We start from the raw sequence: 72,089 nt of genomic DNA, 5'->3' as shown, positions 1-72,089 counted from the left end.
CAGGTTGGGGTATGAAGGAAGTGAGACCAGCCCCGAGGAGAAGTGCTTGGGCGTACTGGTGGATGAAAAGCTGGACATGAGCCAGTAATGTACGCTCGTAACCCGGAAAGCCATCCGTAGCCTGGGCTGTATCAAAAGAAGTGCAGCCAGCTGGTCAAGGGAGGTGATTCTGCCCCTGTACTCTGCTCTGGTGAGACCCTCCTGGAGAGCTGGCATTGTTCAACCCAGAGAAGAGAAGGCTCTGGGAGACCTTATTGCAGCCTTTCAATACTTAAAGGGGGCTTATAAGAAAGATGGGGACAAACTTTTTAGTAGGCCCTGTTGTGATAGGACAAGGGGTAATATTTAAACTGAATGAGGGTAGATTCAGACTAGATGTAAGGAATAATTTTTTACAATGAGGGTGGTGAAACACTGGAACACCACCCAGAGAAGCAGTAGATGCCCCGTCCCCGGAAACATTCAAGGTCAGGTTGGACAGGGCTCTGAGCAACCTGATCTAGTTTAAGATGTCCTTGAAGGTTGGACTAGATGACCTTTAAAGGTCTCTTCAAACCCAATCTATTCTATGGTTTTATGATATTTTGCTTTGTTTTGAACAAATATATTGCAGAGTCATCATATCTTGTCATATAATTTTAGAGAAAGAAAAGAATCACCACAAATTCAGGTATAATTCTGCTTTGGAGAGGTCTGACCCCAAGAGAATATTTTATATTTCACCTTGTTTTATTACTGGCTATTAATAAAGCAGATGAGGATTTTTCAGCAGAAAAAAAAATATTTTTTCAATGAATTGGCTAAATGTTCCATTAGAAAATAAAACAAAAATTCTAAGAAAATAAATGCAAATGAAGGCAAAATTTAAAAAATAATAATAATCTTTCATCTGATGTGATAACAAAATGTCATATTACTTCAAATGCATCTTCTTCAGTTCTGCAAATTTCCAGCAGACAAAGCATGTTTCTCTATGCTGTACTAGCCATTCATTGTTCTGAGTGGAACAGAGTTAAGCTTGTGCAGTTGTTTGTCTGACTCTAAACAAGCCATAAAGATAATGAAATTACGTTTACATCAAGAATGCCAACCAGGCCATTTGAGGTCCTGGGAACTTGCTGAAAACCTTTATTAAATTAATCACATGATAAAGTCAATGTTCATCTTAAACTGTGGAGAAAAATGTACATATTTATATTCACAGAAATGAACAAACCTCAATCTCAATAGCTCTATGCTAGAAAGAAAAACATGTTCTTTTGAGAATTATAATTTTACAACAAACTAATGAATGAGATGTATTAAAACAGGAATTTTAAATTTCTTTAGTTATCCAAAGCCTAATAAGTACATGTCCCTGAAATGTAGGTTAGAGTTGCCAAAACTGAAACGCAATGCTGGAGTCATTTTACAGGTTTAATGTAGGTATTGGGTAAAGAGGGGTTTTTAGCAGAAAATATTTAAATTCCAACTGCATCATTCTTGGAATAAAAAAATGTTTGTCTTGGGCAATGACATTTTAGATATGAGCCAAATAAGTTCTTTATCATGTGCTTGCATGATTAAGTTAAAAATACTGCTAAAATGCTACATATTGTTTAGTTCATTTGGACAACTGGTACTTTTAATTAGCTATAAAGACATGTGCAGACCAAAGCAAAACAGTGGCAAAGCAGTAAATGAAGGTATGTTCATAATGTGATATTTTTAAACTAAAGAAGATAAACCATGAATCTATACCTTAATTTTTTTAAGTTTCATTAATTTACATGTTATCAGACAAAAAATGTGTGAGTAAGGGGGAGAATATCCTGCATTTCAGAAGAAGTGATTAAAAATATATTAGTTATTAAGGAACGGTTGGGTTGTAATGTATCCAATTCTCCTTTTAATCCGCTTATTAGCTTCACATGTTTTATTAATACTTTTTTCAAATGTACTAAATACAGCTGAAGCACAGTTGTAATGTAAGTCATGATCACTATTTTTAAGATGGACAAGTAACAAAAATATCACTTTAAAATTCTCAGATTTTCTTTGAAGTTTGTGTTAACTTTTCTCATAATCCTTGTCACACAAAATGCTATTCTCCCTCAACAGGTTGTCTGGTTGTTAGACAGCAATAATGGAATTAATGCCGAACACTTTGCAAACTAAAACACAGACAATGTAAACTTTGGTTTGGTTAAGTTGTTTTCACCTCTGTTTTCTATTATTTCCTGCACCACTGTGAATTTAATAAAAATACTTCATACTTCATACATCTCCTTACAGAAAAGCTTTTCTCTGTGTCTATAATATTTTCTGATTAGAGATATGTGAAATGTAATGTGCTTTATTTTCCTCCCTTAGAACCAGTTTTACTAAGTAATTTAGAACTGGCCTACTTAGTATGAAGATTTCACATTCTTAAAAAAGTTATAGAGAAATGTTAGGATACTTTGACACAACTCAATATGTCATTTTTAACTGTAAAAAAGAAAGAAACATATTAACATGCATTCATTTGCATAGCTTAAAGGATTGATTGGCCCAATAAACCATAGTAGTTTGTTTCTGAAGTAGTCAGAGGACAACTCTTTAAATGTCAGCAATTCCAGATTTTTCTCAATTAACATACAAAGTATTCTAAATTAGCAAGCTGAAGAAGAACTTGTTATTATGAAATGCACAACTCTGTCAATACAGTATTTGAAGGCATTAACTTCAGCTGTGACACTCATGGCTGATATACAAGTGCAAGAGGGGAGAGAATCACCCTTGCTGACTTCAGTAGAACTGTGACTGGGAACCTAACCCATGATTTTAGACAACTTCTGAACAACTCATATATGTGTGCCCCATAGGCATCAGGAACTACTGCATTTTGTATGCAGCAAGTGATGCATTTAAATTCATTTGAAGTTGACTAATGAGGTGCTGTAATGAAGTCCCTTAAGTCAATGATACAAAGAAAATATAGAATTATAGTTTGCAATTATTTAGATTTTTTAATTTTGTGAGCCATAAGGATGGCTTATTCATGTGTGTAGTTCCATTTATGACCTAAGTTAAGGACAGGTTAAGAATACACTTTTTAGGATTCAGAATTTAAATAGTTTTTTTAAAAAACAGTACCAAGGCACTGAAATTCTCTTTTCTTTAAAAGTCATCAGCAGAAATATCTTGCCCAAACTGACACCCTGGTACATTGTTATTATTTTTGTTTTCAGTAGTGTTTTCATTACAGTTGTTCATGGCACTTCTTTTAATCACCTTGTGGAGGATCTCAGGAGTCCAAGGCTCTGTCATTAAAGGATTTACAGTTTTAGCACCTGATGTTGTTTTACACCATTAAAGCTCTTCTCTGAGGAGCCACAAAAAGACTTTGCAACTCTTAAATAAGCTTTGTGTTATACCCACAGAATGGTCCTATCCTTAATTTATTAATGGAGGTACTTAGAGGTTAAATGACATCCTATGAAAGCCAGTCAAGAACAGCAGTGTTTCAATGCTGCCTACCCCTGGTGGTTCAGCAACCCACACCACCACCCCCACATATCGGTCACCCAATTTGTGCCACCGGCTTCCTGGCCACTTCTGCAAGATGATCCTGGTGAGTCTAACCACTTTTTAATACATTGCTAATATTACCTTTTTCTATCATTTGATAGAATGAGGTCAGGGAGCTAGGATGTTGGAAGATCACTCCCCCCAGGGGAGGACAAAAAGTACCTGTAGGGACAGAGGACAGCAGCATTATTCAGAGCCAGTCAGGAAGCAAGTGTGCCCACACTGAATCCAAGAAATTTTGCCTTTTCCTACCGCAGTCTGCTACATGCGTGAACTCTGTGTGGCTAATGTTGAATTGTTAATGCTACTGTAAGTTTCCAGGTAGTCCTATAGAGTGACTGCAGAGGAAGGGCATAACTATGTGTGTGTATATTGTATGGGAGCACCCAGCCAAACCGGTTTCAGAGGACAATAGGTGAGATGCAGGGGGTTGTCATCCGACTCAGCTTCATCTCCGCCTTGCCTTGTCTATGCAGAGATAACTTGGGGGGAGCTGCAAAAACGGCTCAGCCCGGGGTTGTCTCAAGATTGCATCATAATAAGAACCGAAACCGAATGGAGCCTTAACTCCCTTAACAAATAAAATGCCCTGAGTCCCATCCCACCACTAGTCCCATGACTTTGAGTGCTAGACATCACAAAATTGGCAACAGAGACTTGGCCATCGCACCACCAGAGGTAAACATCCCAGATAGTGTAATCCACTCAGGCATAATCCTGCACCCCCACAGAATCAGGAAATATAAACCTCAAGGTTTGAGGAGGAAAATGGGGGGTAATCTTCCAACGATACAGCTGGCCTGTAGGAGATTCGTCCCCCCCCTTGTCCAGGATGCTGTACAGGGTAACTTCCCAGGGACTGAGCGACCTTACCTGAGAGAAAGGGTAAGTGATAAAGAAACATACGTATGGTATATGGCATGCTATTTAGATCGTGATTTGTGCACTCTTTTAAGGTATTAATATCTAGCGCGCTTGTGGTTTGTGTCGTTACTTTTCGGGATCACTTGTAGGTTGCAAAAGTGTATTCCGCGAATTGATTTTAAATTGCAATAGTGTAATCGCCATTGTACACATAGAACTCGCAATAGTGACGTATTGGACCTGTGAGTGAAGTCCAAATAAATTGTTAATTTGAACCTCTGAGTGAAGTCCTTTTTCCCGTTTCGTCACATATATATATATATGTATGTATATAATTGTTATCTCAATGTTAATTTAAAAAAAAAAAACAAAAAACAAAAAACAACACACACGCAAAAAAAAAAAACACCAAACCCAAACCTAAATTCTACTTCCACTATCCTCTTTTTTTTTTTTTTCAAAAAAAAAAAAAAACTTAAAAGTTTGTACGTGTAATAAGCTACAATTGGTAGGAAATTCTGTATTTTGGTTTGTTTACACCTGAGCTGTTTAATACTATTAATTTAAAAATCTGCTTAGGAAAAAACATCTAGTCCTCTAAACAACTAATTAAGATACTTTTCCATTAACTGATTCTTGAGTAAGTTTTTAAAAAGCAAACTCAGTTTAACAGCTGTGAAAACTGCAGTCATGTAAGTCTGCATAATTTAAGGCTCACACATTTGCAAAAACTCCTAGTGAATGGCAACGAAACTAGAGGCTATATTTTTGAAATAAATGAAAGCTTTACAGAATACAGAGAATGCATTTTAATTTATTACATGTTGGAAAGAAAAATTAAATACTACAGTATTTGGAAAGCAGTAATTATAGGACTAGTACGTTTTTTCTATTTTGTGGTCTTTTCTGAGCTAACAGAAGCTGCCTAGACCATTGAAATTAGCTCTGAGTTTGGTAACAACTTCCAGACAACCTCCCAGAGCTTCTTCCAACCTAAATTGTTCTATAAATATTCACTTTATGACAATGTTAACTGTGAGCCTGCACACAGAGGTTGAAGTTTACAAATAAGTACATCCATACAAAAGTGTATATATACTTTTCTTCATGTTTATTTCCCTTTGGCATTTTTTATAGCAGCGATCAAATCAAGATCAAAGGAAGATGAGTATGTTGACTAGTTTGGTCAGAAACTTCCTCTAGAGATTAAGTAGTCTTCACTGAGTAAAGGAGCTGATCTGTAGAGATTATTTCTATCCCTGTTATGTCAAGTACCAGACTACTCAATGTTTTTATATTACCTATGACAGATTTCTTTCTTTGATATTTCAGGATCCTCAAATATCTGTAGCATGCTATGGGAGATGTGTTTTTTCTCACTGAAAATCACATTTTATGTATCTGATAAATTTTGAGCTCCATGTATTAGAATGTAGAGTACTTTTCATGAATAATGAGCAGTATCTTTAATAATATAATTAACGATATTTTAGCATGGTAAAACATTAATTTGAATATCAAATAATGAAGCAATAACTGTCTATTTGCTGCCAGCAGCCACCATTGGAACAAAACTGTCAGACTATCGTACCTTATGTCACATGCCAGAGTTCTTACTTGTCACATTCACTGTGACAGTGAAAACACAATTGTTCATTAAATAAAAATCTGGGTTGCTATATAGCCCTTCAGATAATCTGATAATATAGCATTAACTGGACTATACAGTTGTGATTTTTATTTTTTTTTTTTTCAGAAATTTCTTAATTAGTATTATATAGTCTTTTAGGGAATTTATAGGAATTTTTTTCTTGTCTTGTTTCCAGTGTCCTAGTAAATCCTAAGCACTGAAGTACCTCTTAACTGCCAAAGATCTTCACAGTGCAATGTTGTTGTATGATGTATTCTTCCCCTTCCCCAAAGAAAAGTATAGAGATAAAGTAAACACGGAAGAAAAACTATTAGTAGTACTACATAGATGACTGAACTGTGCTGAAGTTGTTTCAGGGAGAAAAATGTAAACAATTGACCCGGTGTCAGCAATATTCAGTGGTGTGAATACATAGTTTAAAAGAAGAACTGAAATTATTAATTAACTTTGTAGAGGGGTTAAGAACAAATTTTGCCTTGTAATAACTGGAAAATTTCTGACTAATTTTTATTTCTGAAAGGAAATGCTCCTTCATCAAAAAAAAAGACATTTGCTGGAGATTCTCACTTTTCCTAGAACTTTGGCTCACTGCATTTTCACTAAATATATTTAAATATGAAAATTGAAATTTTGTGTATGAAAAATTATGAATACCAAAAAGTTGGTCTCAGATAACATTTTATTCATTCTTTTTTTCTATTCCTGTCAATATGACATTTCACCCAGATTTATGTTGAGAAGTTTCTTGACTAAAAATTTGATGGAAAGGAAAATTAAATTTAATTTTATGATGATAGAGATGTTTCAGCACTTCAGGAGAGGAAGCTTATGTTTCAGCGAAAAAAAGCTTGACCTAATATTGTTTCCTCCAGCCATCTATTATATTTCTTTTCTGCTAAATAAATAAATAAAAAAAATCTACCTCCACTGTAACCAGGTCTATAAAAACATTCAGAAAACAGTCTAAAACAGACTGAGTTAAAGAGACCTGGTGGCTCATAAAATGTATCTTTAGTTCATGAAGATTATGGCTACATGTAAATTAAACCAATATATCTTTCTGACATTTTTTCACTTTGCTGGGTCCCTCTAAAGTTCCTTAACATCTTCTCAAACATCAGCTCTTCTGAATAATTTTGCATGATTTGACAAATTTTGCTATTTTATAGTTTGGCTGCACTTGCAGATCACTGAAATAAGCACAGAGCATTTTGGGAGTGTGAGTCAGGTAGGAGTCCAAATCCCTGGTACTTTCTCAGGGATAAGCCCCTTGGTAAACCCATACCTTGTGAAGAAGAAACATTTCTCATCATCCACAGGCTCTCCTATTAATAGAAGTGCCTGTTTTGACATATTTGATCACAGATTTAATGGGCCAGAGAATCTTGCCCTACATCTGGTGTATCCCTTTCCCTCCCTGGTTTTGTAAGTCTGCCATGGGGAAAACAGTAATCAAGAATGTCTGGAGAGACTGAACTGACCTAATGAACATATGTCTGAGTTAATGAACATTTCCATAGACTCTGTCAGTGCTCTTCCTAAGGCAATTGTAGGCACTGAGTGGCTGTCATTTTCTGAACTGCAAACTTGTTCAGCTAGCTTGCCCGGGCAGCAAGTCACTTCAGTTAGTGTTGCTATTAATAACTACATTTAAAGGAGCCCTAATTTTGCTAGGGGTTCAAGCTCTTGTTAGGGGCAGAATGTTGCACTGATTGATTACTTAGATCCATAACTGCATGCTGCTGAGAGTGGGTGGTCTGTTTTCTTTCATATTTCATTTATTTCTTTAAATCTCCTGAAGTCATGCAGCTGAAAGGAGAGAAGTTGGAAGAATATATGTATCTTGGGGTGTTATGTTAGGAACAGGTTTGCCTATGTTGAAGGACTGTCTGTCTCCTTTCTTCTCTGTCTGGGTCAGCTCTTATTTCCATTCTAGCTCTGGTTATGCAACTTCATGAAATATCTACCCACTTCCTCCCTTGAATAAAATCACAAGGTTTTATTTTTGTGTTTGAGTACGGGGGATGGTGCAAGGGTCCAGCAAGTTGTCAGGAAACATATGTCTATTCTGGTAGTATCTGGGGTATTTTTGCAACATGATGTGCCAGCTTTGCTACCCTTTATGTAAGCAAAAGGACAATTTACTTCACTAAGATAGTCACAGTGGTATATGGCTATTTTATTAAACTGTAAGTTATTTTAATTAAGCTCTATGGCTTTCTCATGACAGCAGGCTTCAATCATTCTTTTGCATTGTATGAACACAGCCAGCCTGAAACTGCACACATAGAGTATTCACAAATCCCCAGAGAATGAAGAGTTGTCTCCACCATCCTCTCTTTTTTTGCTCAGATAATGTCATGCTCCTTTACAACACAGGGCTTTTTTTTTGTTTTTGCTGTTTGCTTTTAAGTAAACTACAAAAGATGAACTACATTTTTTCCATCAACAAAAAAAACAATAAATCATTTTACCAGCCAACTAATGTACTGTTACTGATTGAGTGACAAAAAGTCAATTGCAATTCAGTGGAGATAATGTAGAGTGATGCACTTATTTTAATGTGTGCAATGTATGTAAAATCCTAATTTTATATAAAAATTGAATGGCTATAAGCCGACTGTTCCTACCCACTGATGGGGTTATAACTGATAGTTCTGTGAAAATGACAGCTTAGTGCTCTGCAATAATCCAAGAATCAAAAAGTGTTAGGAGTTTTTAGGGAAGGAAGAGAGAATAAATCTGAAGACATCTTTACTTCTTTGTACAAATTGACAGTGCAGTCAATCCTTCAACACTATGTGCATCTCTGGTCTCAATAGGAGTGTCTAGAGAGGGATGTGTGTCCCTCAAAAGGGATATAGAGCAGTTGTGAAAAGTATAGAAACAAAGAGCATGAAGAGTTTCCATAGAAGAAACAATCAAAGTGAAGATTCTGCTTTACAGAAAAGAAATGCTTAGAAGGTGTCATGTTTTCAGCTAGGATGGAGTTGACTTTCTTACTAGCAGCTGATATAGTGCTATGTTTTTGATTTGGGATGAGAACAGTGTTAATAGAATACTGGTGGGTTTGGTTGTTGCTAAGCAATCAATGCCTTTCCTGCTCCTCACACCACCCCATGAGTGAGCAGAATCATAGAATCATAGAATGGTTAGAGTTGGAAGGAACCTTGAAGATCATCTTGTTCCAACCCCACTGCGCTAGGGAGGTATACCTACCATTAGATCAGGTTGCTCAAAACCCCATCCAGTCTGGTCTTGAACGCTTTCAGAGAAGGGGCATTCATAACTTACTGGGCAACTTGTTCCAGTGCCTCACCACCCTCACAGTAAAGAATTTCTTCCTAATATCTGATCAAAATCTACCCTCTTTCAGTTTTAAACCATCACCCCTCTTCCTATCACTATACTCCCTCATAAAGAGTCCCTCTCCACTTTTTCTGTAGGCCTCCTTTACTGGAAGGCTGCTATAAAGTCTCCCAGGAGCCTTCTCTCCTCTGGGCTGAACAACCCCAGCTCTTTCAGCCTGTCTTCATAGGAGAGGTGCTCCAGGCCTCTGATCATCTTCATGGCCCTCCTTTGACCCTTTCCAACAGGTCCATGTCCTTCCTGTGATGAGGACTCCAGAGCTGGGTGTACTACTCTAGGTGCAGTCTAATGAGAGTGAGATGGAGGGGCAGAATCACTTCCCTTGACTTGTCTGGCCACACCTCTTTTGATGCAGCCCAGGATACAATTAGCTTTCTGGGCTGCAAGCACATATTGCCAAGTCACATTGAGCTTCTCATCAACCAACATCCCCAAATCCTTCTCCTCAAGGCTTCTCCTCCTCAATCCATTCTCCACCCAGACTGTATTTGTACTTGGCATTGCCCCAACCCAGGTGCAGGACATTACACTTGACGTTTTTGAGCTTCATGGGGTTGGCACGGGCCCATCTCGCAGGCCTGTCCAGGTCCCACTGGATAGCATCCTTTCCCTCCAGCATGTCTACCGCACCACACAGCTTGGTGTCATCAGGAAACCTGCTGAGTGTGCACTTAATCCCAACATCTATGTCTCCAGCAAAAGTGTTAAATAATAGCAGTCCCAGTACCAACCCCTGAGGAATGCCACTCATCACTGGTCACCATTTGGACGTCAAACCATTGACCACAGCTCTTTGAGTGCAGCAGCTGTCTAGCCAATTCCCTATCCACCAAGTGGTCCATCTCTCAAATCCATGTCTTTCCAACTTAGAAACAAGGATGTCGTGCGGGACAGTGTCAAATGCCTTGCACAAGTCCAGGTAGATGATGTCAGTTGCTCTTCCCTTATCCATCAATGCTGGAATGCCATCGTAGGATGCCACCAAATATGTTAGGTATGATTTGTCCTTAATGAAGCTATGTGTAGGCTGGGGGTGAACAAAAAGTTAGGAGGAGACACATCTGGGTCAGCTGAACCCAAATGGCCAAAGGGATATTCCATACCATATGACATCATGCTCAGCATATAAAGCTGGGGGAAGAAGAAGAAAGTGGGGGGTACTTTTGGAATTACAGCATTTGTCTTTCCAAGTGACAGTTATGTGTGATGGAGCCCTGGAAAACTCCAGGAAGCTCCAGGAAACTGGAGATGGATGAACAACTGTCTGCCAATGGGAATTAGTGAATGAAGTCCTTGTTTTTCTTTGCTTGTGTGTGGGGCTTTTACTTTATTTATTAAACTCTATTTATCTCAACCCATGAGTTTTTTCACTTTTACTCTTCTGATTCTCTTGCCCATCGTGGTTTGGGGGGAGTGAGCAAGCAGCTGCGTAGTGCTTGGTTGCTGGCTGGGGTTAAACCATGACAAAGAAGTATGATACAGGTCTATAAAAATGTAGGCATAGAGAAGGTAAAAAAGCAATGATTGTTCATCATATTTCCAGTCACATGAGTTAGAGGCATCTTTTTAAACCAGTAGGTGTCATAGTTAATACAGATTGAAAAAGCAACAGGACATATATGGAAGAAAAAACACTCAAGCCTGAAAAAATACAAAATCACTCTGTCTAGCCCTGCAAGTCCAGAAGCTGCACTTTTGCTGTCAGATATCCTGGGGAACTGCATGCCTGATTTATCCCTTTCTCTGGGCATCTGTTCCTGTCCACTGTCAGAAACAGATTATTGGGCTACATGTACATTTGATCTGACCTGATGCAGAATTGCTTCATTGAAAGTGAAAGGAATGTACATTTTTTTCTGTAAAATATCTAGTCCGATTTATGAGCTTTTACTTTTATTTTCGCTTTCTTCTGTTTAAGGAAATCTCACTGAATGAATTGCAATGAATAATATGAATAACATGTAATACATATATAACCATCTCTCAAATAAATCTAAAGATAGGCACATTTTTCTTGTAAATATTAGAGGCAGCATTCCTTCTGTCCCATATAGTTCTCCTGGTTGAATCTTTGAGTGTTAGTTCTCTGGCAAGCCACAGCTTGCATTGTTCAGGCTTTCACCCACCCTGAGGGACTGTAAGTGCTCTTATTCTGCAGTGCTATAATTGTGACTCTACTGGAGAAGTGCTGGTGGTTCCTGACCCTTCTGTGTACTCTGTCCTGCATAGGACTGCCCCATACCCATGAGCACCCCCATGTAGAGCTGTTGCAATTTCAGGCTATCTATTTGCGCAAGGGTTTTTATGTAATCCCTACCTTCTCCTCAAAAACCCTCACAAGCTGCTTAGTAATGACTTCTCTTCACATATTTGGCATGTTACATGAGAACTAGACAGAAAAAACTCACTCTTTTCATTGACTGGATTGTTCCAGTTGACATACCACCACAGAGGCACCAGAAAGTAGTCCATTGCTGGTCAAAGGTAGCAGATGAGCACAGCTGAGGACTCATGCAGAACTGCCTATGAGTTGCCTATATTTACTACTCCTCTTTCTAAAGAATAAGACAGAAATTGCCATTATGTTCCCATGTCAGACCAGACTCCTTGGGTGACTCAAAAGGATAATCATGATATTTTCACATAAGTAGACTACAAGAACTTCAGTCAGTTTTTAGTAAAGAAGGCACAAAAGAAACAAGCTTCCTTTAGCTTTCCCTTGTTTCTACACTAGAGAGGTGATTCCTGAACATCAATTAACACAGAAATAATCTCTCAGAGGATTTTGGATTAAGCACAGAGAAAGGTCACAGGCAAAGTCAATTTATCGCAATGTGCATTTAGCTCAGTTTGTTGTCTTTGCACAGACTACCAGCAAGCTTGTGAGCTTTCAGGTGGTAGGTGCAATAAAAGAAATTTATAGTTATGTTTATGCTGACTGTAGTTCTTGCTATTGCTCTGTCTCTTTGGATGTCCAGAAATGTGATTTATTCTCTGTTTGGTGTCAATACTGATCATAGCAGGCAAGCATCTCCTTCACAAAAGCCACCCCTCAGCTAGCGCTAATCACTCTCCTCACTGGCAAAGTCAGCACAAAGGCCAAGGATTGAATGGAAATGGAGCTCCAACCTCTGTCTGGTCACTCCTGGTCAGGGCTGAGGTATATGGAAGGATTATTACCTCAGCTACATGATACTTGTTCGGTGGATAAATTGAGAATTTCAATCTTCTAGGCTGTCAATCCAAAAAATTTATGGGTACTATATCCTTTAAAAAATAAAAGGAAAAAAGAAAGAAAAGAGAGAAGAAGAAAGAAAAAATATTTATTGACTGTGCTTCTAGTAGCAGTAAAATCATTCTAGCTGTACATCTCTGTTATGATCTATTTGCTTTTAGCTATAAATGATAGAGTAGTGGAAATATATGCAATGAAATATTGTAAACTGTTGCAATTTCAGCTTTGCATCTTCTACCACTATGTAATTATCTCCCAGTGTATCTGCCATTGAAGCTCAGTATGTATACTTCTTGTTAAAGAAAGGTATCTTTGCTCACATTTGAAATAGCTGGGACAATAACCACAAATGCAAAAATGGTATGTTTGTATATTTGAAATAAGGTATTATTTCTCTCCTGCAGTCTTTAAGGTTGATCATTGCAGTAATTATATCGCTTAGTTTTATTACACCATTTCTTTTAATGCATATATGAGCTCAACATAAAATTTTGACAAGAGAAAAAAGTAAGAGATTGTATGCATATACACAGTTTAACCCTGTCTGACAAAATGAAAGAAAAAGATGTCAAAGTACGTAATTATTCTTTTACATGTGTTGTGAGAATTCAAAATGCAGTACTGTGTGTTTCTCAAGTGCAACCTTAACTAGTATAAAGTTGTAGATCCTGTTTCAAAATAAAAAGAAAACAAACTGGTCAATTAAATGCTGAGAGAAATGTCATGGGAAGAGGAAACCACCTTTGTCTTCTCCGTAGACTTTCCAAATTTAAACATTTTTTTATTATATTAAAAAATACATGGAAAAAATTTCAGGTAAGGAAGCAGTTATTGAAATGCTATGAGAATAACCCAATCTAAGGAATTAAAAGTAGATACTTGTTTGGAATCCTGCACTGGTCACTAGCAAAGTACGTTAAGTCATGAGTTTATGAACAGGAAAAGTCAAACTGATGTCAATGGCAGTACTTATGCCTAGGAGCACAGAGCCTTCTGCAGAAATAGACCTGGTAACAGTAAAATTATGAAAAGAAACTAAGAACTTTCATCAAAACAAAAGAACCACATGAGGAGAAACAAAGTATAATTGTTTAAAACAAAATAATTTTTTAAACTTTAACAAGCTCATATATTTAGTGTAATCAGTATGCCTAATAGGCAATTTCTATTATCTCACAGAGCCATATTGTGCTAATCATGTTAGCAAACCTATGTTTTTATAAGTCACAAGGAATTCAGATAAAAAATAATTTTGAAGGATATGTTCTGTTTAACTCCATCTTTCATAGACCTTATAGAAAATATTCCTACCATCAGTTGAAGAACTTCAGTAGTAATAAGAAATATGTTCGTATTTGAGACGGTTCTCTATGCTTCAGGTTTCGTCTCCCTGAAGCTTCATTTATGTTCTAATTTTCCAGGCAGATGACATGGCATTTCATACCAATTTTATATTGAATAGATCTTAGCTGCCACATTGTATAGGTACGTCTGTGTTACTAGCCATCATCTGGATGTTTTCATCTGGCAGAAGACATAAAATAACTGTTTTCCTTTTTCTATTGCCCATTTCATGACCCATGAACAAAGAACTTTTTGACTGTATTAAATTTGTCAATATTCTTGCCATGCAGTGGTTAGAATTTATGTCAAGTTGGACACAGAAACACAAATGAATTCAAGAGTTTAGCCAAAATCAAAATGGATTGCTATGTGGATAACAAGAATTTGCAAAACTAGAGCAGCTATTGAAAACATATACAATCTTCTACTCTAAGGTTTAAAATGCCTTTTAAATAATAAAAATTAGAAGAATAATCTGCTACACTTTTTCGAGAAAGCTATAATAGATTAATCAAGCCTCAAATCTAATTCGATGTGACTATTCTAGTCAAAATATTTATTATTCTCATCTTGAATAAATCCAATGTGCACATCAACTTCACTCTTGCTGTAGAAAGGCTAATAAATTAACTGATCTGTTTAAAAACAAGATGTCATGACAGTAATTAATTTTTTTGTTGTTGTTTTCGTAATTATTATTTTTGTTGAAGAAACAATGAAGGAATCCTTCTTAGAGTCTGGGCTGGGGTATTGTTGGTTAAATATTTGTCTGCTGTGTATCAATAAGGTTTGGGAATACAGTCTTCCTGCTACTCTACATTGCAGCCTGTGTCTTCACTTCTCAAGACCGCTGCTGTCATACTAGGCCTGTCTTTCTCTGGCCGACATCAGTATGTTAGAGTCATAGAATCATAGTAGCACTAAAAAAGGACCTTATGTTGGAAATGAAATTTTGAGATCTAGTCCAACACCCTGGTCAACAGGATCAGCTAGAGCAGGTTGCCCAGGACCATGTCCAAGTCAGGCTTTGAATATCTCCAAGGATGGAGACTCCACAAACTCTCTGTGCAATATACCAGAGGTTTACCACCCTCACAGTAAAATAGTGTTTTCTTGAGTTCAGATGGAATTTCTGGTGGTTTAATTTCTGTCCATTGCCTCTTTTCCTGCCACCAGGCACTATTGAGAAAATACCTGTTTTTCATACCATTCCATAAGATATTTATAAGATCTCCCTAAGCCTCCTCTGCTCAAGCCCAAACAGTCCCTACTCTCTCGGCTTCTCCTCCTATTATGGATGCTCCAGTCCCTTAACCATCTTTGTTACCCTGCTCTGGACTCATTACAGTAAGTCTACTTGCACAGGAGAGTCTTATTGCACAGGAGAACCCAGAACTGGACCCAGCACTCCAGACATGGCCTCACCAGTGCTGAGTAGAGAGGAAGGATCGCTTCACATGACCTGTTGGCAGTGTTCTTCTTAATGCATGACAGGATGGTGTTGGCCTTTTTTGCCACAAGGGGGCAAATTTCTGGCTTTCACCTTGTCCATCAGGAACCCCAGATCGTTCTTGGCAAAACTATTTTCCAGCCAATTAGTCCCCAGCATGTGTTAATACGTGGGGTTATTTCTTCCCAGGGGAAGGACTTTGCATTTCTTCATGTTGAACTGCATGAAGTTCCTCTCAGCCCATTTCTCCAGCCTGTCCAGGTTCCTCTGAATGGCAGCACAACCCTTTGAGAGACCCACTTCTACCAGTTTTGTATCATCTGTGAACCTGCTAAGGGTGCGCTCTGTCGCACTGTCCAAGTCAGAAATGAAGACAGTATTAATTAATTAATTAAGATAGTTGACCCCTCAGGTATACCACTAGTGACTGGCTTCCAAATGGACCTTATGTCACTTGTCACATCCCTCTGGACCTGGCTGTTCAGCCAGTTTTTAACCCACTTCATTGTTCATTTATCTAACCCGTACTTTGTCAGATTGTCTACATGCATTTTAGGGAAGACACTGTCAAATACTTTTCTAAAGTAGAGGTAAAAAATATCACCAGTCATCCACCAAGCTAGTGGCCTCATTGTAGAAGCTTATCAGGTTACTCGGACATAATTTCCCTCTGATAAAGACACGCTGACTATTAACAGGCAGTTTCTTGTCATTCTTTTATTTAGAAATGCTTCCTGCAGTATATGCTCCATCATCTTTCCAGGGCAGTGATGTGAGGTGGGGCTGACTGTCTTTTAGTTCCCCAGATCTTCCTTCTTACCCTTTTCAAAGTTAGGAGTGATACATGCTGTCTACCAGTGTCTACAAAACTCTCCTAGTCATCATGACTGTTCAAAGATAACCTAGACTGGCTTTGCAGTGACATCAGCCAGCTCCCTCAGCACTCATGGTTGCAACCCAACAGGCCCCACAGACTTAAGCATATCCAGTTTGTTTAAGTGTTCCCTAAACTGTTCCTCTTCCACAGCGGTAAGTCTGACTGGTTCTAGCCATTCTATGTGGAGCCTGGGGGTCCTGAAGGCTGTTTTTCCTGGTAAAGTCTGAGGCAAAGAAGGTACTGAGTACCTCTGAATTCCATGACTTTTGTCCTGTCACCCTGCCCCATTCAGCAGCAGGCCCAGATCTTCTTCAGTCTTCTTTTGGCCATTTACATACATAGAATCCTTTGTTGTTACCCTTAACATCCCTTGCCAGATTCAACTCCAGGTTGGCCTTATTTTCTAACCCTATCCCTGCAATATTGGATAGCAACTCTAGACTCCTCCTGGGTGACTTGCCTCCTTCCACATAAATCAATGATATAATTGATGTTCCCAGCTATCTTAATTAAAAGAAAGAAAACTGAATCATTATGGCAGAATCTCTGAAAAGTGTATTTTATTAACTTATATGTGAGGCAGGATGCAGAACAACCACAAAACCATGGATGAAATGCAAAGACTAAATTTAATCTCTGTATCTCGCTAACTGGTGGACCTCTGAAGCAGCACCCAGGCAGAGGCATGCAAGCAGGAATGCAGGCACTGCAGACATTGGTCCTTGCTAGAGACGGTTTTTGAGCTTGTTCTCTCCTGTATTTCAGGGATTCAAGCAGGCAAAGTTTTCCATGGTGCTTTGATATTTCCAACAGCAGTGCAGGAATCTCAAGCATGTTCAATAAGGTACTTCTAAATCTACCACAGGCCTATGTTATCTAACCACAAACGTTCTACTTGTCAAGCACACAAGACTAAATGATGATTAGTGTGATATATTTGTTTTTCGACACCTCAGCTGCAGGTCACTTGAGTGTGTTTACAATGTTCCTCACCAATCTTCCGTTACTTTCCCACAACTTACTTTATAATATTTGCCTAACATTGAAGAAGCATGAAGTGTCTTTATTGCCCCAGGGGAGGAAGAAAACTCTTTTGAGCAGAAGAGCCACAAATTGTCATGATTATTTCACACAGTTTAGTGCTCAAAGAACAGCGGGTCAATTCTCTAAATTATTTTAGTTGAATATTTTTTCCTGTGCTTTTTTTATCCAGTGGTGAAGCATAGCATTTACCTGAAACCTTCAGTTGATGTAAATTAAGGTAGCTACACTGAAATCAGTGACTCAATTACTTCAATAAAGTTATATTGTTAAATTTGGGAATTTACTAAAACACACTACCTTTTCCAGTCTTGCATAATAACTGAAAAGAAAAACATAATGTTCTCAAGTGTTTTGAGATTACTGATACCACCTGATCAAATAGTAAATATCTTCTGAAACTTGTAATATGTCATTTCACTGTATTTCAACAACCTGACATTGTACAAAAAAATCTTTAATGAAATGAACACAAAATTATTATAAAAAATTTTGAATTTTAATTTTAAAACTTACTGTAGGAATAGCAGTTTAATGTGTATTGTGTAATACAATGCATTTTTGTCATGTGAAACAATGTAGGAACATTATAAATTCCCATTTATATTTTTAATTTTCTTGTTAAAATGATTTGGTATAAACTGATGATTTGGCATAGATTGAAATGTACTATCATTTTTTAGACTGAAAGGAATTTTCTAGACCAAATAATTTGAGTTGTAATGATTGAGTGTTTTGAACAAGGAGAAATGCAATCACTATTTATATATTACAACAATTATTATTTTCAACATTTCTGAGAAAGATAAAGATGAATCCAGGATAACAGAAGCAATAAATGTATCCAATTGCCTCATTAATAAGGACAATTAGCTATTTTTTATCCTGTGATATATTACTGATTCTAAAATATATATATTATTTGCATTTAATGTTAAACTGTATAAAGATTAAATCAAAATAGCAACACTTTAAACTCGTGTCCCTTGTCATGATTTCATATGACAGCAAATTATTTTGGATCATATTCTAAATGTTTTTAAGGCATTGCAAGACAATATGGCACCAGTTTGTCATCTAGGAAAAGGAAAAACAAATTTCAAGTTAGCAACAGATTAACTGACTGGTGCATCTGTGGCTAATACTTCCATCAGTAATACTTTTCTATCAGCTAGTACTACTGTGAGTTTCCATGGAAGACTGTCCTTAACAATGCAAGAACTCAGAAGGAAGTAGATGAATCTAGGAATTTTGACAACACAAGTCTGAAGTGATATCCACAGAACATTCCTGATCCCCTTGCTAGAGTACTGGCAGAACAGCAAAAAATTCAACCAGTCAAAAAGTCAGTTAAGCCATTTGTGATGAGAACTCAGGACATCTTATGGTTATGCAAAATGAAATATTGGTGCTATACTTAATGACATAAGAATAAACCTCTTGGGATTTTTTTTATGATTTAATAAACAGAATATCAGGGAACATTTTTGAACAAGACATGGAGAGTGACCATTTGCTTATTCATTTATTTTTAAAAAAGAAAAGCTTGTCAACAAATATTTTTCCTTTTCATTAACAGTCTTTCTGGAATTTGTTAAAAAATGTCCACTAAGTTGGTTTATTCAAGTAGTTCTATTCTTGTTGAGCATTACAGAATTTTGCTTCTAGATTTAGTAGAAAAGATAAAAGAAATTACACTTAAAATTGGTGTTTGGCCTCCCTGCTGTATTGCAAAGATTCTCTTTCCTCTACTTCCTTTTAAAAAATCTTGAATATGCACTTTTTAGCTGCAAATACTTTCAATATTTTTAACATGATAATGAAATAATTTTTGCAACAGTCAGCTCAAGAAACTGTAATAGGGGAAACCAGCTTAATGAAATACAGCTTATCGCACCTCCCCCCAACCTTATCTACAATTATTTTACTTATAATTCTTTTATTTAAAGTAAATAGTAAGATATTTTTGTCATGCCAGTTTCGATATAATAGCAAAAGCTTTTTCCCAATTCTACTAGAATAATTATCCTAATAAATGTGCCTAACTACAAGCTGAAATGATTTCTTCACGCATATATAAAAGCCATTAAGAACATGCTCGAACACATGATAACATGCTGTAATTTTCACTTGGAAACAGCTTGGCTCTAAAAGCAATTATACACTTATTTCATTTATATGTATGAGTAAGTCCATTTGCAAACAGTTTGATTCTGAATGCAGTTATACACTTATTTCATTAGAGGAACTACTTGAACATAAAGCCAGGAAAAGAGTAAGTGGCTAACCCTAAAATTTTAAATTTTATTCTTAATTCTGTGAGACAAAATGCAATAACCACCTAGAATAAATGCATATTTTATCCAATGGGTTCACTGGTTTAGGCACAGGACACATACAGAAAGGCTGATAGAGCTATACACTTACCCTCTGCAGAATATTGCCTGGATTTTTTTATATATTGTACAACATTACTAAGGGATTAGAATAACTAGAGATGTCATTAAAATGTAAAATTCAATTCTGCACCTATGAATCTGACTTTACGCATGTGTTGAATGTTCAACTAGTCGTACTTTAGAGGTGATTGGGTTTTTTTCTCTCAATTGTAACTTAATCAGAAGATGAAATGACTCTACATTTACGAATTAAAAAAAAAAATCATAATCTGGATTCCTCCTTAATTTATATCTTTCTGCTGTGCTACCTGACTCTTTCAATAGCATATAGAGCAAAACACGCAGCAGTAGCAAGGCACAATGAGATGATCTAGAAAAAAATTTGGATTCATGTCTGAATTATTTTGGTTTTATGAGTTTAATTCTGACTTCTACAGCCTTGGCAAATGCTTGGGGTAGCTGCACTTCATTAACTTGTCAGATTCCAATTTCAATTACAGTGCTATTACATTGGCATAATTTCCCAGATGCTAGAGAAGTTATTTCTGATTTACATTAATATTAGTTTGGTAAGAATTAGTGCAACAGCTATTCTGGAAGTGTATTCTAAAATGCCTCATGCCTGTCGGCTAATTATGTCTTTGAAGACTTATATTTTTAACATAATATGCACTAAAACATGTATTTATATGGATATAGTTTATACATATGTTTATTTTTTTTAATTCTGAAATTATAGAAGCTTATTCAGGCACTTGCAGATTATTGACTGCTGCTATTCCACTTTTCTTTTGTTCGAACAGAATTATAGAACACATTTTAACAATAAATGGTTATTATGATAAAAGGGAACCTACTGCAGGCTTTTCATTGAAATTATTTGCCATGAGAGAGATGGCAATAGAAAATAATACGATGACAAACAATTCATTAGTCATAAGAGGAGGACTCCATTACCTTCTAGATGTTATCTGTCATTACACCAATGATTAAAAGCATTTTTTTCAGAATGCATAATGTATTTCATTGTTTCTCTGGGGATTTATTTTAAAAACATATCCCAAATAAAGATATGCAAATTTCACTGGAACCAGAAAAAAACAGAGACAGAGACTTTGTGGCACAGACTACAGCTGAAGACCAGTTTGTGAAAGATGTCCCCACACAGAAGAAGACACAACTGTTGCTCTGAGATAGTAATCCATGTACAAGAGTGAGAAAATGGGAAAAAGTCTTCTACAGCCTAAACTTTTAGCATTTTCAATTTGCCTCTGAAAACTGAGTGGTACATCAGTTCTGTACAAAATTCCTGGAATTTAAAAATGTACAAAAAAAGGCTGTGAGATTTCATTATTAGGATTCCCTAAGTTACCAGAGAGGCTCATCAAGCTGCTTACATCTTTTTTAAAGTACTTATGAGTTGGCCATCATTCCACAGATGTTCTTCAGAAAGAATTTGTTAGATTTTTCTAAAGTTACTTCATTTTTTTTCTGAAACCTATGGTACAACAGATATAGCAATTAATTAAAGGTTTGTGGGAAGATATAACCAGTGATTGCACATTTAGGTGACAATAGAAATTTAGTAGGATACAACCTGACCCTGCAACTGAGATCCCAGTTTTCATACAGGGACTCACTGACCTCAACTGTGTTTCTAACAGGCAGCTTTTGCTCATGTCCCTTTTCTGCAATTTGTTTGCTTTCACATAGCCAGCTAAAAACTATGGCATCTCTAGGTTCAGAACACTATAGAGCTTTTCCAAAAAACGCATGCAAGCAGTTGAGGCTTTCTGTGCTTCCATTTTCACAAGCATCTAAAGTATAGGAAGAGCTCAATTTCCATCTTATCATTTGTCCTGACATCTTTGTTTGAAAAGATTCCTTGCACCTTGACAGCACAGGTAGGCCAGTGCTTGGCAGCATTGATTTTCGTTTCCAGTCCCTTGAAACATATTGAAATATAAGTGCCACATGCCCAATCAAGTATTCTTTAAGGGTTATTTAAATGAGCCCTTGAGGTAAGAAGGTATTTGTAATGACTACATATTCATATAGATACAAATGTAAAGAGGGTCCTAAAAATACAATCTTCTTATTTATCTGAATCAAAAGGGCTTTTTTACTACAGTAGTCTGAGCAATATTCAGAAATATTAGTTTTCCGGAGAAAAATAAATTTGTAAACAACAATTGCTTTTTTTATTCAAAACTAAGTTCACAAACATTTACCTTATCCTTCTTGATTCCACCTATGAACACGATAAAAAGTGGTCCTTGTGAATACTTGCAGAAGACAACTGGCTTATCAAATTTCTTCTCTAGGCAAAAAGTAAAGATCTTTGCATTACCATCATCATCATCATAAAAAAAAAAAAAAAAAAAATAAAAAAGGCAATATTCAAGAATAATAAACATAAAAGTGTTATGAAAATGTATCTTGTTTAAACTGAAATGATGTTTTTATCCAGAAATTCACTCAAACTGCTTAAAGGTCCTACTTCTCACCATCTATTGCATTATTCATCAAATAATGAGCGCATAACTTCATTTTGTACACATATTAAACAAAGTAAATTCTTCTTTTCTTTCAGCTTTACTACAATTTTTTTTGTTGGAATACCTGGTGCTGAAGAGTTTTTGGCATGAGCAGGCATTTTTTATAAATCTATCCATATCAAATTAACTTCAAGAAATGAAATTAAACAGATTAAATTGTAATATGGACGCACTTAAAATATTTTTTTATACATCAAAAACATGCTCTGATTTCAGTTAAAGGCAAGGAAATCCCATTGTTTAACATTTAAGAACCACACCAGACTCTAAAACTCATCAGTACAACTATAACAACCATATAAACCACACAATACACAGCTAAGACAAAGTACTTGTACAGTAGTATTCTTTTTTTGTGCTGTAAGAATGTGAATAATCTACTGAAGAATCTCATAGACAGCCACTGCTGTGAAGTTTCATCTTTGGATCAGAATCATCAAAGCTCCAGGACAAAGCATCAGTGCTGTAATATGGATGTTCAAAATTACAGCTTTTTTATAGATTGCGTACTGAGGAAAACACTTAAATCACTGAGGTGATTTTCAACACCTTGATCAGAATCTCTAAGGGATCTGTAGCAATGGGTGCTACTTTCTTTAGTGGGTTCTAAATTCAGACTTAGGGGCTAAAATGTGGAGATCTTTTCCTCTTCCTGCTTTCCAGACTGTCCTTCGGGACTGATGTATATTGCAGGGATTGTTTTCTGAGCACCATACCCAGGCCTCTGACTTAGCTGGATGCTTAGATTTCTTTGTCCTCTGATGTGTTCAGTCACAAGATGAATTCTCAAGGAACAACCATTTGTCACAGCTGTTACTGTATTGGAGAAACCAGCTTTAAGGATACCTTAGTGCTCCCACTACCCCCTATCTGAACAAACAGTGATGGCAGACAGCACATACGTGCTGCAGTGGCATTGATGCTCCCTGGCTCCTCAGCCCCACAACTCACATGTGATTAACAAGCCCTACAACCAAGTGTCCCCGTGTGCGAGCACCAGTCTCAGAACTTGTTTTTCCTCTGAAGCACGGTGATCTGACTTCTGTCTGTGGTCCTGGTCATGTAGATCCAATTGCAGAGCCATAGGTACCAGATTAGAGTTTTTTCGTTATGCAGCTTCTTCCAACACAAAATCATCAGTGACAATTTTATCACAGTCTTAGGGCAGAAAATATGTTTCTTCCACACAGACCTATGGTTTCATTGTTTTCAATACACAGTGTGTGGGAGTTTCATCCCATGCATCTTTCTGGAGAGCATCAGTCTAAAGTTTTAATAGGCTTTCTCAGTAACTAAGACAACTCTGTTTCAAGCCCCTATGGAAATGCTTTGGTGCTTACCTCTTAAAATCGTTGTCATGTTCTTTTGGGCTTTCCTCTGTGATTATTTTCCATAATTGTCTTTATTATTAGATTTAAAATCAGTGGTCATTTATTTTGAGATACTGAGACATTTTGTGATTTCCCAGAAGTGATGCAAACAGGTCAGGCATATCTTTCATGTTTATCACTAAATCCATAAATTAGAAAACATCTTTTACAATACGCTTTCAACTTTCCTATATGTTAGAAAATGGAAATATCTCATTGTTGGTTAGCACTTGTACCATTCCTTATCAGTGCAGTAACTTCACTTGCAAGGATTATTTTGAGATGTTTTGTTAGTCTTGGGGAGGAGATTTCAAGTTTTAGGCCATAACTGTGTGTCGTCTGTTCTGGTAGTTTTTACTGTTTGTCCAGGTTTGAAGTAAAACTGAACCAATTTTCTGTTCTGTAACTTTACATCCTAGCTAGACCTCCTCTAACTCTCTGAAATTAACGGCATATTGTGGAGAAAACTGCTCATTCTCAGAATGATAAAACCAATGTTTGTGCTCCATGCCAAGGAATGGTATGCAGGGAAGCCCTTGCTTATACTTTTTGCTGTAACAACCAAGGTCAGCCAATTTCGTTATTTGCCCCCTTAGGGGGTCGGAAACGGAAAAAAACGTAGAGGGGTCACATCGGTGGGGAGGAGTGGACAGGACAAGTGACCCAAACCTGACCAACTGGGCTATTCTATCCCATCTGCCCCATGCTCAGTATAAAAGCTGAGGGATCAAAGGGTCAAGCCTCTTCCTGCGATGGCCGATGTCCAGAGAGGACTCTGTCTGTTCATCTGCCTTTGATCCCGATCCGTGTGTTCCTGACTCCAGAGCTGGGATCCAGTTCCCATTCATCACTGAGTCCAGTCTGGGACTTCCCCAGTGCCTGCCGGTGACGTGACTCATCCTGGGAGCTTGATATGGTTTTGTATATATTGTATCTATTTCATTATTTTCTTCTTTATTTTTATTTTAATATTAATTCTTCATTAAAGTAGTTTAGTTCATTCTAAACTTCTGAATCTCCTTATCTCTTTCTCCTCCTCTCTCCTCTTTTTTGGGGGGGAGAAGGGGAGAAAGGGCCATCTGTCGGTCTGGTTTTGGTAAATTCGGCCGAAACCACGACACTGTTTTCCTAATTGATTCATTGACATATTTAGACTAGATTCTATACATAGCAGAATCACTTGCTGAAACAATTTTTCCATATCTGTTACCATAAATAAATTTTATTATTTTTAAGTAGGTTATCCAGATTTTCTTCAGCACTAAATACGCTCTTCCATTTGCAAGCTATGGAAGTCTTCTTCTGACTCAAGTTTCACAGGATCACAGATTTGTAGGGGTTGGAAGGGACCTTCAGAGATTATCTAGTCCAACCCCCCTGCCAAAGCAGGTTCACCTAGAGTAAGCTGGACAGGAAAACATCCAGGCAGGCTTTGATTATCTCCAGAGATACCATAATCTCTCTGGGCAGCCTGTTGCAGTGCTCTGCCACCCTCAAACTAAAGAAGCTTTTCCATGTGTTCAGATGGGACTTCCTGTGTTCCACCTTGTGTCCATTGCCCCTTGTCCTGTCACCAGGCACCACTGAGAAGAGCATGACTCCATCCTCTTGACACCTGCCCTTTAGATATTGATAAGCACTGATGAGGTCCCTTCTCAGTCTTCTCCAGGCTAAACAGACCCAGGTCTCTCACTCTTTCCTCATAAGAGAGGTGCTCTTGTCCCTTGATCATCTTTGTAGCCTTCTGCTGGACTCTTTCCAGTAGTTCCCTGTCCTTCTTGAACTGGGGGGCCCACAACTAGACACAGTACTCCAGATGGGACCTCACCAGGGCGGAGTAGAGGGGGTGGATGACCTCCCTCAACCTGCTGGCCACACTCTTTTTAATGCACCCCAGGAGACCATTGGCCTTCTTGGCCACAAGGGCACATTGCTGCCTCATGGTCAACTTGTCGTCCACCAAGACTCCAAGGTCTGTATCTACAGAGCTGCTTTCCAGCAGGTCAGCCCCTAATCTGTACCAGTGTATGTGATTATTCCTCCCTAGGTGCAGGACCCTATGCTTCCCTTTGTTGAATTTCATCAGGTTCCTCACTGCCCAATTTTCGAGCCTGTCTAGGTCTCACTGAATGGCAGCACAGCCTTTTGGTGTGTCAGCCACTCCTCTCAGTTTTGTATCATCAGCAAACTTGCTGAAGGTACACTCTGCCCCCTCATCCAGGTCGTTGATGAATACATTGAACAAGACTGGACCCACTACTCACCCTTGGGGAACACAGCTAGTTACCTGCCTCCAACTGGACTCTGCACCGCTGATCACAACCCTCTGAGCTCTGCAACTCAGCTGGTTCTCAGTCCATCTCACTGTCCAAAGCTTCTTACATTTCTCTTGAGTATTATTGAATAATTTGTTACTCTGTATGTTTTAATACTATTAAAGCAGGGGAGGGGGTGGTTTCAACTATTTTCAACAATTATCTTTTAGATCTTGTACAGCTTTTTATGTTACCTGGCTTCCATCCCTGCTTTAAATATTTCTTCCTTGTTTTCTAATTTTGTTTTTGGCAATAATAGCTTTAGGTTTCATTGTTATAATAACTATAACTTAAGTTATCTTGCACAGAAACTGCTAATATTTCCGAGGGAATAACTGGAATAGATTCACTGTGATTGCCATCGCTCATTAGGCAGTAGCTGATACTAGCTGGAAAGTCTCTGGGTTAGAGCTTTATTTTTGAATGGGTGTTTCTCAAAATTTTCTCCTAGTTTAACACAACTTTGAGAACTTAATATGGGATTTTCATGCCCAACTGTTTTCTGGTCAACTAATTGTGCTTATCTGGTCTTTTTCTTTGTTTTTAAGTCTGAGAGCATCAGCTTTTGGTTTCATGTTTGTGATGTTTTCAGAAGTAAATAATGACTCAGATTTTTAGTAGTCATAAGTTGTTACAACCTTTCCGTATTGTTATTTACTTTGGTTTTCATGTGGGAGCCATTGTCACTGACCAAGATGGCTTGGTGTTAATGCCATACAGGAGAGGAAAGTTTATGTTAAATAAATTGTGCTCAGCTTAATTATAGGGCCTGGAAACAAAGAAGCCTTGGGAGAGGGAAAATGAACCAACAAGAGCTACCAAGAACAGAAACACAAGAACTACACATAGTGTAGATGTGAATAGTCCTGTGTAATATAGAACTTCATTTCTTTTGTGTTAGTTCTAAAGAAAAAAAAAAAAAAATAGAAATCATAAATGTTAAAGAAGTTGTGCTTAAGTAATCCAATAGACTGATACCAAGAAATGAAGTAATTTATAAATCAGAAATTTAGGGATTTGATGAAGAAACAATTACTCAGCTGGTAGAAAGGGTAAAATACTACTAAAATCAGTTATACTGTGCTATTTACCCACATTCTAAACAGTGAAAAAAAAAAGGTTAATAAGCGGTAAATAAGCTTTCTTGTCCCAGACAATTCAGATCAGATTCATAATACCCATTCACAAAACTAACATTTTTAATACTATAGTTTCATTTTCCTGTCTTGAAAAGCCCCTTTTCAGAAACACTGATCATTTAACAACAATTGGAGTTTCTATTTATATTTTTCCATTGTAGAAGTATACAAACTATTTTTCAAAACCACCATTTTTAAAAGTAGGGCTACATACTGATAGATATTGTTTGGAATTACTTTATGAGAAATGAGATTTACCTGTAAATCTGACAATTACGTCCCCTGATTAGGGCACACTGCACTTTTTCTGCCAACAATCTGTTTGAAAGTCCTTGAATAGTAGACATGATCACTTGCTTGCCATTTCATATTTATATCAAATGAAAACTGAGCTTGAGCTGTGCTTGAAATTCGTAATTTATTATTTGAAAACTTTGAGCTTTGATAGTTAAAGAACCTTGACCTTCTGTTGACAGGGTTATAAAAGTAATAGGAATGTATATTTTGAGGATTTACTATATTTTGAGTGATTAAAGATGAATTACAAATACAGAAAATAAATTGCAAAGTGATAGGTACATTAACATAGTACTATTCCTTCCTGTAGCCTAATGGACGGTTTAAGAAAATATGATGAGCAAATAGATCAAAAATACCGGGAAAATCTTCTCTCTCCCTCCTATCTAGAGATCCAGAGTTACATTTATTTCTTTGTTTTGTAAATAAATAAATTCTCTTTTTGCATGGTCTTTTTTTACAAAAAAAAAAAAAAAAAACCAAAAACAAAATCCAAAACCAACCAAAAAGCAAAACAAAAAAACAAACCCCACAAAAAGACACCAAAAGAATGAAATCTCTCTGAGATCCAACTGAGGTCCACATAATCTATTCTTATTGAAAGCAATAGGATTCTGCATTTCAAACTAACTCGTCTTGGTCGTCCCAAGGAGATAAAAAAATGGAGAACTCATGGTGAAACAACAGTTTATTGGATGTACAGAGCTCTCTGGATTTTTGGTGGGGTTTTTTTTGCCAATTGATGCATTAACTTTTTGTCCACCCCACCTCATTCCCCCGCCACCCTCCCCAGCTTTAGGAATCTAAATTAGCAACACAAAACAACTACAAAGAGCCTGAAGTGCCAGACTACAAATATTAGGGTAGGTAAGGACATACGCGTAACTGGGTAAAGACCTCCATTACATCTTGCATTGGATGAGCCATTCCAGTCTGGAAAACTAGAGTGCTATCGGTCAATTCTGTGAACTTGAGCATTTAAATCAGAACATATGTCTCCATGCAAGAATCACAGACAGTAAATAAAATCCCTGCAATAAGGCAGGAGAATACAAAGTTAAATAAATGCTGTTTATTAATAGTATGCAATGAGTGATAAACTTTCCTGAAAAAAATTCCTGACATTTTGAAACTGACCATGATTTTTTGACAGAGATTTTGTAAGCTAGAAGTATTTCAGCAAATACTTTTGTAGATTTTTAGATGGTAACTTTGGGGGGTATTTCAGGCATAAATGAAAAAGTAAAGATTGTGGAAGAGTGGAAGACTGAACCTAAGAATGCAGAATCATAGAATCACAGAATCGTAGAATCATAGAATCAGAATGGTTTGGGTTGGAAAGGACCTTAAAGATCATCGAGTTCCAAACCCCCTGCCACGGGCAGGGACACCTCCCACTAGAGCAGGTTGCTCAAAACCCAATCCAGCCTGGTCTTGAACATGTCCAGGGATGGGGCATCCACAACTTTCCTGGGCAACCTCTCCCAGTGCCTCACCACCCTCACATTAAAGAGTTTCTTCCCTAATATCTAATCTAAATCTCCCCTTTTTCAATTTAAAACCATTACCCCTTGTTCTATCACTCTACTCCCTGATAAAGAGTCCCTCACCATCTCTCCTGTAGGCCCCGTTTAGGTATGGAAGACTGCTGTAAGGTCTCCCCAGAGCCTTCTGTTCTCCAGGCTGAAAAACCCCAGCTCTCTCAGCCTGTCTTCATAGGAGAGGTGCTCCAAACCTCTGATCATTTTCATGGCCCTCCGCTGGACCCATTCCAAGAGGTTCCATGTCCTTCCTGTGTTGAGGACTCCAAAGCTGGACATAGTACTCCAGGTGGGATCTCACAAGAGAGGAGTAGCAGGGTAGAATCACTTCCCTCAACCTGCTGGCTGCACTTCTTTTGATGCAGCCCAGGATGCGGTCGGCTTTCTGGGCTGCAAGCACATATTGCTGGCTCATGTTGAGTTTCTCATCAACCAACATTCCCAAGTCCTTCTCCTCAGGGCTGCTTCTCCTCAAAACATTCTCTGCCCAACCTGTATTTGTACTTGGGATTTAAACTGTAAGCCATTTTAAAAAAATACAATAAATTTTGGGGGAAAAAACACCCAATCCTCTAAATCATTATTGTTTAATTTAAAAAAAATAAGTCAATGACAAGTTTTGCTCATATGAAAGATGGAACACAGACTAACAGGGACACCTTTAGCTAACAGGAAAAATACATACACCACCTAGCAATAGAGCAAATCTATCTCAAATGAAGTGTTTTAAGGTCTTTCCAGCTTATGCGAGATTCAACAAAAAATCTTCCTTTTTATTTCTAGGTATTATATTACTAATTTTGAGGTTGTTTTGTCTTCTTGAACTTTGAATACAGGAATAACTTCACTGATACTTCAATTATGCCAAATAAATCTGAAGTTTGAGCCATTTGGATCCTTTGTTCACAATGTGTTCATGACTTAGAGTTCAAGTATAGTTTGTTTAGCAGTATACACAAATCAAAATTAGCCTCTAAATATCAGTGGTCATTTTCAGAGTTCTTAGGTCTGAATAGGTGACATTTTGTTCACCTGTTTTGAACAAACTTCTAAATGAGCTAACAGAAAAAGAAACCGAAAGAGAATAATCTTTAACTCAAGTACCTCAAAATCAAAGTTATTTTTGAAAGAGTTAAAAATATTCATTTTAAGCTTATACTTAATTTCAACTGTTTTCTTTTTTTTTTTACCTCTGCGTTATTTTATTTAAGTTGAACTTAAGAAAACAATGAATTTGTAAAGAGGTAATATAAACGGATGACATATTAAGTAGTCATGCTACCTTTTTAATAATCTGATTTTTGAAGTGTAAGAACTGCTCTGCGCTAGGGAATAGGAATGAGCTCGAGAAGTAATGGAAAACAATTCAGCTTCACAGTTTTGTGCCTACAATGCTTGGCTTCTGGTTTGGTTTGGTTTTATTTCTTTTTTTTTCTTTTAATTTTCTGTCTGTGTAGTGTGCCACATGCAAAAGAAGACTATTATTTCACTGTAATCTGAAAAAGTGAAGCATCTCTCATATCACAATTCTCTGATAAATTTCTTTTAATCAAGTAAAGAGAAATTTCATCAACCCAACAGAAATACATCTGCATATTACTCTATCCATATATAGAAACGCTCTGTTAAAACTCAATCCATCAACACATTTTTTTTCCTACGAAGGATGATGAACAAACATACATTTTTCAGCCAGCACTGCTGCTCAATGAACAAAGGCAGAAATTTATAAACTGAAGGAATGAGAACTGGGAACAGTCAGATTAAGATTCACTACTTCACAGAATTTTTCGGGAAAAAACAAGTTCATTATGAGGAATACTTTTCTTTCTCATCGTTTCTTTCTAATAAGTTTTATTTATTTCAAATAGGAATAAAAGACACATGAAGAAAGAAGGGCAAGCTTAAAACAGTGTTTCTACTTGCATGTGTACAGTTCTTAAAGCATGCCAAAAGATCATGAAAAATTTCAAGGCTTTCATGGAGGTATTCAACAGGTGCTTAGAGAAGTCCATTCATTGTCTTCAAAGTTGTGTGCTTCTGAGAACTCAAAAGGGTCACAAAATCAGCTTCTAGCAGGCTTCTTCTAAAGCAATATTTGGAACAAAAAATCTCCTTTTAGCGTTTTCTGGATAGCGGAAGGTTGAATTGGTTATAGTCTTTACTTTTCATTACCCAAGTTTGTGATCTTCTAAGAAACTCCAACCCTTCTCTTGTACTTTCTATATGCTCTTCAATGCCTTGCCTTTTCTAACTCTTGATACTTCATAACACAATTTACTTTCATGAGAATGAATGAACTGCCATACTGCATTAAATCAAAATTTCACTCAACTTAGTATCCCATGTCTGACAGTGTCAAATAGCATATACTTAGGGAAAAGTACAGAAAGCAAGGCAAGTATAACATGATTTTCCCCTGCCAAACCTTTACAATAGGATTATTTTTAGTACAAGGAGATCAGTAACAATATTGTAACTCTCATACTTCCAGTCCATCTCCCCTAGAAGCTAAACAAGAGTTTTCTTATTCACTACAAAAAAGCAGAAACTTTTAAAGTGAAACCAGCACCTCATTAAAAACTTTAGAAAAATTATTTACAAAAAGGTTAAATGTCATAAGTAATCTTTAATTTTCTTCTTTTGTGCTTCACTATTCAAAAAACCTCTATTCAAGTAACAGAATATTTAACAATAAATCACATAAAGATGAAGTAGTTACCCTGAAATTTAGCTGGAGAAAAAACTGTTAAATGAGACACAGTTAAACTAGCTACTTAAATCCTGATTATGAATTCACAACTCTATAAATCCGTAGCTATTCCAGCAGTGGTTAGCTGAATTAAATAAAAGAGTTTACTCATTTCAAATATATGCAATAGCTATTTCTCACTGCTTAATCTGATCCACTTTTTATTAACTGGCTCATAAATAAACTCTGATATAAGACAGACTTACATTCAAATGCATTGCTGTTCCCACAGATGCAGCAGTATGAAATTTTGATTTCATGAGATGACAGAATTATTTTGTTCCAATTTACAATGAAAACTCTAAATATTAAAGCTCTCAGAAGCAAATGTTGAAAACAAGTTATATTTCATATTGATTAAACATTGAATATAAGAAATGTTGAAATATTTTGTTTCATTTTTGAGGTGTTTGTTGTATTACAGAAAATCAAAGCAACAAATTTCTGTGCTTCAATCCAGTTGAAACAGGGTATTTTCTTTTTTCTGTTTCTCATTGTCTAATAGAAAGCATTGTATTTAGAGTTCAACTTCTGGTGGTTTTTCCCCTCTCTTTTTCATTCCTATCTACATACTACAAAGCTGGAGACTGCTGTCCTTTACCACCCCACATGGAAGGAAAACATTACTTCAGTCAGTGGCAAAAGTGCGAGAACAGGGATGTGGAGGGTAAACAGGCATGCCTATTTGAGCAATGGTGGTAAGGGGTGATAAAGTTAGGAACTAAGACTGTAAACTAAATGAACAAGAAGTTCAGTTAGGAAATAAGGCACATAGAAGGGTTTCGGCTTGTTTTGCAAACTGCCCGGTAGATTCTGCACAAATACTTGGGGATTTTAAGTTTGTTTTTCAGTCGAAGTCTTTTTTCTCTTGCAGCAGCCAATGACTGGCTATCTTGGGAATGACTTCCTGACTGCTTTGGGAAAGACTTCTGCAGTTAGGCAATAGCTCTTTGCAATGGGCTAATCGAGCTTGAGAAAATTTGTATGCAAGGTTTAGAAAAACTTTAATGGAAATACTAAATTCCAGGAGATAAATGAAAACACAGAGAAAATCAGTGTGGGTCAAAAAAAGGCAGTTCATATTGATTTGTAAGTGGATACCTTTACTTGAATTAAAATCAGATATTCCAGACAAAGGGAAAGTACTGAAACCAATGGTTAGATTTGTCTTAAATCTGGCTAAAGAATTAAATATCTAATTAAGATTCTTAGTCAATGTTATCTTAATTGACTAATACATCATCCTGTTAACACTAATGGTAAATTAAATATGCTTGATCGATATTCAAAAAATGAATTGTGGTTAATTGACATTGATCTTAATGGGCATTACCTTAAAATATTAGCTGATGTACATCTACAGCTGTAGGGATTACATATTACAATATTAAATTTCAGGATATCATTTGCAAGAAAGCATTAGTAATTGCTAGTGAGCTTTCCTTATATATGAAGAGGAATTGCAACCAGTCATCCCAGAAAAGAAAATTAAATTATCCCCTTACAAATAATTTATTATTTTTCTTATTACGTTGCTTTTCCTTTCCTATTGAAGTGACTACTCTGAACAATTAAAGACTACTAAATCATAATTTACCAACTTTGTTGAATTATGCTAACATGCAAAATGAAATAATTGAATTAATTAAGAAAAGCAAGTGCAATAAAATGCAAACAAGTACAGAAAAAAGAAAGCTGTTAACTTAAGGAATTGAGATCAGATATTCAATGGTTCGGTGCAGAAGACTCCTAATATTCTGTGGAATGAATGGAAGATAGAATCCTTCATACTGGGCTTTACAAACGGGGCTAGAAGCAATTAATCTCTGTTTTCTAGATGCTTGAGAAGAATCAGTTTCAATGGGAGAAATAGTCAAAGGACGATCCCTAGCTTGCTCTGAAATTCCGCCTCCCTGGGCAGGCTGTTCCAGTGCCTGACCACTCTCTCAGTAAAGTAATTCTTCCTAATATCTAATCTAAACCTCCCCTGCCGCAACTTTACACCATTTGCTCTGGTCCTGTCATTATTCCCTTGGGAGAAGAGGCCAACACCCACCTCTCTACAACCTCCTTTCAAGTAGTTGTAGAGGGCAATGAGGTCCCCCCTCAGCCTCCTCTTCTCCAAACTAAACATGCCCAATTCCCTCAGCCTCTCCTCATATGACTTGTTCTCTAGACCCCTCACCAGCTTGGTGGCTCTCCTCTGGACATGCTCCAGCACTTCAATGTCCTTCCTGTAGTGAGGGGCCCAGAACTGAACACAGGACTCAAGGTGAGGCCTCACCAGCGCCGAGTACAGAGGCACGATCACTTCCTTACTCCTGCTGGCCACGCTATTCCTGATACAGGCCAGGATGCCGTTGGCCTTCTTGCCACCTGGGCACACTGCTGGCTCATGTTCAGCCGGCTGTCCGGCTGCTTCCTTGTGTTCCTAAATCTCCCTAAGCGTTTCTGCATCTTTTAGTAGCTTTGCTTGAGCTGAGGTTTGGGTTTCTGAACCAGCACTTCAAGACAGTTGTGCCCACCTTATAGACCTTAGATAATCTTTCTCTTGTACCATTTATATCCATTAAAAGATTTGATCCAGATCTGCATGTTCCTGACTCCAGAGCTGGAATCCAGTTCCCATCCATCGGGAAGTCCAGCCTGGGACTTCGCCAGTGCCTGCTGGTGACATCATCCTGGGAGTTTGATACGGTTTTGTATATATTGTATCTATTTCATTATTTTCATTTTATTTTATTATTAATATTTCATTGAAATAGTTTAGTTCCTTCTAAACTTGTAAATCTCTTTATCCCTCCTCCTCTCCTTGGAGCGAGAAGTGGGGGAGAGCATCTGTCATCTCGCTCATTGGCCAGTTTGGCCAAAAGCACGACAAATATATATACAAAACCGTATCAAGCTCCCAGGGAGATGTCACTGGCAGTGACTAGGAAAGTTCCAGACTGGTCTCAGTGATGAATGGGAACTGGATTCTGGAACACAATAATGGGGATGAAAGGTAGATGAACTGACAGGGTCTTCCTTGATATCAGTCATGAAAGAGAGCTATTGAACAAGTAGCCATGCAAGAAGAGCCCATTGAAGAAGAGCCAACCTGACCCCTTTGATCCTTCAGCTTTTGTACTGAGCATGGCAGCTGGTATGGAATACCCTGTTGGTCAGTTTTGGGTCACCTGACCTGTCTATGCCTCTGCACAGGTGCAACCGACCCCTCCAGGGGGTAAGCAAATAAGTGGGCAGTCCCTGGTTGCCACAGCAACAAGTATAAGCAAGAGTCTCTCTCACTGAACTGAAAGTTGGGTCTGCTCCATCCCAAACTGGGACATTAGTAAAGACATGCTCTGCAAATCGAACGTGCTCTTAATTTTCATTTTCAGTGCCAGTGATCTTTTTGTTAGGACTATCACTTATTTTGTAAGGCTTTTTGAGAAGTGCCCTGAAACACATGACCTGATTTATTCACCAAGTTAATCAATCCTAGCATATCTATAAGTGTACGATGATTTCTCAGGCTATGATTCTGATAGCCAAAATTTTAAACAGAAATTGATGATTTTTTTCTGTCCTTCCCTTCATAAATAGGAAATAACTACTGATGGGAATTTCAGAGCAAGCTAGGGATCGTCCTTTGACTATTTCTCCCATTGAAACTGATTCTTCTCAAGCATCTAGAAAACAGAGATTAATTGCTTCTAGCCCCGTTTGTAAAGCCCAGTATGAAGGATTCTATCTTCCATTCATTCCACAGAATATTAGGAGTCTTCTGCACCGAACCATTGAATATCTGATCTCAATTCCTTAAGTTAACAGCTTTCTTTTTTCTGTACTTGTTTGCATTTTATTGCACTTGCTTTTCTTAATTAATTCAATTATTTCATTTTGCATGTTAGCATAATTCAACAAAGTTGGTAAATTATGATTTAGTAGTCTTTAATTGTTCAGAGTAGTCACTTCAATAGGAAAGGAAAAGCAACGTAATAAGAAAAATAATAAATTATTTGTAAGGGGATAATTTAATTTTCTTTTCTGGGATGACTGGTTGCAATTCCTCTTCATATATAAGGAAAGCTCACTAGCAATTACTAATGCTTTCTTGCAAATGATATCCTGAAATTTAATATTGTAATATGTAATCCCTACAGCTGTAGATGTACATCAGCTAATATTTTAACTCAACCCCCTTATAATTGTACATCATAATTGTACATCATTAACCCCCTTAATATTGTACATCAGCTAATATTTTAACTCAACCCCCTTATCCAGATCATCAATAAAGATATTAAACAAGACTGGCCCCAAAACTGAGCCCTGAGGGACACCACTGGTGACTGGCCACCAACTGGATTTCACCCCATTAATCGCAACTCTCTGGGCATGGCCATCCAGCCAGTTTTTTACCCAGTGAAGCGAGTTCCTCCTCATGTTTAGATGAACTTCTTATGTACAAATTTGTGCCCATTTCCTCTTGTCCTGTCACTGGGCACCACTGAAAAATTTATTTTATTGCAGATAAACTTGCTGGGTTTAGGATTTTTGTAGGTGATTTTTTAAATTTTTTTTTTTTAGTTAGGAAATTACAATGATTTGAAGGGTGTGACTGCAACGGAAATGGAAAACCAGAACCCTGACCTCAAAGTGGGCTCTTCACACTGGGTACTGTTCCCAAATGCACAAAACAATTCCTGCTGATTTCAGGAAGAAACGCACAAATCCAGGTGAGGGTAGAATCTAGGATTATTATTTCACCATAATGATAGTTACTGATAGTGATTTTGACAAAAAAAGTATGAGAATAATTAGCAGATAACAAAGCATTACTCATTACTAAAAACACCTTAGCCAACAGACAGAAAACACAATGTGGAGTCAAGCATCTGACAAAGACATATTTTGCGTACACCCAGAAAAGATTAAAAAAAAAATTGAAAATAAAATTTGATTAATATATTCCTAAATTACATCCTTAAGGCAATATAACAACAACAACAACAAAAACAAAACCACAACATTCCTCCCCCCAAAAGCAAGGGTCTATGTTAAATTATTTTGTAAATGTCACCCTCTCGTGTTTTAGGCCAAATTGGCCAATCAAAATGACTTCAATCAGCTCCCCCCCACCCCCGAAGAGAAGAGAGGAAGAGATAAGGAAATTAATAAGTTTAGAATGAACTAAATTACTTTAATGAAGCATTAATATTAAAATAAAAAATAAAAGGAAATAATGAAATAGTTACAATATATACAAAACCATATCAAGCTCCCAAGACGACGTCACTGGCAGGCACTGGCGAAGTCCCAAACTGGACTCAGTGACGGATGGGAACTGGATTCCAGCTCTGGAGTCAGGAATACATGGATTGGGATCAAAGGCAGATGAACAGACAGGGTCCTCTTCACATGTCGGCCATTGAAGAAAGAGAGTTGACTCTTTGATCCCTCAGCCTTTATACTGAGCATAGGGCAGTTGGGATGGAATACCCCTGTTCGTCAGGTTTGGGTTACCTGTCTTGTCTGCTCCTCCCCACAGGTGTGACTCCTGTACGCTTTTTCCGTTTCTGACCCTCCAATGGGGCGAATAACGAAATTGACCTTGGTTGTTATAGCAATAAGTATAAGCAAGAGCCTCTCAGCATACCGTTCCTTCACGTGAAGTACAAACATTGGTCTTATCACTCTGAGAACGAGCAGTTTTCACCACAATATGATGTTAATTTCAGAGAAAGAAGATGTCTACCTAAATTGTAAAATTACTGAACAGGAAGTTGGTTCTATTTTACCTCAACCTAGGACACACCCTTTCTTTTAAACATATAAGGCAACAGATGTCAGAACTGAGACAACTTCATGACATTGAAAGTGTTTCTGCTTTTTGAAGTGGTATTATGAAAGACAATTTCTCTAAGCAGAGAAATAGAATAAAACTTCTTGTTTTCTTTTTTTTTTTTTCACTTTCCAGATGACAGATTTTCCCCACACTCTGCCTCAAAAGAGTATATTCCAGATTGGACAGACCAACCTAAGCAAGTGATTGTATCTTCATTTTAGCACAAGTTCATTACAGAATCCAACTGCAAACTTTGAAAATGAATAGTCATACAGGATTTGTTCTTTCTAGCTTTTTGTTATATTCTTTCAGTCTTTTAACCTCAATTTCAAGTGATCACTCTTCATCTTCCTAAAGCCCTTTCGGTATTGTCTCCCCTTTCATTTTTCTTTCCATCTAGTATATTTCCTTCCTATCAATTCCCCCCTGGCTCCCATTAAACAGTTACCAAAAATCTACTGCTTAATGTGCTTGGAATTAAATGAAACCTGTACACTCCACCTTTCTCTCTCAAAAAAAAAAATTATCCTTGGAGTAATTCTTGGAAATTAAAGAGTATTTTTTTCTTTCTAAAAAAAAATTATCATTTAATTTAAATAGTTATTTATTCGTCATCAAATCCATCATTTCAGTATGCTGTTTACAAGAAATGCTGCTGATGTAACAGGTTGCATACCAGACAGAGCTCTTTGCAAATCTCCTCATATATGGATCAGTGATAACTGAGTCTTTGTGGGGTTGCGTATAAAGACAGTAATAGGAAGGACCAATCTATTTACAGTCTCACCATGAAGGCAACTTGATACTTTCATAGCTGCTGCATTATTGACTGTGCAAATAGTATAGCTCTTCTCTTTATTATCATTCTCATTATCTCTTCCTCAATGTTGAAAAAAGACACAAAAGCTTTGCCAGTGACCTTAGCACCACTGAATTAATATGAATTGAGCATGTTAACTAGAAGTGACTTCAACATCGGCCAGTCCTTCATGAATTTCTCCCTTTGATTATTTCTTGGAAAGGAATCAGAAAAATAAACAGGCTGTTGTAGTGTACAAAGTAATTAAAAGGGAATCATTATGCATTAAATAAAAGAAACCTGCACTTGAGGCAGATAGTGCCAGAGGCAGCATGCTTACCTAATGTGGTAAATCCTGTGGGCTTAATTCTGCATAAAGGTGCACTTTAGTAATTCTGAAGAAGCGCCACTGAGTTTCTGAGTTTATATCGAGTTTCTGAAAATGTATGTTGGGAGCAGATTTGAGTGTCTTGGTGTTCTGACATATTAGCACTCAATTTTGCATTTCTCAGACATGGTCAGAAAAGATCAGTGAGAGATCTCTCTGCCACTGCTTCATACACATATAACTCTTTTCTAATATACAACGTCTACTTTACTCATCTTATACTGCTTCAAGTTCACCTAAAAAGTGAAGCATTCCTGTCCATCATTCTTCACAGAATGACCAGCATATTCTTTTTATCAGTTGGTCACATTGCATGGTTTATTTTCTTCATAATACCTAATACAAATGATAATTTTTCCTGTCCTAAGAATATAAACCATAAAAGGAATTAAAGTGTCTTTAGAGAAGCATCAGAATGCTCTAAGAGCATTTGCCTTTTCTGCAGCTGCTGCATATAGCTAATTTCCTCTCAAAACAAAAGAAACATGGCATGGGATGTTAAGGGGATGCTTCCTCCGATGGACTCTGGGTCCAGGGATACCTCCTGCAGGGCCACTGGAGCCCAGCCTGGGAGTTTCTGTCCCAAGACAATGGTTGCTGCTGCTGCTTTCCCTGTTGAACCTGTTTGCAGGTTCAGACAGCAGCAAAGTTGAGCATGTAACCCTGAGATACACACACACAGAGGACATAGATGTGGTCAACTGCTCAGATGGCCACAATCAAGGTTTTCCCTTCAACAGGACCCACATGTAACATCACCAGGAGTCACATAAAACATAGACTTATAGACATATATAGACAGCCAAGTCCCCTTCTTCTCCTTAAGCTGATCAGGACTGAAGGTCACTAGTGCAGGCACACATGCAACACTCTCTACGTTCCCAAGCAAATGCACATTTGCCAGTCCCTCAAGTACTGGCACGGCCTTTGTTTGCCTGGTATCCCTGGCTGGATTCCAGGTACTCTCACCCATGATTTTGCCAATGGATATGCTTGCTGGATGGTCCAGCTTGAAGTTTGCTAGTGTATTATGTACACATACTCCTATGCACACCAGCTTTGGGGAAGATGCAAAAGACTCTGGCAACCCCCAGCAGCCAGTACCAGGCACATAGGCTGTAACCCACAGTCCTGTTCCAGCTGCTGTTGCTGAGCCTCTGGCTTGCTTTGATCACCCCAGTCTCCCCAGTAGCTGCACCTGGAATGCTCGCCAGTCCCACCCCAGTGACTGGAGCTGAGACCTCCATTTACTCCGGTAGCTGACACCACAGGCTGCAGGGTGCCTGTACCCTTGGTCTGATTCCAGTTGCTGGCACCAAAGCCAGTCGCACAATTCTCACCAGTAACTGGCACTTAGTCCTTACAGCACTCACAGATAAGACAGAGAGTGGGATTACATAGAGATAGTTTAGAAAGGATTTCATGAGAAGATAGGACAGACTGCAGTGATTATATGCAGGGCTTGGTCAGAGAAGTCTACTGACCGGCCCCAGTTTACACATGACCAGCCCCTTTTATATGCCTTTCTGTTTAATTTCCTCTTTGTTCCTCCTCACTCCCTCTCCCTTTCGGGGGAGGATTCATTCAGAAGTTTTGCATGGTCCCACAGGCTGCTCTTGAACAACAAATCTTCATGTTCCTCTTTTTTCACCCTACATATTGGTACAAGTTCCAGGTTGGCCCTCTCCGAAGCTGTACCTGCAGTTTCTTGATGGCGCAACAATTATCAGCTTAGGCTTCTGGTCCTTGGCATTTTCTCTGTTATACTTTATCTACCAGGATTGTGTCTCTCTGTGTTCTTGTTTAACACTTCCTCCTTTACTTTTGGTCCCCTTTTGCATTGAACAGTTCCTTGATTGGATAATCTTAATGATGCAGATGCTCTCACCTTCCACTTACCCTTACAAAATGGGGTGAGCCTGGCCAAGCAGCTAGTCCCCATGCCTACTGCATGCAATTCCAAGGGCCAGCTAGCTGTTCTAAAGACATCAAGAAAGCAAGACTTTGAGAACACCAAAGTTTCCATTCCTTTGTCCCAGCTGCCATGAAAAGGAAGCAGAATGTTATTATGTTGAAGAAGGGGCAAGTTTCTTTATGACACAATAAACTTCCGGAGAATTCTCCAAGGACAGTTTCCTTATCAACCAGGAACTCCCTGGTAAAGCATAAGGACAACATATAGTGCTGAAATAAGACTATTATCCTGAAATATTTTGTACCGTGCTCATTTTTTTGGTGCTGTTCTTGTTTTTAAAGTGGATAAATGCCCCATGGTATGCAGTAATGCATAATTGATAAGCACATGTGAATAGTCATAGCAGAAACGAGTGGACTTTTCACTACTTTTTGTCCATATCCTATGAGGTAAAGAAATATTGAATCTCCCTGCACTAATCACTTTCTAAAAGTAGATTCATACTTAAAAGAAGAGCAACTGAAGCAGTACAAACCTTAACTTAAGCACCACATCAAACATAATTTACATCAGAGACCAAAATTCTCCTTTTTAAAAAAAGTATATTATTTGAATATTTTCCTGTGCTACTTGCTATTTCACATACACAGATAAAGGAACAGCACAGGGAAAAAAAAAAAAAGAAATGAAACGCAAATAATCCCATGGACAAGATCCTTGAACACAAGCAATCTATTTATTAAATAGCAAAAACGTTCAATTCAATACTGAGTCTAAAAGCTTGCTACTAATATAAATGGAAATGAGATACAAATGTGATTAGGGTTTCCTACTCCTTGTTCTTCAATTTTTATTTCATTACATACTAACACTTATTTTTAAGAATTGTTATTAAATTTTTTTGATAAGGGTTCATCATTGACCTAAATCAACCTCGTAATGTGTCTTCACTTCAATGTGTGCAAGACTCAGTTTATCAGATGTCTGTGCCTATCTCTGACCTGAATTTACAGCTAATACAATTTTTTAGCCAAAACGATGTTCAGATACAGGTAGAACTCCTCAGAAATATCTACAGATAGGATAAGTGCAACAACAGCAGGTGGTCTGTTCTTTAATAAATGTTATAAAAATGCATGCTCTGGTTAACTTGTCTGCTGTAACTTGTTTTCTATACGATCCCTTGATTTCTACAACTTCCCCAGGCTTGATTAGGCTGAGGTGAGCCCATTGAAGCAGGCAGCAACCATGCTTATAGTTGAGAGCCCTGGAAGCACAGAAGCACTGAAGAGATTGCAAAGTGAAAAGGATCCTGCATTCAAGCAGGCTGCCAGGGGCATGGTGTGCCCCTGGAACACCATAAGACAAGCATGGAGAGCGTTTGTAGAGTGAAGAAAAGGTTGATATCAGGATGAACTGGGCACATGGGCAAATAGCTTCTCATCAATAGTGAGAAGAAAACACACAAGTAAGGAGGAAATTACACTGTAGGTTGGGCAGAGTTTACTAGCATCGCTATCGAGTTTTTATAATCTACTCCCATAAATGGAAAGATAGTTGACTTTTAGGACTATGGTCTGCAGCAGAATAACTTCTTGCAGTGGCTTGAGTGAAAGGAAAAAAAAACAGCCTATCAGGCTGCTTTCAGCATATGAGATATCATGTGCCTGAATGTTTTGTCTATAAAGAGAATGAAGTGGTGAGGGAAGTTGAGCAGAAAATGCTGAAGGTGGAACAGTCTGTCCAGTGGAGCACTGACAGAGCCAGGTACACAGAGGCAATATACAATCCTGAAGCAGGGCATTTGGATCTGTATGCCAATATCGGCTGAATTCTCTGAGACACCAACTCCAAGGAATAGCTCCTGTAGGCCGCAGAGTGTGGGCGTAGTGCAAAGACGTCATGGTGCCAACCCAATTAACATAGAGGAAACATTACCAAAACAGTCTGTTCACAGAAATCTGAGTCTTGCTGCCTGGACAGCATACTCTGGCAGTAAGGCCAGGTGATATACAGTGTGAATTAGAATCATTCAGAACATTCTTGATGAACTAACTTCCTAACAGAAGTTCAGCCTTAATAGTAACATTTATGGTAGGCACCCAGTAGTTTCTCTTACTCGTCAGCAATTCTTGCCCAAGGATTTTCATAAGAATAGGAAACAGATTCACGGGTACAAGAAAGTGTCCCATGAGATTCCTTCTTCCAAACTTGGATGTCTGTGAAGGAAAACATATAATACACTGGGACCTGGAGCAGTGTAGCCAGTCTTTCTTTTAACCCACATGCTTTAGACAGTTTACGAGTAGCTGAGCTTGCTTGACCTCACTGAAATAACTGCTGTTTACACTTTGGAAATATCCTTAACCTAGCCTTGACTTCCAGCACTGGTGCCACATTTCAGCAGGATATCAGCATTTTCCCTGAAGATCACAAATGAGGAAAATTATCATCTCTAAATTTTTTCAGCTCAGTTAAATCTGTGCACTATTTCTTAGGACAAAAGAACAGCTCTACTGTGGGTAACCAGAGTCATACTACAAAGAAAGAGCTGCTGCTCCTCATACAAAAAAAAGTTAAGTGAATCCTTTAGGGTGGAAAACAAGAGACAAACTTGTCACAGAGATCTATACCAACTTCCTTATAATGAAGAAGAGGAAGGTATAAATGGAGACAAGTAAACAGCTGCAGACAAATGACCCAAATTTTCATTTATCTAAAATCTAAGCAAAATACTTCACATTTATCTTATAACAATTATTTTTCATACTGCTGTACTTTCTCCCAGGTGGCACTGAAATACCGGATTACCCTGAGGTTATTTTTAGACTAACCAGCACTAGCAGAAACAGCAGCACTGAAAACTTCACAAGGAGAGATTTTCACTTGTTTTACAGACCAGTTTGGCAGGTTTAAATGTAAATGCAGTCATTCATGAGTTAGAGTTTTGGGGGTATGTCTTTTTATGCAGCCAGTTCTGAACAAAACTAATAACCAGCGCATGTACAATCATGAGCGGTAACAAATATCAGCTTGGGAAGAGTGCCATGTTAACATTTGTCCACTGCTCCAGAAGTGGAGTTGGGCTTTTTCCAACTGTTTTTATGGCACTGCATATGTCACATACACAAACTGGCCCATCAGTGACATGAAAATTTAATGTAAACCCCATTTTGTAGTTTTTCCATAGCTTGTTGCTGTTGTTCGGTGCTTTTCCTTCTATTCCCCAGTCCTGGAGTTGGATACTTTCATTATAATGTCAGTTTTCACTTCTTGAAACAGCAATTAATGTTAACTCCCATGTCCCCAAGAATGTCATGCAGAAGTTAAACTAATTTTTTGGTTAAAAAAAACCCTAATGATTTTAGGTTGATTTCATGATTTTCAAGAAGACATTTTAAAATATTTAAATGTCTAGCTAAATTTAGCAGTATTGCTCCTAGACAGGTTATCAGACTAATTCTATGTTTCAAAGTCAACTTCCTGTGTTAATACATAGGTATTTTTTATGTTGTTTTTGCTGAAATGGGCTTAGGTTTCACAAATCCTGGAGTCATATTATTATTTATACGGCTAAATCTGTAGCAAAAACTTAAAAGCTGCTATTGACAAAGTTTATAATGAACATAATGGTATAGAAGGTCATTCTAGTCATTCTGATCATGAAGTTCTGAATTATGCCCTCAGAGGACCTCTAGAGAACACGGATAGTTAAGGGGAAAGTCACAAAGAATAAATCAAAGAGAAGCAAAAGTAAAAACCTGAAGTTAAAGAAGCATGGAGAGGCTAAGCCTAGAGACAAATAAAAAAGGATTGGGCAGGGGGTGAGGGTGAGGGGAAGCACACAACCAGAAATGAAGATGTAGAGGAAAAAGCAGTATGATATATTTCTAGGATAGAGCATAAAGTGCAGTATGATTCTTTCAGAAGACTCCTTTGTACTATCTTGAAGCTTATGGCAAGACCTTTTAGGGCTTCTGAGTTATGGAAGCACCAATTATGCATTTACAGGTAAAGCTGACTCCCATTTTGCACTTCACTCTAGAAATCAACCTCCTTATTAAAGACAAAGGATTTACTGTACTATCCACAACAGCATGTGGACTTCGAAAGGAACTGAATTTTCTTCTTTGTGAACTAAGAAGTATAAAAAACTGCAATGAGAAAGAAAGAAATCAACACTCCAACAGTAATTTACCATGTAAAATAAACAGGGTTTTTTGACTGTGCTTTTACAGAATTAAACTTTCCTTGATGTTGCTTAAAATTTTTCTTTGAAATTTAATCTTTGCTCTAAATTTAACTATAAGTTTCATCTAAACTTTAAATTCTCTGGATTTGTGACTATTGCCAGGAGGATAGTAACATTTGTAATGGTGATACCAGTGATAGCGGTATGTAGTAGTAGTAATAATGGTAATAATAATTTCTAAATATTTTCACAATTGAGGTTCAAAACCAAAACCAATTTTTAACATCTTTCAGTCTTCAAATATTGGTAAAATACCTACATTTTAAAAAGTAAAGATAGTTCATACCACTGTGTTCCCTTTTGTCAGAAGCTAAGGATGTTTATCTTTTGCAGTTTGACATCATGAAAAATAACACATAAAGTTTAATAACACCATCAAACCTAAGCACTGGGAAAAAAAAAAAAAAAACAAAGTCAATCCCTAACACTGACTTAAAGTGATGGGCCAGCTAGATTTATTTTGGCATTTCTCTTATTTTTTTATATTTCTGCTTAAGCATTTTCACATTTACACTACACAGAAAGACTGTGAAGTCTTATTTCTTTATTACTGAAGAGAGATGAAATTGTCATCACAGAGTTGATCCTGCAGGGGATCCATCCATGCATCCATGCATCCATGCATCCATAGGGCAATCCTGCTTCGGCAGGGGAGTTGGACTAGATGATCTTTATGGTCCCTTCCAACTCTAAAAAAAATTCAATGAAATTCAATTCAGTGAAATTCAGAGTCCTTGTGGATGGAAAGTTATAGAAAAACATCATTTTTGAGAAAATTGACAATATAGCATGTTGAACCAGTGCATCTGTTGGATAGCTAGAAACATTCAGGTTTTTGTAGCCATAATCTAAAGCCACTTGTCTATTGGAGGACCATGAGGGCAGGACTGACACATGGGCTCAGAGATATCAGGGTGCTCTCACGTCTCCCAAGAACCTGAAGCTGACTACCACATCTGCTGCCTGCAGCCTTTTTACCCAGCAAGTGCACTTCAAAGGCTGGAGGCCAAACTGTAGTGACCTACCTGCTCTGCTTTCAGAGTTGTGGGAGTGAGTGTTGCTCCTGGATTCGAACATTTCATTTCTTTTTTGTTTAGCACTGGCTGAACCATTTTAGCCTGAGCAAAGAAGACCAATGCAGATTAACCTGTTCTTGTCAGATAAACTGAGACCTTTCTTCAGCCTGCTCTGTGCTCTGATACGGTGTCACACAGACCTGCTTCCAGATCCTTTCTGATGGTAGCTCTTTTACTGAACTCTCAGAGTTGGAGTTTCTGCCCTTCTTTCCTGCCTCCCTTCTCCTGAGCCATCTGTCCACTCATGCCTTGTCCATATGTCACATCATAGAGAGCTGTGATACTCTTGTGCTGCAGTATCAGTATCTTCTGTCATTCCAGAACTGCTTCTGTTCTTTCTATTCTTTAACTGATTTCAAGGAAAGCTGAGGCATCTGAGCTTTGGCTTTTTTCTTTTTCTTTTTCTTTTTTTATCTTCTTTCATCCATTCCATGTCAATACGCAGAACAGGTATAATGTTGGCAAACATAAGGAGTACAGGTGAGTCATGATAGATCTAAATGTAGCTGTTTGCAATTCTCAGAAACAAATGATCTGAGTGGTTCTTGCGATAACTGTGTGTTCCTTTGTGTCGTTCAAACTGGTAAACACAAGAAGAAGCAGTTGTCCCTATCATAATGTCTCATATATAATCACTTGACAGTAACAAGCTGTAAACTTGAACTGAGAAATTTCCCTCCTTACCGGTAATATGCACCAAATCTTTTCGCTTTTGCTTTTGCATTTAATTTGTTTCTTATAAACTAGTGTTCAAGTATATTTGTATCCTTTAGAGGGAGATTAGTCTGAGAGCTGGACTCACCAGCAGGACCACAGAACTAGTTTACATGCCCAGGGCTAGGAAGCCTGGAAGGCAGGTATGTGAAATCAGTGATGCATGGGAACCAGAGATCCTGGGTATGTCATTGCAAAGCTTAGCTGACAAGGAGATTCAAAAGATGAACTTTCAAGTGATAGACAGTCACATTGATGTACATCACTACATTGACATCTCATAATAAGATAAAGGTAAATCTAAGGAGGTCTCACAACATTGGAAACCCACACTGAAATTACCAGAAAAAAAAGATTCCAATGCCTTCAATCACAGACTCAGGTATTGATCTGAAAAAGTTTCTTCATTTTAATGGTTGCTTCACAGGGGGAAAAGAACAATAAATAAATATTAAATAAAAAAAATAATAGAATTAGTGGTGTATGTTACTGTAGAAAAGAAATAAAGCAAAAAACTTCGTCATGAGCATCTGAATAATATCTGGAAAGCTAGAAAGGTTTCAGTACAAGACTAGGAAAAGGATTTGGAGTTGGAAATCTTTTTTATAATATCTGCTGTCATTTGAGTCAATTAATAGCTAGGATGGAAACTGGAGGCTCAAGGGACCACCATGAAAATGTGGATAAAATGTGTTATTGATCTGGCAATGCTTCTCATCAAGAAGAGTTCAGTGCATTGACATATCCATAAGAAAAAGAGTATTGCATTTTTTAAGCCTGCATTGGATCTGATGGGATGACAGTTTAAGAAACTGATAGCAGCTATGATCAACATCTCTCTAAGCCACTTTTGACTATGTATCCTCCACATGAAATCATGTGAATAAAATAGATTTTTATGAACTGTATAAAACTGTACAACTAATCTAATGACCACATGCTTGATAGATGACAATTCCCATCTCAAACACTCTCTTCTATTTCTGGTTTCAATTATTTTTCAAGAACAGAGAGGATGCAGGGGAATCAGTGAAGGTGGAGCATATACTTTTACTAACACACTTCTGTTTCTAAAAGAAAGTAGACCAACAGAGACATGAAACCGTATCTAAGTCAAGGGAGAATTAAATACCTCATTTTTCATTATTTCTTCTGAAGAGAATTTCTTCTGAAGTAATGATGGTGCTGTTAGACTTAATTCTTTCATGCTTTAGAATAGCAGCTTTGCCATCAGTACTTACATCCTGATTAATTTTACTTTTATTATTAAATCTGAAGGGGTGCATGTTTACTTCTCAAATGGTATAAAATATTAATATAAAATATGTTTTTCAATGATGGAAGTCAAGTAGCATTCAGTCGCAAATTGATTTCTGTGCAGAGAGAAGGCTGGTGTCAAAGCAGAAAACTGTACCTACATTTGGACCAAACTTACATACTCTATTCAGATGAGTGTTACTAGCCACCCATGAAGCACACTTACCTCTACCTAGAGGTGCAGAGTATTCTTGTTGAATATGCATTTGCTTGCATTTGCACTTCCATATAAAAATAGCACTGAATCCCAAAGCCCAGACATTCTTTTCATTGTATGATATGACTGTGCATTCACACTACCGAACAGGGCTGGGCAGGGCTGTTCCCAGGTCCTCAGAACTTCTACTCTCTACGCGAAGAAAGGACCAGTCTCTTCATCTGTTCAGTTATAATGGGGTGCCTGAAATGCAGATGCATGTCTCCAAAATGCAGACTGCATGGCTCCAAAATGCAGAGTGCAGCCCAGCAACCTTTGGTAACTGCCGGCCAAACTGAGGAACATGGGCAATGGGGAGAACATAAAGAAGCTACCTGGCCTTTATATTTCCTGCAGAAGAGCAATCCTAATGCAATCCCTGTGCAAATGAAATCTTGAGGTTACTAGTACCTATAGTGTGATAATGCAATTCAGAATAACAGATTAAGAGGTAAGGCTCTACCTTACCAATGCTCCCCAAGAGAGGGGTGTGCTGTATGAACCTGCTCATACTGAGTTTTGAAGGTTTCTGTACAGAGTTCTTCATTCAGTACTCATTCTCTGAGCTGACAATGCGCAGCCTGGTCCATGATGTTTCTGGTATGCAGGGTAGTGAAAAACAGTTTTCAGTGAGCACAAAAATGTTGTTTAAAAAACACTCTTTGAAGACATTTCTAAGTAAAAAATACATGTCATATATGTTGGAATACACATTCAAATACATTTGGAAAACTACCTTAAAATGCTTCTCTATCTCAGTTTTTTCTTGTAAACAAAACACAAAATGCAGAGTTAGTTTTTAAAAGTTACTTTGTCATTTTCATTTTGTAAGAGATGCTTCTCATGGGGACATCTTTAAAAAACACTGTATCAATCTCTGTCAGTTTCTCAGAGCAGTCATTAGTGAAATGTCACCTTCTAAATTCCTCACACTGGGAGTTTAGGCAGCTTCAGCTTTAGAAAACAAAAACTTAAGATAACATAATTAGCACAGTTAGTTAAATTCACTTAAAGGTAGAATCATTGCAGAAGAGAGATAAATAACTATGTTAAATGACTGTAATTGGTGGGGGGCGGGGGGAGGGAGGAAGTGCTTTGGTTGTGCTCTGAACAATTTCAATATTTGACTATTTCACTTTCCCAGTGTCCACCTTTAATCTTCTGCTGAATTTTAAGTAAATAGTCCCAGATTCTGTAGTGTCTGAGGTCTCTGTTATCCCTGTAAAGCATACTTATGTAATTAGCCAAGAGGTTCTGGTTTAAGGTTCTTATGAAAGAAAGCAGGCCTCAGAGAGAAAAAATTTCCAGTGAAAATGTAATGAGAAGTTTTTGAGTGAGAAGGTGTCTAGGGGAGAACACCACCAAGATAAATTCTGGATTTTCAGCTAACAGCTGGTAAAAATACCTAGATATTTCAGAGGCACAGAACACGAAGACCAGGATTAAATGGATATTCTAACCAATTAGAGATGTTTAACTGATTTCCACACTCCCTTATAGCCCTTGAATTCTGTAGTCACCCATACAAAGGATGGAAATTCTTCCCAGCTTACCTAGCATAGAGTCAGATGAATAAGGAATGCTTCTGTCAGTGAAATCAGTGTGTTGTGAGTTTCTGTAGTTGGAGAAGGGCCCGGCAGTATCCTGAATCAACTTTTGAACATGTACCTGAACATGTTCTCTGTCATACAAAAAGCATAAATACCACCTCAACACCACTTTTCTCTAAGGAGAAAGAAAACCAACACAAAAGTATTTCATATAGCTTGGGAACCAAGTCCTGTTAGTACGTTAGATAGGTGCAAAATACACTTAGTAGCTTGAGGTCATCATAGGACTAGGGCACAGCTCTGTTTTATTGCTGGAGCACTAAAGGAGTGCTAAAGAGCACAGCTTGGAGGCAAATGCTTGGGCAAGAACAGCTATATAAGTACATGGATGCAGATGTTTAGAGCAAAAGGGATGTACCTGCCGTGAGAAGCTACTTGCAGGATTTACAGTCCTGGGAGACCCGACTTTCAGGTCACAGCTTTACAATTAAGAACATAAAGTTAATTCTTGCTATGTGCCTATGTGCTTTTGTGAATCTGACTGAAATAATATGCACTAATGGAAGGTATCAGATGAAGATTAAAAGAAGGCGTCTCTGTATTCAAGAGGAAAGTACTGAAAGTACTGAAATTAATGAAATGAGTTTTAGTTTATAACTTCCAAGTCTCTGATTTTATAGAGTTCTTTATCTTTTGTGTAACTGAGCTTTCATGGATTTACTTCTCCCACTTCATAAGATCTTATGTTTTTATTTCTTTTGTTTCTTTTTAAACTGAAATTTTGATGAAGCTGATAAAGTCATCAACTTTGTCTGCTAGGTACTGGGAAGATCTCTTGTACAGGAATTAGTAATAGATATGATGACACCTAGTGGTGCTGCAAAATACTTATTCTTAAAATAAAGACAAAGTGCAATGCAGTCTAAATCCCCCCATTTAAAGCAACTGAAAAGGTTGTTTATTTGTGGTTATTCTTCATTCATTTGCATACACAAAAAATGCAGCAGTTTGAAATTTTCTTTCTGCATTTTTATTTTATTGGGGAGAAAACATTAAAGAAAATTTTGTTCTCAGTACAGAAAATAAAATGCCTTTTTTTTTTTTTTTTTAGATTCCTGTTTGCCACCAGGTCACACTGACCTCTCAGTGTTCTACAGAAAACCAGTTATCCCCATAAGTAGCTTTATTTCACTGATGAGATATCAAGGCTTAGCTGTCTTTCCTAGGGAATTTAGTTCCATTGTGGTAAGTAGAGATTACAGAATTTTCTCTTTTCTTACAAGTAATATTATAGGAGACAAAAAGACTTGACAGGTGAATCCAAAGTTCTTTTTATTTTTGCAACTTTAATTTCTGTAATATTATCAGAGTCTTTGCTGCTTACAGTGCCTGCATGAACATTATCTAATATTCAACTTCCCCAGTTTGTCAAGGAAGTAATTAATAGATTATCAGAAACAGTCTGATATCACTTTTATTAGCCAATGGTCTAAAATGTAGAAGCAATTATCAAATGAATCAAAACTTAAATATTTAGGACTTACAGATATCTCTGTACCAGCTTTTAACATAGAACACATGTAACTCCACGTATAAAGGAGCAGCTGGATCATACAAGGAAATTTAAATTACTTTATCATTTCTACCTCTGTAGCCTAAGGACTCTGCCAATTTTGTGTTTTTGTTTTTCCAAGAGTCTCTTGCAAATGGAAATAACCAAAAAGAAAGTCTCCCTTCCTCATTGTTCTCCCACTTGATAGTAACATCTCTCTTCTCATTAGGTATCGTAGATACCTTGCTTTGTTAATTCCTACTTTCTCTTCCTATGTGCCATGCACAGTGCTTTAGTCCCAAAGATGTCTGTCATTTGTAAACAGCAAAAAATCAAGGTATTCAGGCAGAAGGTAAGAGGTTACTAATCAAACAATGGAATAAAGAATTCGTTATAAAATAGATAAAGGAGAGATGAGTAATTCTTGTTTATGGAGATTTGCTGGATTTTATGTAATCAGAAGGTGAGCATGCATACACTGGAACAGGTTGCCCAGAGAAGCTGTGGATGCCCCATCCCTGGAAGTGTTCAACACCAGGCTGGATGGGGCTTTCAGCAACCTGGTCTAGTAAGAGGTGCCCTTGCCCATGGCAGGAGGGTTGGAACTTGATGATCTTTAAGGTCCCTTCCAACCCAAACCCTTCTATGATTCTATAGAAATAAATAATAAAACCTCTGTTTACACACTATATTTTTCAATAGGCAGTGGATAATAAATCTGAGTTCATCTTCATCCTAAAGACTGCAGAAAACACATTTTCTTTAAGAAGTATGGAGGAAGGTACTACATAATAATATCTTAGTGTACCAGTTCTGAGGTGGATTTTGGAGTGTGACAAAAAATGCACCCCACTATTCACAGGATGGTGCCACAGGCTCATACAGCCCAGGGAAAAGGTGATGCTAGTCTGCATTGCCATCATCTTGCCTTTTGTTGTTTGCAAACTGCAAATCATTAGCTGTAATTTTCTCCTGTAGACAAAGATACTTTTAACTTTCTTGAGTTTTCCTATACATACCTATGATACAAAAGAAACAAAGTCATAAAAAGAAACATGAATGACATAAAAATTTACAGAGACCAAAAAGTGACACTGTAAAAAAAGGCAAAATTTGTCTCCTTTTTCCTCTAAGTTTATATGGCAATTATCTTTCCAGCAAGAAGAAATGCAACAATTTTAGACATTCAGAAAAAGACTCATGGGAACATTTTCATTTTTTAAAAAGTCATATATTTTTGTAACTCCTTTTATTTATTTGAATTATGGGTGCACTCCGCTATAGAGACACTTATCAATGAAGTGTTATGACTAATTACAAGTTGAAGTAATTTAATAACCCTTTTTTTCCATGATAAAGCTTTTACCCAGTAGTAAAGACAAAACCAAACTCATTTCCTCCAGGGTCTGACTGTGAATTGATCATGCAGAGTTGATGCATTTATGGAAGAATGCCTTTATGTTTCACCCAAACTGCAAAGAAGCAAGAGTTACCTGTTTAAAACAATGATAATAAGACTTAAGAGTTTAAACCATATGGACTGCTATGAAGAAAAGTAACTCCAACCTGGCCAGATCCAGGACAGAGGTAATAAGGGTGTTGCTTCAGGAATACAGCAGAAGGCATCAGGAGCAATGTGGATACACTGGCAGTCCTTCATGCCAGGAACAATGCATAATGCAGCATAAGAGATGCTCCCAGAAAGCATTTACAATCAGAAGTCCCAAATCCTAACGTGGTAAATGTGATTTACAAAGGAAAACCAGGTAACCTTCATATTTTCAGGAGTTCTTAGGAGCCTGACAAAAAGAACCACTTGTTTATACATTAATACCTCACCTAGATTTTCACATGACATAAGTGTATGCAGCTACATTAAATTAAACTCATTACAATGATTAATGTTAAGTGAAAATGAACAGATACACTATATCAGTGTGTATATACGTCTGTATAGTGTATACTACAGTGTGTATAGTGTGTATATAAAGTATAGACATCATACTTTCTGTGTCAAGAGGTAGTATACTTCATAGAAGGCCTTGGAAAAAGAAAGAGGAAAGTCCTGAACGACACTTTAATGGATGCAGCATGATCTAGTTTCTGTGGCCAGCAAGCTGGGAAAAGAAGGTTAAATCTTTTATTTGTCTGTCTATATATATTGATATAAATATGGATATGGGTGTAGATATAGTTAGTCAGGTATTGTCATTGATTTTTTAATAATAAGAGAAACAAACCGTCTTTTCAGCCCTATTATCCAATAACCTCTCCAAGAAAAAGAGACAGAAGACCTCTCACTTCTAATTCCTGTAATGAACTGCAGAGACTACTGTCAGACTGGCACAGAGGACAGACTGAACTGATAGATGCTTTTTATATTTAACTTCCATGACTCATCATGTGGAAGGACAGGATGCAAGACAACATAACAGTATAAAATTTAAAACCAAAACTTTAGATTTACAAGAAGAAACCCAGTACACTGCCTAGAATTTAGCTATCAAAACTCCAGATTGAGAAGGTAAAGACTATGTGCTTAGCTATAAATATTTGTATCTCTTCATTCAATTTAGTTTTGTCATATGGTTATCATTCTTAATCCAAATCATGGTATAGTAAATTTGGAGCAACAGGATATCTTAAAATTAAGTCTTTTGTCACTTGACAAACAAACCTAAAGTATTTATTGTGCTACTAATGTGTCTGTTATTAACAGATCAATGAATGACATTGTAAACAGGAGATACTCAGGTAAATTCCTTCATTATTATAACTAATTTCCCAAGGCATCAATTAGGTAAATTCTAATTACAGATGGTTTTAATGTTTTAAGTTGCAGATTAATAAATAATACTGGTAAGACGCATTGATGATATGGCAAGCAACAGGAAAAATAAAATAATTTCATACTTCATGAGAGTAGATTTCCTTTTCAAAAGATTAAACTAAAGACAGCCATACTGGTTTTCAATCTATTAATATTAATAATCTTAATCTGTGAACTACGTTGTCTTTTGGACTGTTAACTTCGTATTCCAAGCATATTTATTTCACTGCAGGAAACAGAGGCAGGCTTTCATTTAGGAATACAAAATGTTCGGTTGGAAACTCATTTGTTTACACCTTCGAGTGCCAGCTTTTTCCCATTAACGAGTTGAAATCTTTTCAGATTATTTTTATTGGAAATTTCATTAGTGTTTGTAAGCAAATCATGTTTACAAATGAGCAGGATGTGTGAAAGTGAGCCTGTGCCCATTCTGCATTTTCCATTCCTCCCTGTCCATTCCTATCTATTTGTAGTGCTGCCCATTCTCTTGCACTTAGGTTAATCCCTTGTACAAACATGTACTCCACTCACAGAATAGCTCCCAGAGGTCACTTTGACACCTTGATTCATATTTCAGAGGTTTTCATGTCTTATTTCTACAAAACAATATTACAGTATGATGGAAGTCTTTGAACAGGCCCCAGCCAAACAGAAATCCCAAAGACACAAAGATCAACTTAGAAACTACCGTTTGTCACTCATCTGCATCTCAAAAGAACCAAAAAGGCAGTATTTCTTCAATAGCTTAGATTGAAATTGAAAGAAGAAAATGAAGAAGATTCCTCATAGGATATCACTAGAGTAAAATCAAAGTCAAGATCTGGGAAATAAATAGCTCAGGAAACAATTGGTTTTGTGTAGCAGAAGCAGTAAATTCAACAAAGTACATGTGAAGTAATTCTAAGAGCTGTTCTTCATCCATTGATACAAATAATGGCACTCTTCCTCCTGTCACTGTCAGTAAAAGTACATTATGGAAATTTAGAGTTGCACAGAAGATAGATTTGTGGTAATTATCATCTCCAGTGATGTTTGGAAACAATGATTTTTTTATATTTAATTGACATTTGCTGGAAAGATCGCAAAACCAGAACACATATTTTGCAACACATCATATCTTTTAACAGATCAATCACTTTCTTCTGTTTCATTTTTTTTTTAATACAACAGTGAGCCATAGGATGAATAGCACTTCCCTGAAATGTCCCAGGGAAGCTTTTGTTTTCTTTTTTTTCCCTCTAAAGCATACACACTGTTTGAATATGAGTTATTCTATTCAAATAGATCTTATATAAAATTGAAATGGGATATGAACTAAAGTTTTTCCTCAAAAGCAGATATGAGTTTCATTCCTAGTCTATATAAAGTCAGTGTTTCATATATGTCACACTAGAAAGTCTGAATGCCTTCTTTAAGTAGACATTAGTAATTGGGACACAAGCAATTCTGCCTCCAAGTTTCTCAATGCATTTTTGTGTTTCTGGAGCAGACTGCACTGAAGTGAGACAAACAGCAGCAACTGAACACAACTCCCTAATTTTCATCAATAAGAGAACAAAAGCAATGCATAAATGACACCTACTCAAACTACCTAGGCTGTTGCTGCTGTATGACATGACTTCCTTCCCCATAGATAAGGAATGCCCAGCATAGTACAACACCACAAATATTTGTATTACACAAAACATTTTGGTCTCCTTTTGCATATATCATCCCATTCAGATATTCTAATATCCTTTGCTATAGTATGGCAACTCAGTGCAAAATAGGCTGATTAAGCTTTTAGTAAGACTGGTGGCATACATATGCCACATATGACAAACAAGATATAATAATTCAGTTTTATATCTAGGACTTTGTTTTTAACTTACAGTCCTCAGGCCTAAGGCATTGGCAGGCTGGTTTTGAGTAGTCTATGATGAACTGAGAAACACAGTCCTATGCTTACATTTAACAGGCATTCATTCGAATTTCCACTGGGAAGTGTTTCCGTGTCCACAGATTAAATGAAAGACTGATAATGACTGGTCAGCCCAGGTTAAAAACACCAACAAATAAAATCAGTAGTGTAAAACACAAACAGGGTTAGAAAAAGGGATATAAAATGCTGTTTATATTACAAATGACAAATTCAAGGGTCTGATGCTTGATATTTACATGTACTTTTTGTATAGCACCAACTAGACTGCCTCATAATTAGAGACAACTCCCACGAGGTAGAAAGTAATTGCTCATTTGTAGATGAGGTACTTCTGGATCAAGAAGTGATTAAAATATTTATATTGCACAGCTTGTTCAATTCACTCATATTATCAGATTAATTTACTTTAATTCACCATGCATCAACATTTACATGGTTTTCTTCCAAAAATGGTACTTGAAATAGAATAACTTTTTATTACCTATTTTGCATCTTAATAATGTCAGTGTGTAGGGTGGCTAGATGGCTACTGCCTTATTAACATTTTTTTATTTACTCTGAGCATTATCTTGGACATGAAAAATTTATAGGTAATTATGATGCATAAATTTCAGACTGGAATCTCCAGAGAATACAGTTTAAATTAATAAAGATTTACTAGTAACAGGTATATATAATTTTCCTGAGTCCTGAGAAAAAAAGGTAAGTTTTTTTTTCTCCTTTGTCAAATCAGAATGTTTTTATCTGATGGTTTCATAATACCTGATGTTCTACTCTGACATTCATTTATAAACTGAAATCTCTACACTACTGTCATTTGTGTTGGTTTTTCTCAAGATAAAGGACTTAAGATGGTAAACTAACCATGGTGAAAACCTATAAACCTACTGGCTGCCTGAAAATCATCTCAACATTTACTCTTACTTGTATATGTATATTTATATGTATATGTATAAGCACAAACCCATGGAAATAGGGTGTAACATATTTGTCAGTGTCAGGGCCAGTACATTGTTTATGGTACAAAGTCCACAGATTTCCAAAGCAGGACTTTCATAAATGCCATTAAACTGTCTGACAAAACCTACAGTGGATGCTTCTGCACTTGAACAAATGTGCCTGAAGCTTAATTCCTTGGAGTTCAGAGCAGGCTTTACAGCCTGCCCAAGAAGATGGGTAATGTTTCAGATTTTAGCTAACTGGTTTAAGCTAACTCCAACATGTTTTTCCAGCTTGCTGTTACAGCACAGTACACATAACCCCTATAAATGTGCTAACAGAGGCAATACTGAGAACCCCTACCAGTTCTGGAGACTTTGCATCAATAACTACCTTTACCATATTATGTTCCGTGTGGACATATATGGAAAGACAGTGAAAAAGACATTTTGGGCACACAGGAAGCAATTTTTATTCTGATGTAGCCTATCCTTGTTCCAGTGGGAGAAAGCACTGTCAATACATAAATCACAGAAAAGCAGAGTATTTAGACCGTGGTTATAGGACAAACCAGCATATCAAGGTTTAGACTTCCTGCAGACTCAAGAAGTTAATTAAAAAAAACCAAATAAATAAAAAATGCACTGGGTTTAAGACTGACAAGATAATACCCAAAACCCACTATTGACCATCAGATTATATTGAAACTAACTGCCTCCAGCTAGATCCAGATAGAATTTATTTTTGTTAATCGCCAAGCAACTACTATAGAACTATTACAGGAAGTAAAAAATATACTTAATAAAGATAAAAAAGAGGTATTGATAGAATCAAAACAGTTGCTTTCAATAAAAAATCTAGCCATTTACAGTGTTTACCTTCCATGTGATAAATAGGGATGGGATAGCTGACAAAAGATATGACTCCAGAACAAATCAAAACATATTTTTTTATGTTTTATTGTATCCATTTTACCTACCAATTTCTCAGGTATTTCCTAACATGTTTCTGGTTGAATTATATTAAAACCTCATTTATAATTCTTATTAGGTCACTAGATCACTAATATTTCCACCTAAGTCATATCAGATGATTGTAATGATTATATTACTGGAACTTAACTTCTCACATGCCTACTAGTGCCTCTAAAAAGGAACTTAAATAGGTTAAGCTGATGAAAATCACGTCTCATCATTTTTCGATCAACACAGTAACTTTTCAGGGTATGATTATACTTAAATACAGATATATCACTATAAATTTTTGAAACATTTTTTGTTCTATACACTTCTGCAAGATAAAGAATTCCTACAGAAGGTGATCATAGTAATAAATCAGTATTATTTCAACTTCTAGCTTCAGAAACCTGTTAGCTAGCTTAGCAGTTTTGCAAGCATGTTGCTGAAAGATCTGACTTACAAGTCAAAGATTGCAACCTGCACAAAACCTGTGAATATGTCAGTCTGTGATTTGCATATAAAATGGTCCGTGAACTGACTAACTCACTTTCAACCAAACGAAGAGTGAGAAAGAGAACAAATGTGCTGGGGATTAATTAGAATGTGGGTGAAAGAAAAGCACATCCTTTTTTTCCTGTAGTCAATAGAAACCATGAAAGATGGGAATTTGGAACTCTTGGTTTTACAGGCACCTTGCCCACACTTCAGCAAAACAAACCTCAAAGCAAGAATAGTTCTGTAAAGTGATTTTTAAAAAATGTTAAATGAAATCTCCGAGGTATAGTATTTATTTGCCTTGTATTTCAGTGCAGGTGGACAATGTTCAGTGGACAGTTTAGGACAGGGGATCCGCAGTGAGCCTTCTTGCCCTCAGGAAAGGAAGAAAAGATGGAGGAGAGCTGTCAGAACACTGTACATTAAATTCTGTCACACACAGGCTGCCTACAGTGTATGCCAGCATAAAAGAAAATAAAACAGACACTTGTCCAGTATCAGACTCAATGATACTGCTTAAGAGACTTTCCTATGGTTGGCTAAACAATAGAGAAAAAAAAGAATTAAGTTACAATACTTGCCAAAACAAAAGCCTACAACATCTCTCTGACCAGCAAAGGGTCTTGATGGTCATCATTAGTGTTTTCATTTCTAGGCGTAGTTCTTAGTCTTCTGGCATAAAAATTCTGAAAAAAAGCACAGAAACAAATGTGGTGAGACCTCAGTGGGAGAAGTGTCTCTCTGGAAAGAATTGCAAGGGATTTTGAACCTACAAAACAGAAGAGATACTAAATATAGATATTATTTTAGTATAAAGAAAGAAATAAAGTTTTTTGTTGTTATGTTTTATTACAATTAAGTCTGAAGTCAGTTCTCATAAGGTTTAGTCATACTAGTGTTCTTTCCTCGGGACTTTTGCTTTGGTATAGTTAATTTTACCTTTTATCAAATGTGTCAAAAGCCTTGCTAAAGTTGAGGTACATGACATCCATTACTCTCCTTTCAACCCCAAATGGAATCATTTTATCATAGTAGGCAGTAAGTTCAGTTAGGCATGATTTACTCTCAGTAGATCCTTCCCAACCCTTCCCAATCACTTTCTTTTCCTGCATGTGCCCATAAACCTGTTCCAAGAGGAAACAATCCCTGACTTCCCCAGGAAGCAAAGTAGGGCTGACCAGTGTGTAGTTCCTTGAATCATTCTTTTGGCATTTTTTGAAGATGAGTGCAAACCTTGCTTTTCTCCAGTTACTGAACACCTCTCCTGATCTCAAGCATTGTTATGATTTCAGGCAGTTCTTTAGCACCCTCAGTGAAGATTTTAATTTATCTGGGTCAAAATCTTTCCAGTAATGCCTGACTTTGTCCTTATCCATTGCTGGTCATTCTCTTCCTTGAGCCATGTGCTAATCACAGATGTCTGGGAGACCTCGCCAGCAAAAGCTCCGACAAAGTAGGCACTGAGTGCCTCAGCCTGTTTGTGGCAGCTGTCCCTAAAAAAAACGCCGTCTATAAACAGGTCTTCATTTTCCTTGTTCAAACTTTTCCTTCTGATGTAGCAGTAGAAGTTCTTCTTGCTGCCTGGGACATCCCTTGCAATTGTCAATTCTAAGTGCTTTTGATTCCTTTTGTCTCAAATGGAGAGACTCAAGTTGTTATGATGAGATACAGAATCAACTTAAACCTGTAGAGTCCGCAAAGCCTTTGTATTATAGTCAGAGTTTCTCAAGTTATAAGCACAGAATTTCTTGTCTCAGTTTGATAGAAAGTTTAATTTGCATGTTATTCTTGCTTAGCATAAGTGCTAAATAGTCTGCCCCTCCATTTTTGTGGTCAGCAACTTCTGCTTGTGGACAGACCATTTAAATGTATTAAGCATCTGTGTATTTATATATTTATTAATGGATAGGAATTACTTTGTGATAAGGTTTTGTCCCATATTTTCTCCTGTGGCTGCATGTCTAGTATATCCCATTTCGGTGAAAATATATGGATGCACTCCTTTCCTGGATATTTCTTTTTCCTCAAGACTGCATTCCCCACATATATATCTATGTATATGCATATCTCAACAGAAATCAATACAGATCTAAGGATTAATCTTGTTCTTCAACCCTCAGATCAACTCCAGCTCAGCAGTGAGATGGAAATACATATTCCTTGTGAAGAGAAGACCAGGTTTTCTTAATTAATTTATTAGTGAAGACTGAAAGCTTGGAGAGAAAACACTTCCCACAGACACAGGGTGTTGATTCCAGAAGGAAAAATATTTTTAAAACTAGGAAGACAAGAATTGTTGGTTTCTGTCAGATGTACTGGTTCTGAGATTCTCTTTAGTGCCATACTTAATGACAAATGTTTCAAACTTAATTTGGACTTCAAAAAGAAAAGCCATGCACACACACACAAACATACACAAGAGAAATGAAAACCTTAGAGTAAGTTAAAAATTATAAAGTTTCCTACTAGTAATAAGATGCTTCTGGAAACAGCTCTTCAGATTTCTCTAGGGGTTACTAGTTGCCAAAGACAGACACAATATTTTCTCATTATTGGCTCTTCAGTAGAGAGGAAAGAAAGTATTGTATTCTTTGCAGTCACATAGAAAAAGTGGTATTTTGAACAAGTAATTTAGAGCAGTAAAATGAAGGAAAGATGGCTGCAGAACTTACAGTGATGCACAATTATCGGCGCGAAGGAGATGGGCTGTGAACTCTTCTGTCAGATTTCTTCAAAAAAAAAAGAAAAAGCAACCCTCTTGTGAACTCTGATTTAAGAAGGGAAGGAGGAAAGAAGAATAAGAAAAACAGAGTGCTTCAGCATATGTGTTGCTGTACTACACCTGGTAATGCTTAATCTGCATAGTTTCACATTCATTAAAACAAGGCAAGCAGGTGCAAATTATGGAGGCATCATTTGAGCATCTTGTTGATTCAGTCAAATCATCAGTTTTCCAAGCAGTAAACAAACCATTTTCTGTTAAACACTATCTTTGGCAAAGCAGTATATTTTACATTCGTGCTTCCAAATGTGGACAAGATATGTCATCCCAGCTGTTCTTTCTCATACACAACAGCCTTCAAAAATAGGCTTTTAGTGCCACAAATGCAGGAGGTCATTTTTCATTACATTTTCTTAAACCACATTGCTGTCATCTCTAGTTATTACTAGGTGGGACTTTCAAAAGCCCCAAATAGGTTAGAACAGCTCCACAGGAAACCAGTACTACTAACTCATTATCTTCATATCTTTTAACCACCTATATGGTTAAGAGAGTTTATGGTTAAATCTATGGTTATGGTAAGAAGTTCCTTGAATCACTTTGTTAAGCAGTGACTCACACATAGAAGAAAGTAAGGCAACTAAATTCTGAGTTCTGGAAAATCATATTTTGCTGTCTTGCAGACATTTACTGTCCTAAATCCTTTACTTTGATTTCTCCATCTGTAAAAGGAAGATAATGACACAGCTGCTGTATGTATCTCACTGACACACAGAGGAGACTTTTAATTGCTTTTAGATTAATTTATCATTGATATTGGTGATGAAACTATCATTGGCATTAGTGACTGGACTATTTATAGAAACTATTTTTGCTAGGGTTTAAGGAGACCTTACAAAGCAATCCAGCCAGTTCTCTGTTCTAGTCCATACAAATTAGCTGTGTCTAGTCTGTCTTCTGAAACATCCCAATGTAATCTGTTATATTGTTTAGCTATCCTTGCAAGAATAATTTTTTCCCCAATTTCTGAAATTAATAATTTCTACATCAAATCAATTTAATTCTTTCTTGATGGTAAGAAAAATACTTTGTAACACAATGACAGTTTACTCTGTGAAGATTAATATTGTGCTTCCTCTCACCCTTCTTATTTCTGCCTCTCCTGTTCTGTCATCCTAGGAAGACTACTTTATAAATACGTCTATTAAAAATTCTGACATGGTACTTTTAAGGCAGACAGCTACTAAAAGAATTATTATTTCTCTTTTCTTAAATATGGCACTGGTTAGATCCCAGATGATGTTTGACATCTCTGCAGCTATGTCATTTTGGGTCAAATACTGTATGTGAACCATAAGGGATCAGTTATTCCTCCCTCCTAGCAGGATTTCTCTCTCCATGTTAAATTTGGTATTAGATGAGGACAGGAGGCCATGTTGACTTAAAAAAATATAGTATTTGCCCTCATTGAATTTCATAATTTTAATTTCAAACCATATCCTCATTTAGAAAATTCACTTTTAATTCAAAGCTTATCCTTCCAAAGTGCTTGGATCTTCCCCTACTGTATAAGAAAATTCTTTATTCAATTACTGTAGTCTTTAAGACAAATTCTGTGTGGTTCCAGGTCTAGGAAAGATGTCTGATGGCCCACAAAGTACATCTTTTCAGTATTAGAGAAGGTTTTTACTGAATCAAAGGGGAGTTTTTTGTTGGATAGCAAAGACCTGCTAAATTCAAGGAAACACTGGATGGACTTCTGATGGATAACCCTAATAGGCCTTGTATATGCAATATTCACAGATCCACAGCAGAATTGTGAGAGCTGAGAATCCAGTGATTTCAGGGAAAAAAGATGCAAAAACAACTGAAGGTTAGGCTTTCAGGCTAATTCATCACCACTTACCATACCAGCTGCGTGCAATCCATTGATAAGACAATTTCTGAAATATAAACATCCAAAGAAAAGAAAGCTCAGTCTCCCACTGATGTGAGAAAGAAGAGAGAACTCCAACAGTTTGGAAACATGTGCCAGATGAAGTACGTTACTTTGACAGAAGCTATGCTCTTTGGCCTGATAGATAGCTACAGAATAAAAATCAGACTATACAGATCAGGGAAAGATAATATAACAGATATTTGTGGCGGGCAACTAGCAATGCTCTGTCAGGAAATACAAGCAAAACATAAAACAACGCAACATATGATGGTCACTATGGTCTACTGCAATAAAATAACAAATATTGAATTTCTTGATTTGTGCTGTTAATGTGTAAGGGCAACAGAAAAGTTGGAGTTCACAATGTAAAAAATAGAGTATGCTGTACACCAATTTGAAAATGTAATCATTTCAATTTTAAGCGAAAGAAAAAGAAATTGACACAATTCAGTACATAAGCATTTTCATAAGCACATACATAAGCACAATTCAGTACATAAACATAAGTTCTTTTACACATAAATAACTTTACTTATTTTTTTCCTTCAAAATAATGCAATTACCCATGGTGAGTAGTAAATATTTACAGATTTAAGCTTTTTGTGATGTGAGACACAGGAAAACTCTTCTCTCTTGTAAAACTGTAAAATCTAACCAATCATAAGCAATTTTTTTATTATTTTTTATTATAACCTTCACTTTACTGCATCTGAGAGAAAAAAAAAAAAAAGGGATTGGAGGGAAAATGTGTGTGAAGAACACCCAGACAGATGAACTTTAGGAATATATTATCAGGAATACAACGTATTCTAGTCTGAAGCGTTATCTGATTTTCTTGCAAGTTCTTTAGTTTCTCACCTGATCAATCAGAGGTATGTCTGGGGGCCTCTGAAAAACATAATACTTAATCTGTTTATGTCTTAAGCTAAGTATCCTCAGTGAAACTGTAATCAGAAAACTAATTTAGGAGGCCAAGGTCCAAGTCCGCAAAGATATTTAGGCATGTAAGTTCTTATTTAAATGCCTAATTCCCTTTGGGAAGCACTCAGAACTAGTTGCCATGACAATGAGCCTTGTTTCTTCTATTTCCAATGGATACATGATAAGTTCTCTGTAATGCAATGGTATCTGATGTAAATATTTCTAGGAAAAGACTAGCCACCTCAGTACAGAATAGCTAAAGCCAATTAGTTCCCACAAAACCCCCTTCTCCAACATGGTTTTATATTTCCCAAGATAGCTTCATCCCTGTTAGGTTAGATATTTCTGTGCTACATACCATGCATTAGAGAAAATCTTGATATCGCAAGCTAAGAAAGGAACAGAAAGCAGAATAAGTATAAATTAAATACTTTGAATATTCTGAATAACTGATTGAGAGTAATGAATTACATGAATTGTGTGGCATAAATAGTTATGAATTACATAGGCATGAATTACATTTTTTCCATTATTTTTTTCATTAATTACAAAGGTATACATAGTTATTTGAGAAACACAACTGTGTATAAGTTGTGATTCAGTGGAAAAGTGAAAAATTAGATGTTGGATGAATGAAGTAGTGTCACTTTTTTTTTTTTTTTTCCAAAAGAATAGTGCTGCATTATTTTTTTCCTCTTATTAATCTTATAACTATTCCCGTCCTAAAATTTTGCACGAGTCTACATACATATTTGTACAAGTACAGAATGCTTTTTACATTTTAAATTTTTAAACATTGAAAAGGAGATATGCTTTGTTTTTCATGCTTTCTTCTGAAAATTAAGAGCAATATCTGTAATGCCTCTGAAATAAAATTCTGTCAGTCATCAAAATTCACTTATTGTTTGGAACTTTGAAGTTGTAGACTAGTTTTCTGCAGTCTTTAAGGACTTCCATGATTTTCATGTCCTTTGAACCATCCCTCACACATATCTGTCTACATTACTTTCTCATTCAAATTACTTTGTAGAGCTTGTTATAAAAATGGATTTCTGGAAGGCCCCTGTGTGCAGCTGGACTTATTCTGATTTCCTTCTCTGCATGCCCTATGCACATAAATACTTAAAAAGCGATAGCTAGAAGTTAGTTAAGTTGACACAGATACACAGTGCATACTAGTCTCCTATTATTTTAGGAAGCGTTAGGGGTACCAGTTTGAACATAGTCATGCAGGACAACTCAGAAAAGAAGTAAAAGTAGATATAAAAGAAATAAAGAAGATAGCACAACTATAAAAGAGTCTGCTAATGAACAGCCATTCAACCGGAAGGAGGCAACCATAACACAGCTTTAGTTTTCAACCCCTGATCTGTGTTACACTGACCCAGGAAGAGATGAAGAGTCCCTAGTATGGAGTTTCTAGGCAATTTCAGAAGAATTATCTCATTGTCTCTCACAGTGGTACGCCTTTCTCTCTCCTGTGCATTTACTTCACTGCAAGAGGTGGAGAAGGATGATAGACTGTGCTAGCATGCATCACTTCCAGCTTTGGGGGTTCCCAGAGTGTTTCTATGCCTTTGTCAGTTCCTCACCATTGATTAAGCAATGTAGGCAGAGTGCTGAAATGGAGTATGAATATGTAATGCATTATAATAAATGGGAAGAAAAAGCCAATGAAATCCTGAATGTATGCTTAGATGTTTCATGTAATGAAGAAACTGACTATTACCCTCTAAAAGGCCTAGTTAAATACTTCAGCTAGATGTGTAGATGGTTTTCACCTTAAGAAAGATCTAGAGCAATTGGATATTTGCATACGCCAAGCGGATAGAAAACAGACAGTAAAAAACTTGATTTGAAATTCTTCTCTAACTTTCCTAGCTGATCATATGAAATCCTAACACTTATATCTTCATGCACTCAAAAATTTAATCCCCGTTATTAGTAATTCTAGTAATAGCCTGTGAAATGGCAATTTGTCAATCCCTTAAAAAGGTTAGAGTTTGAAACAGCAAGTCTTTTTGTTGACAAAGGAAATAAAACAGACATAGTAAAATTTACCATAGGAAGGGGGCTTTAGCTTAATTATTCATTCAATGTTGTCTTTTAGCCAATGTTTATTTGTAAAAATGTGAATCAACATTCTAATATGCAACCATAAATGTATACCACCCATGTAAATTGTCTAGCTACAACATGGGACTGTGTCTCATTATACATAAAGGAGTTCTATGGTGTTTTAAACACTAGGAATGATTTCACTGTGGGACACTTCAGTTTTCAAAATATAGATTAAAGAATAATCATTAAGAAGCTTGGATATTCTTTCATAAGAAGAATAATAGATTTCTTTACTGAAAAGTCCCTAAAAGAGGAAGAGGTGGTTTTATTCTAGGCTGAGTATATGCATTAGGACATTATGAAAGGGTGTATAAGAGAAAATAACCTTGAATTGACTGATATCTTTTTCACTCAGTTTAGGTTAAATAGAAAGATTTTTAAAAGTATGAAGCTAGCATGTGAAAATAGCTGGACTGAATAGCTCATGAAGTTCTTTGTACAGAGAACTGAGAATCAGAACATATGGTACAAATTATAAATCTTTTTTTTATAATTAAAAATAAGGAGAAAGATTAAGTGATTAGTTGTTTGTAAAACAATTATAAACCATTGTATTATGTACTTCCTAAAATGTGTTTCTTGTGCAGTATTTGCAGTAAAGCACATTAAAATGAAAGGCCCTGATGAAATTTCTTCCAGAACTTGCAAACCTGTTCAGTCATGTCCCAGAAAGGAATTCAAAATGGAAGAGGCTCTGGCAAAGGCATGCAAGCTGTGGAGTAGAGCGCATTTCTTTCAAGAAAAGCATGTAAAATAAACATGGATGAAGGATATAATTAATTCCTCTGATTACACCGTGCTGACTAACACTTGTCAATGATAATAATTTATTTAAATGATAGTAATATTGACATAAACAGAATGTGTGATTGACATTATATAAACATAGACTATATTAGAGTAAGTTTTGATCAGGACACTAGGGAAAATTGGGGAGAGGTACAGCAATGGCTTTGTAGTGCATCCAGCATGATTGTCTTTTTCCTCAGAACCAGAGGGATAAGCAGAGCTATCTTCGTTGTCATGTTTTCTCCAACTGCCTTACAGTCCAAATACTATGATGGTCTAAGTGTATCTCACACACATTGAAGACTACCTCTTCCTAGGCACGTTTTCTTGCACAGGATAAGAAGGGCAAGGTTTGAGGATTTTAGCAATCCTGAGGGAAAAGGAAGTAGACAAGAATATCTGATCTTAGAAGTTTGGGAATTCAGTTCATTAAATTGGGCTAATGTTGCTCTAAAGTCATGTTATTTTGAATACAGCTTTATTCGTCATAAAAAGGAAGATTGGACAATTCTGAGGTTTTTATGCCAAATATATGATTGTAAATGTAAGTACTGGTTTCTATTTAAAACCCATTGATCGCTAAAAGCAAGATATTCTCCAATATTAAAGAAACTTAAACAAATAGATGAATCAATCAATCATTTGAAAAAATATAGCAAACATTGAGATATCTTCTTCTCTTTTAAAATAGACCTAATTGGTTTCAATTCTTCCCCTGAGCAGAATTAGCCTTACAAGTGCTGTTTTGAACAGGTTGCTAAACAGAGGTAAATCAATTGAACTTCACTGATATCAGTGAAGTTTTGCCATTTTATCCACTGTTACTCTGCCCCATTTTTTAAAAATGAACTGTTTTAGCCAAAAACTATAATTTTCTCTAAAGAAATGAGAAAATGCTATAATGATCAAACATTTCTTATTTGAAAAACAGTGCTGCACTTTCAGAAACAAAGATTTTTTGTTTAAGGTAGCTGTGTAAAGTCTGTCAAATTCAGTACAGTGTGTCTTATTAATGGCCTCTAAGCCAGCCTTCAGATAGCCATAAGCCTACAGCATTATCCAAGATGTATTTGAAGAAAAAAATTGCTTGACACTAGAGAAAAGGTTAGCGCTACACTGCAGGGATTCTAATTCTTAGTTTCATTAAGGAATTAAATTAGAGCGAAACTTTTACCCTTTCCTCCTCCCCCCATCACAAAAAGGAATGTTAACCTCAAACGGACCTGCTGCTCATCTTCAGTATTTTGCAACCTTTTCTTCACAGCAAGGGCAAAGGTCTCCGCATTGATATTCTGAAGGGAATCTGCATGACATTGTTAGGAGTGGGCAAATGATCTGAAAGTCCCTACACAGCCAATATAATTCTGATTAAAGCTTGGCATTTGTTTTCTTGCTCTTTGGAGCAGGCAGCATGCTGCCTGGAATTAGAAATATGAAAGGCAGAGGAACTTCCTACTGTGCAAAGAGAGTATTTTGTCCTCCTCCTTTTCAAAATGCAGCAAAGTTTGCAAACCTTTTTTTTTGTTGTTTTGAGTACAGATCATTAAAATGAGGTCATCCTTGTTTTCCCTTTCAGAATGAGATGTGCTGTGACTCATACATTTTCCTGCAGAATTACTGAGAAAGACCTTGCTCTACTAGCTTCCTAACTGATATTTCATCTCTAGCATTTTAGGCTGGAAAATCATGTTTTAGTTCTTCAAGCAAAGAGATGGATATAGCTTTTGAGAGACCCATATATAATATAATGTAAATAAAATATTCATAGTAAAACCCTAGAATTCTGAAGGAAATTTCTTGTTTGAATGTGTATGTACTCATTTACTTGCATCCAATACGTTTGTAGTCCCATTCAAACTCTAACTTAAAAAGTAATTGATTAATTTTCACTTAAATGCACTTATCCCGAACCCTGGGTGCAGACTAGTTCCCATCAAATTAAAAAGTTCCTATATGGTGGGAAGGAAATCTTTAAGCAAAAATCTAATCCCCTTGAAGTCAGTGGAAGAATCATCGTCAGTCTTCAGGACTTAAGGATTTCATTCTTTGTTTCCATTATAATGTCCTATATCCATTATTTAGAATCCATTACAGTTGATTTTAACTGGTAACGTGGTTCAATGAGAGCATTTATAGTAGAATGTTATCACAGGCGTTGACAAAAATCATATGGCAAACCTTACTCAACTATCGTAAACATTTGTTTTGTTGCTTCTGAAAGTACAAAACTGTTTTCCAGATAAGAAATGTTTGGTCATTGCAACATTTGTTTATTTATTTTTTTAAAGAAGATGTTAGGCTTTGGCTGCCTCAGTTCATTTTCAAAAATGAAGCAGAGTACCGGTGAACAAAATGGTAAACCTTCACTGACGTCAATCAAGTTAAACTGGAGCAGAAAAATAAGAGTGAGTGAGCACAGCAGGAGCCAGTCTCCAGGAAACCCATTACATGAGACTCAGATGATTTCAAATAATCTAGGTTTGTTGTTGAACAGCCCCAGCCAAGTGGTTCAGTACATGGACCAGTGGGTTCTACTGTTTCTCCTCCATAAAGGGTCTAAATTTTTCCTCTTATTTAGCCTGCAAGAATCTTGGGACATACAAAAAAATTAAACAAAATCTTAAACTGTCTAGAGATACAAGAAATAATTGAGGGAGGTCACTGAGCCTTCCAAAATAGTTTGTTAAATTTAATAATCAGGAACTACCTGTTGTAGGAAATAAATCCTTTAACATTAGCATTTACTTTCAGATCCAGAAACAGTTTAAGCTCTTAAGCAGCTACATTTGAGTCACCAAAATATAGCTTAAATAGTGTTTTCCTTGAATTCTTCATTGATTTTAATTAATACACTATGAGAAACACATTGCATATAGCATATGGTTAAATATTGCATAAAAAAGCAATATGAACAAACTATAAACATGTATATACGTAGATACACATACATAAATTAAAACAAACTGCATCCAGTTTCACTTCTTTTTCATTTATAAACAGATTTTGTTATGTAGGAATTATGTCTGAGGAAATTTGCGGGAATACTTTTGAACTGAACAAAGTTTAGATTTCTAGTTTTGGTATTATTATCATTGCAGTTATGCATTTATAGTAGCTAAAAATACTTACTTTTACCTTGAGTTAGAGTGTTAAGAACAGATTTCTTTTCTGTTCAGATATGATTCCACATAAAGAAGGTTGTGCTAGCTTATCTATCTATATTTATTAATAACAACACCAAACAGCTAAGAATCCAGAAATAACCAGTGACATACTTATTTCTGAGTTTTCTGCAATAAGCGAAGTATTTCAGAGACTGCTGTAATAATAGTTTAGATCAAGGTAATGTGTGGTCAGAACACTTAATCTAAATGAGCAAGACTTGTATGCTTATCTGACTTTTCCTGTATTTGCAGATTTTATGAGGCGGTGTATTATCGTGATCTAGTCCAGAATCTTACTTAATACAAACCTTAATGATTCCTATTTTGTAGCTACGTACTGTGTAGTGCAAATTTTTATGTGAAGTTAAGAAAAGTTGCATCATTATTAACTAAAAGGTGCTGTGCCTGCCTGAATTTTTATCCTTCACTGACAACTTATATTTTTCAACAAGCTTAATTCCAAACTATTGAATTATCTATTATACCCACTGATATCATCTGTGGGCTATCTAAATGTCATCTACCTGGATTGATGCAAAGCACTTGACACTGTCCCGCACTACATCCTGCTCTCAAAATTGGAAAGTCATGGGTTCGATGGATGGACCACTTGGTGGATAAGGAACTGGCTGAATGGCCGCACTCAAAGGGTTGTGGTCAATGGTTCAATGTCCAATTGGCGGCCAGTGATGAGTGGAGTTCCTCAGGGGTCGGTACTGGGACCAGTGCTGCTCAACATCTTTGTCAAAGACATGGACGGCGGGATAGAGTGCACCCTCAGCAAGTTTGCCGACGACACCAAGCTTGGTGGCGCGGTTGACACGCTGCAGGGAAGGGTTGCCATCCAGAGGGACCTGGACAGGCTTGAGAGATGGGCTCGTGCAAATCGCATGAAGTTCAACCAGGCCAAATGCAGGGTCCTGCACCTGGGAAGTGGCAATCCCAGGCACAAATACATGTTGGATGGAGAATGGCTGGAGAGCAGCCCTGAGAAGGACTTGGGGGTGCTGGTGGATGAGAAGCTCAACATGAGCCAGCAGTGCGCGCTGGCAGCCCAGAAAGCCAACCGCATTCTGGGCTGCATCAAGAGAAGTGTGGCCAGCAGGTCGCGGGAGGTGATTCTACCCCTCTACTCTGCGCTAATGAAACCCCACCTGGAATACCGTGTCCAGCTTTGGAGTCCTCAACACTGGAAGGACATGGACCTGTTGGAACGGGTCCAGCGGAGGGCCACGAAGATGATCAGAGGGATGGAGCACCTCCCCTATGAATAGAGGCTGAGAGAGCTGGGCTTGTTCAGCCTGGAGAGGAGAAGGCTCTGGGGAGACCTCATAGCAGCCTTCCAATATCTGAAGGGAGCCTACAGGAGAGCTGGAGAGGGACTCTTTGTCAGGAAATGCAGTGACAGGACGAGCGGTAATAGTTTTAAATTGAAAGAGGGGAGATTTAGATTAGATATTAGGAGGAAATTCTTTACTGTGAGGGTGGTGAAGCACTGGAAGAGGTTGCCCAGGGAAGTTGTGGATGCCCCATCCCTGGAAGTGTTCAAGGCCAGGCTGGATGGGGCTTTGAGCAACCTGCTCTAGTGGAGGTGTCCCTGCCCATGGCAGGGGGGTTGGAACTCGATGATCTTTAAGGTCCCTTCCAACTCTAACCATTCTATGATTCTATTCTATGATTCTATGATAAATCAGATTATTTATTTTTTTTACACCAACTTCTGGCTTGCATGCATCTCACCACTGCAACAAAGTACTAATGACTGAGTCCTATGGAGTGTACTCAAACTGTCTGGTATATCTCTGTTATGTCTCTCATATATACTTGGTATATACCAGGATATAAGACAGGCTTTTCAATGAATGTGATGCTTACTCTGAACAAACAGGCTGGATGGGGCTTTGAACAACCTGGTCTAGTGGGAGGTGTCCCTGCCCATGGCA

The sequence above is a fragment of the Numenius arquata genome, chromosome 4, assembly GCF_964106895.1.
Source record: "Numenius arquata chromosome 4, bNumArq3.hap1.1, whole genome shotgun sequence".
NCBI classification, from domain to species: domain Eukaryota; kingdom Metazoa; phylum Chordata; class Aves; order Charadriiformes; family Scolopacidae; genus Numenius; species Numenius arquata.
Note: the sequence above shows the minus strand (reverse complement) of the source record.